Consider the following 72,089-nt stretch of genomic DNA (forward strand, 5'->3'; position numbering starts at 1 on the left):
TGAGAAATGTGTTTCTTGTCATCTACCCATCTCTGTGGGTCATAGTTTCTGGGGATACTTGACACTGTATCTATGTTTAGTTAGCCTGGTCAAGAGGTTAAATGTCAGAAGGCATGGGTTAGATTCTGTTTTTAGATCAGTCTTTGTCTGACCATCTTGGACACACATATCCTTATATTGGAAAAAGGTGGAGTTTTAGAAAACGTATATAAGGTTAGAGCTTTAGGCCAAGAGATAGAGATCTCATATTGGCACCAGAGATGCTCTAGGATTCGGCATTTTTGAACACTGTTCTTCTTCTTGTTGATAAACTCTTTTCAAATGCAAGTGAAGACGTGTCGGCGGTGATCCCTTCTTTTCATCAACACATCAATATACCACATGTTGTTTGCCATTTGGGATGCTATAAGCAAGAGTCTTTGGGGTTCGGCCCAGCAGAACTTGACCCTCAACAGTTCTGAAGGAGCAGTCGGTGCAGTTCCCCATCAAAAACTAACTAACTAACTCACAGTTTGGTTTTCACCCCCAGAGAGCGTCTGGCCATGCATGCATCCATGCTGACAGAAGAAACATCTCTTCTCAGAGGAGCATGAAAGGGTTATTTGACAGGAAGGCCACTGAGCAGCAGTTCCTGGGTCCACGGCACGCTCACTGTTCGCTTCTCAGGTCTGTATGTACCGGAAAATAAAACCTCCTGACACAGATTTCAGGAGACAGACAAGCTTGTGTGACATTAAAGGGATAGTTCACCCAAAATTGAAATGTCACTCATTATCTCCTCCCCCTCATGTGGACTAAGGGCTGGGAGAAGTTTCAGAGTCCTCCGTGGCTTCTCTGAGTTACAGGGGGTCTCGGCGTAGCAGTGCATGTCCATATGACGGTTGTAAATGGATACCAACTGTCTTCGTAACAAAAAGACACACCAAAAAACATCCAAATACCTCCATGCTGCTTGTATGTAATGTCCCTCTTGTATAGAAGCCCTGACATAAGAAATTGTTCCAAAAAAAATTAAATAAGTCTATATTTTAAGCTTGTTTGTAGCTCGTCAAATATGGACGAACTGGGAAGAGGAGCTTCTGCTACAAAACGAGCTTGAAATATAGACTTATTAAATTTTTTTTGGGACAGTTTCTCATGTCGGGGCTTCAATACAAGACGGACATTATATACGAGCAGCATGGAGGTATTTGGATGTTTTTTGGTGTGTCTTTTTGTTACAAAGACAGTTGGTATCCATTTGCATCCGTCATATGGACATGCACTGCTACGCCGAGACCCCCTGTAACTCAGAGAAGCCACGGAGGACTCTGAAACTTCTCCCAGCCCTTAGTCCACATGAGGGGGAGGAGATAATGAGTGAACAAGCTGAAGGCGTATCATTGTCCGGAGGTTAAACAGTGACAGTTGGAGGCATTGATGCATTTCTAACTCTGAACCTTACAAAGTGAGAGTTTGGTAAAGCTGCTGTACGTACCTGAAGAGCAGATCCGTCCAGTCGCTGCTCAGGTTGAGGATGTATAACTCTCCCAACCTCCTGGAAATGTGGCGCTGCTGCCAGTGGGCCGATCGGCAGCATCGTGATCACGGCTGTGTGCATGTGTGAGCAGGACAGTAATCCTGACCAGTGGTGTTGTTGTTGGTTCTTCTGAGTTAAAGCAGAAGTAAGCGGAATATTTGTGTTAATATAAGTCTTAAATAGTTATATCTTCCGACAGCAATCACTTACATAGAGTGTTTGGTCTGAAACACGGGTCTGTCAGTCACTCTGCTCTGCTGTAAGCCGAGGAGAAAACTTTCCTTGTATCCTACAACCTTTATCCAATGAGGAGAGAGAACGGCATAAAGGGGCAGTCCTCTCTGTGTGTGCAGCCAAGGGATGCGCGTGAATGTGGTGACGTAGGGACGAGGGCGGGGACTGCTAACTCCATCTGCTGACAGGAAGTTAGACAAAACCACCGGATCGCTTACTTCTGCTTTAATTTAATGAATCCCTGCTTTTGTATTCAAACTTAAACAGACAGCTGGTATTTAGACAAATTAACGACACACTGCTGATCTAAACGGCTACTTTCTCGCCTAAAAATATTTGAAATGTGGATAAAGTGATATATTTACAGAGTTTAGAGCTAAAATGAAATCAGCTTCTGACTGCTGATTGCGGCTCGGGTAGGAGGCAGGCTAACACTACCCATACACTTCCAGTGTTTGAGCTAAGCTAATTAGTGAATTTTATCTCAAAAACTGAATTTTCTAAAACATTTTGAATTCTGCTCTCATGGGAACAACTGCAGTCAATGTAAGAGTGGCATTTTTAAGCATCAGATTTTCTGCTGTGAAGCAAAACACTTATCATTAAAAACAAATCACCAACATTTCCATGCTGCCAAGATGCAATTTATGTATTATCAGACTTTTGTTTAGTTAAAAGTGTACAGAAATGGCCGTTTGTCCTGTTTGTCGCGCCGAGTTGTCACGAGCTGCAACACGAGTTTACCCGAGTGAGGAAAACGAATTTGATTGGTCGTTATCGAGCGGGCGGGATATTCAAAGCTTGGGGCGAGACCGAGCTCCGTGTGTGTGTGCGTGTCTCAGACGTTTGAATGACGGATGACGGATCCAATATCAGTGGCTGGTGAATCGTGTACAGGCTGACGTATAATCCGTGCGCCTGCATTTTCCAATGCGAAAAAAAATACACACTTTCATCCCGGATTTACTCAAAAATAGAATTTTTGGTCTACATCGTCTGATAGATGAGTTATCACATTAATTTTATGATCCAGAGTGGAATCAAATTCAGTTTTCTTTTCTGTAAAGCTTTAACCGAATTTCTGACATTTTGACCATTTTTGAAATCTGCCTTTACAACAGCTGCCTGGTCTCTGACTCCCTGAGTCTATTTGAGAAGACACACAGCAGGTCTCACTCACAGACAATTAGCTCAGTGAGTTGGGAGCTGGTTCTTGGTGTTGGAGGATGTGGGTTCAAGACCCAAGGAGGGGGTTGATGCTAACACATCAAAATACCAGATGGTCTTTGTGAAACAAATGTACAAAATAGATAGAATAGAACCTCAAAAACGGACTTTTCTTTTTACAATGGTTTCAGATCTGGCCACTTCCGTCACCTCTCTCTTCCCTTTTGACCTTTCTGGGTTGAAACTATGTGTCTCTGTGAATTTCTACATCTAATATAGCCTAATGTTTTGTCTCAATGAGATGAGGGATTTTACAACCTCTTTGGTCAACACACTGAGGTGGTTCTTCTCTCCCACTTATCTAATGAAGCCAGCTCTGCGGTTCACACGTCTCGTCCTGCCTGAGGACATCACAGCTTTTAGGTTAAATGATTATTTGTACTGGATGAAGAGCTTTTGCAGATGAACAGTGAGTAAACATGCAGGATGAGGAGGACAAACACGTCCATGTGACGGCTTATCTCGGCCTTTCAGACGCTGACAAAAGCTGCAGCAGCAGCAGCTGCACTCTTCACCCACGGCTCTTTACTCTTTACTCTTTACTCCCCATTGTGTGTCACATGTGCTCCCTCTCAACTTCTTCTCTGGAGGTTGGACACAAATCTAACCATCATGTAAACACACTAAACACACACACATACACCCATAATACACAGGCTATTGATTCAGAGAAGCTAATGAAGCACCGTGTGTGAATGTGATGTATGATGTAAAGCGCTTTGGGTATCGTTGCAGGTATAGTGAAGTGCTATATAAATACAGACCAGTTACCTTTGAGACATTTGAAACCGGTATTTTTAATCATCAACATTAAACCTGTGAACCCCGTAGCAAAAAGTAGTAGGCCTATACTTGAAGTTTATTTTATTAAGTATGCTTGAGTATAAGTATAAGTATAAGTATAAGTATAGCAAGTATACTATGGACCAGTGGTTCTCAACTGGTGGGTCGCGGACCTGTTCTGGATGGGTCGCAGTTGTGCAATTTGATATTTATTCACTTTTGTGAACATGCTCTGAATGCAGAGATGCATTAGAAGTCAAATATATCGTCTTGTTGGTCTCCATTTTGTGCAGTTTGATATTTTTTTATTCACTTCCGTACATGCAGTTGTCATGGTAACTCCTCAGTTTCATTCATGTGCTCTGAAATGCTCAATAAAGAGCAAAATTAGTTTTTAAAGGCTTAAAAAAAATAAATCTTGGTTTGAATTCTATGAAAGTGGGTCGCGACTTAATGACCATGGGAAAATATGGAGCCCAGAGTGAGACTAGTTGAGAACCCCTGTGCTAAGGGACATAATGAACTTGTGTGAAATGTTGGGTTCAAGTTTGCTATTTTAAATTATATGTAAAGTGTGTTTGTTTTACATCTGAACAACACACATACACACACCCATACTATACAGGCTATTGATTCAGTGAAGCTAATGAAGCTAATGAAGCACCTTTGAGACATTTGAAACCGGTATTTTTAATCATCAACATTAAACCTGTGAATATAATGAACATAAATGTTGGGTTCAAGTTTGATATGTAAAGTGTGTTTGTTTTCTACACCATCTGAACCGTGCAGCAGGAAGAGCACACTGCAAAAACTCAAAATCTTTCCAAGAATATTTGTCTTCTTTCTTGTCAAAATGTCTCATTTATAGTCAAAACTAATCTCTTTCCCCTTGAAATAAGTAGAAAAATCTGCCAGTGAAAACAGGTTTTTGTGCTCGTAATAAGGAAGAAAAACTTGCTCCTCTATCAGATTATTTTACTGTAAGTGAAAATCTGCTTGAAAGAAGAAAAAAGTGTCTAAAAACAAGCTGCTTTTTAATGTGATGAGTCTTATTTTAAGTATAATGAGATTTGCTTTGACTAGAAATGACATTTTGACAAAAAATAAGACAAATATTCTTGGTAAGATATTTGATTTTTTGCAGTGCAGCAGCAGCCGACGATGATCAGACTAAAGTGCTGCGGTGACGCGGAGCTGAACACACTGCGTCCATTGTGTCTTTACGTCGTCCGGCCTGATGAAAGCAGGTTTCCACCATAATTGTTCTGAAATTGAAAGCTCAGACGCAGTGACATCAAAGTCAAAGTGCTTTGTGAAAAGACGCTGCTCTTTTATTTCATTCATCAGGTAAAACATCAACGTGACACCACCAGCAGCACAAAGAAAACCTCAAAACTCAGAAACAAAGAGGACGTGAGCACTTAGTTTGACCTGTAGGAACAAAACAGACACAGTGACTAACGATGACACAGAGGAAAAACAGGACCGGGCGGCTTGTTAATGTTGCAACATGGTCACAAGAGATTTGGTGTTGGGTTATTAACTCATTCATGCATTAGTGTAATGTCCAAGCATTGAGATCTTGTTATTGTAGTGTTGTGTAATGGTTGTATAGTTGTTGTTTTGCTGTTTCTGTGCCTTGTGTTAAAGGGATTGTTAAACACATTTTGGCAAACTGGCCCATTGTCATAATCCCTATAGTCATAGCAGTAGGTTCGTTACCTTTAATTGTCGGTGCAAGGTGTTTTTAGAACGGCGGAGCAGAGCCGTGAGCTGCTCATTATGGGATTTCTAATTGGTTTCCCTCATCAAACTCATCAAATACACAATCCAACAACTCCACAACGCTCTGGTGGACAAGTTGTGAGCTGCACATTATATACAGTATAAGCTTTATTTCAGACACAGGTCCATATCACAAGTCAAACAATATAAATAGTACAAAAATAAAAATAAAGTACAAAAATACAAGAGGAGTGTGCATTTCATAAAATATACAGGCTGTTGCACCAATGCCACCTTAGCCTAGAAGTGAATCGGTAGCAGCTTTTCAATGGGCTTACTAGGGCCTCAATTATGTGATTCTCTGATTTGTCGAGGCGACACATAAAACTAAACATCAACTGTCCTAAGAGTGCCTCACAGGTTGGCACTCTATTAGACACAAACAAATGACTGGCACTATGCCACCGAGGGACACAGAGCAGTAACCTCATTGCATCATTGTATGCTTGAGCCTCTGCATGCTCTTTTGCTTATAATTGGACCACAATTGGGAGGTGTATAGAGGTGTTATGTAAGTTCTGAACAGAACTTACATAACACAAAGAAAACCTCATTCACCACACTATGAGATAATAACACAACGTTACCAGACAGAGTTGATTTAGAGGGAAATACAGAGACTGCTTGATGAAAAACTGTCCCTGAAGGCAACGTGCATCAGCGGTTTTGCATGAATTTCCCTCTAAAACAACTCTGTCTGGTAACGTTGTGTTATTATCTCATAGTGTGGTGAATGTGCAGGTCACAACTTGTCCGCCAGAGCGTTGTGGAGTTGTTGGATTGTGTATTTGATGAGTTTGATGAGGGAAACCAAGAAATCCCATGAGCCTCCGTAGCGTAGCTCTGAGCAGCTCACGGCTCTGCTCTGCCGTTCTAAAAATAGCTTGCACCGACAATTAAAGGTAACAAACCTACTGCTATGACTATAGGGATTATGGCAATTGGCCAATTTGCCAAAATGTTTGACTATCCCTTTAACTTTCATCTTCAGCAGAGAAGTTAATCCACAGATGCACTGAGTCAGATACACAAAACATATCAATCAAACTCTGGGTCACAACCGTTGGTTTGTTGCTCATTTCCTCCCGGGGGAAGTGTCCGAGCAGAAATAGGTGAAGTAATGGAGAAAAGACGTCATGTGTTGCACTCCTCCATCTCTCACCCTGAGGTTTCCCTTGTTTTGTTTTTTTCCTTGTTGAGGGTTTTCTTGGGAGTTTTTCCTCGGTCAATGTGAGTGTCAGAGGTCAGAGGATGTTGTTGATGCCATGTTAAAGCCCTCTAAGACAAACTGTTTGCAGAAATGGGATTTATTATAACATAACTTTTTTCAATCATAAACACAGCAGGGTGAATTTGGGACAAATGTGGGACAGTTTTTGCAATTCAGACTTCTATATTGTCTATATTGTGATATGAAGCAAAAACTTTCAATCTACATCCTGTTGTGAAATCCTTAGGTCAGTGGTTCTGAAACTTTTCTTTTACATCAAGGACCTCTAAACTGACAAAAAATTTGACCACAGACCCCAATTGGACAAAATTTTGAAACAAACACCAGAAATACACAAATAATTGTGCTCCTGGACTGAATAACGTTACTTTAGTCAGTGTATCAAATGAAGGTCAAAGACATCATTTTTTGGAAAAATTTAAGACAAATTTCTGGAAAACTTTCTCAAAGTTACAAAATTTCTAGAAAAAAGTAGTAACATTTTAAGAAAAACAAGAAAGGTTAAAAAAAATTCTAGAAAAACTGGTAAAATTTTGAAAAAATAAAGTTTTAAATATTCTAAAAAAAAAAACCCCAAAGGTCAAAACTTTAACTGGTAACAATTTCAAAACAAAAAAAAAAAGAAGTAAAATCTAGGAAAAAAATTGTAAAATTTCTCAAAAAAAAAAAAGTTGTAAAAAAAATATATAAAAATTTAGAGAAAAAAGTTTTTAAAATTCTAGAAAAACTGGTAAAATTTTGAAAAAATAAAGTTTTAAATATTCTTTTAAAAAAAAACCCAAGGGTCAAAACTTTAACTGGTAACAATTTCTAAAAAAAAAAAAATCTAGGAAATAAATTGTAAAATTTCTCAAAAAAAAAAAAGGTGCAAAAAAATATATAAAATTTTCGAGAAAAACGTTTTAAAAATTCTAGAAAAAGTGGTAAAATTTTGAGAATAAGTTTAGGACCTCCTCTCTCAAGGACCCCTGAGGGTCCCCGGACCCCACTTTGAAAACCACTGCCTTAGGTTGTGATCTAATGAAATCAAAAGTGAAAATACTGATATGACACGCCTAAAAAAAATACCACAAAAATTTAAATTCTTGGGGCGGTGCTTTCCTGCATGTTATTCCCGCTCTCTCTGCCTCCCCCTTTCCTGTCTATCTCTACTGTGTGCTATTGAATAAAGGCAAAAAGCCCAAAAATATAGGCTACTTAAAAAAAAAATGTAATTCTGATTGCAAAGTTGTCTCCGGCAATCTCCATTTCGTAATCTGGGACACCGAAAAGTCAGTTTATTAAGATGATAAATGCTAAATTACAAACCAATGTTCAATAACATATTTTTCACTATCACTTGTTGTCCTAATTTTGCTTCATCTTGTGTAAATATCAATGGCTTTCTACCAATTGTGTGATGGTAGTCCAAACCCTATGTCACTATAGCATCGCTGGTCTTCACACAGGGAGCCTCTGGTTTGAAGGCTGCCGCTGCCACATCTATGACCGGATATTTACATCCTACACACACACACACAGTCCAAACCTACCTGCATTCAGACACCATGCAGCCTAAATGATCTCTTTCTCTCCCTCCCTGTGAGGCGCTGTCCTGGGATCAGCTCTGTCATGGAGACGTTTGCTCCTGAGGACGGTGTTGAGTGTTGACTCAGACCTCTTGGGTCTTAAGACCTGGTTACACCAGAGCCCAGTACAGTGTTAGTAGTAGTGCCGTAATAGAGCTTGTGCACACTGGCTGAGTGAGTGGAAGCAGCATGTGAACAGCAACAGCAAATATAACTGAGTGGATCATGGAACAACTGAGTAAAAACACAGAGTTCTGCCAACATGTGAGTGCTGCGAGTTTTTGAGATGTGATCAGTTTGCTTTAGTTTAGTTGGTTTTGCTGGTGCCAGAAAACTAAAATAACTTCACAAGTAAATGTGACTCTCTTAATCAGGGCCGGCCCCTGGCATAAACACTCTATGCGGTTGTTTAGTACCACAGCCGTCAGGTGGGGCCACATGATCAGAAGGTACTGGGGTTCAATTCAAGTCATTTTAACACTGAGGTCGGCGCACGCGTTTACGCGACGGTCTTGATATGTTTTTGCCTATATTTCGGTCATTTTACGCCGTAGAAACGCCTGAAGAGGAAAAAAAGCTAATTTCTCATTTAAAAAATCTGATGAAGCTTTGAAGTCAATATTCAGCTTCTTTTATCTCACATTTAAGACATTTGGTGAAAATAGAACGGCAGAATGACAACATTTATGCTCAAAAGGCGATTTTACAAAATTTCATTTTAGACTTGTTTCTACACTTATCTATTACTGTATTCATATCCTATTTCAAGCACCAAAAGAGTTTGTTCTCATGACTGAAGGAGTGTTTTCACAAGGGATTTGAAATTTTTCAGAAAATTTGGCCCATTTCTTTATACAGTGTTCTAGGACAAACTGGCCTCAGTGTAGGAGAGCGGAAGATTAGACATAAAACACTTGAGTATTGTGTTACATCTGTCTATCAAACATGTCTGTATTCAGTTTTAAGCAGTATATGTGATTTGGTGTTTGCGCTTAGAGTGGGCCACAAACAAAAATCTTGTTTAGGGCCACCAAAATGCTAGGGCTGGCCCTGCTCTTAATCATGAAACCTTATATGTGGGTTTGAAGTTCCTTTTAGGCTCTTTTGTACAGGTATTGTGGATATATTGACAGGTGAAGCAGCTCCCTCCCTCCCACTGAGCCTGCATATGGACACGGCCCATATTTGTGTGCTATGCCAGTGTTTGCACATACAACACAGCGTGAAAAAGCAGACATAGAAACATATCATACACAGCAGCAATAGTCTAACTGGAGCACAAACAACATGAGAATGATATCAGTGACTTAGCGAGAATGCAGGGCAGTGAGAGGAGGAATACCAAGCTCCACATAGCAGGAATGCATCTGACTGGTTTCTGTGAACAGGTGTGTGCAGCAGCAGTAGTTAGTATGATAATAGCTGGGGAGTATGTGGGGCAGAGGGCACGCTCCTTGACCAGGAACTGTGCAAGGCTGTGAATAAAAACAAACAGTGGAGTTTGAATTATATTATATAATATATAAATTATATTTTTATTTAAACAGTATATATATGTTGGATTTTCTTTTTTCTAAATAAAGATAATTTGATAAGTTTGTTTGTTTTCATATCCAAAAAGGAGTGGGAAGAAGTAAAACTTAGGAGTGGGAAGTAAGTAAAACATTTTATTTATTTATTTATTTATTTATTTTAACAGTAGAGTTTGTCATACATATACATATACATATATATATTTCGGTATATAGGGCCTATATATAATTTTTTATTTTTTTCAAGTATATATATATAGGCATTTTTGGGGGTTGTTTTTTTAAATGGTTGTATACTCTGTGGAGTTTGTTATATTGAAAAAAATATAGGTAGGCTATATATTATTATTATTATTTTTTAATAATAATAATAATTTATTTTATTTATTTATGTTTTTTTTTAAGTTGCTTTTTTTAACGGTTGTAGCCTACAAACTGTGGTCTAGTTGGTGAAAGTGAATAACTTGCTCAGTGCAGTAGCGCGTGATGTCCAGCAGGGGGCAGGAGGTAAAACAATATGGCGGATGTCAGATTCCAGAGAGGAAGGAGAAGAAGAGGAGGAGGAGGAACTAGAAATCAGGAACCAGCTGTCAAAAAAAGTAGCTGCTGAAGTGTAACATCGGACCAGTGAGAGGTACATTTACAAACTCGATCTTATCTAATCAAACATTTGGCCTTTGTTCATTCTTTTTCCTACCGGATACACCGCTACCGTTGAGCGGGATTATCGCCGTTGCCATCGTTACTGCAGCTAACGAGCTAGCCCAACGGTTAAGTGCGTGGAGCTCCCAGCGGCTAAGATGCTACATGCTAACTAACATTGTGTAGCTATGTAGATGGAGACAAAGCTTTAGTTTAACATTTAATTAGATTAACGGGGTTAACTTGGAACAAACCGAGCTGTAAAAAACTCGTCAGTGTGGTAAACTGTTAACCGGCCGAGCTAAAGCTACGTTAAGGTCAGCAAGAAGGAAACTATCTAATGTTGTTGTCGTCATTGTTGACAACATGTCCTTCGCCAGCTAACTACTGTACAACCACAGGAGGAAACAGACACAAATACAGTCAAATAAAATGAAATGGAATAATAATAACACTGTAATAATAAAATAAAAATAGAAATGACTACAACCACAAACCGACTAATGTTGGCTCATGTGCTGACAACAACCGAAGCTGCGTAGTTTAATGTAACTTACTGAAGCTGTGACATGTTTTTATCTCCGTGTAAAAATAGCCTACTTATTGTAGTTGTTAAATGTCTGCTTACAGTTTAAGATAAGTCAAAGCTTAACAACAAACTAAAACTAAACTAACATATCACAATAAAACTTCCCAAGTGTATCACTTACATGAGGTGAGTTACAAGTTTTGTCAAATGTTATGTTTAGATATGTAAATGAGGCAATGTCTAGTTAAATATGTGCTAATTTGCATACTTTCCCAGAACAGAAATCTGAACAATGGATAAAGCTACTTTCAAAATTCTTGTTTTATTTTGATGACATATTAGAGTCAAACATTTTTCCAGAGGAGGATTTTGGATATCTCTTTTTATCACTCTGTAAATGAGAAAATACTGTCACCAGCCCTTAAAATAAAGCTTAATTTCTCCATGTTTTTAGTAATAAAATGTTGTATAAATGAGGCTGTGAATGATATATCAACAAGCCCCTCTGTAAAAACCTTCAGAATATAGAAAGGGGTCAAACTGCAAGGTTTGATGTCTGTAAGTGCTGCTGAAGTTGAAATTTCGGGTTCAGAGTCTGAGGAAAAACTCATTTTGAGAAAACGGCCTTTAAAGGTGTACAGAAAAGAAAATTGAATTTGAGCCCACTTTGGGTCATAAAATTAATGTGATAACTCATCTATCAGGCGATGTAGGCCAAACTTTGTGCAAAATTCTATTTTTGAGTAAATCCAGGATGAAAGTGTGTATTTTTTTTTTTCGCATTGGATAATGCAGGCGCACGGATTATACGTCAGCCTGTACACGATTCACCAGCCACTGATATTGGATCCGTAATCCGTCATTCAAACGTCTGAGACACGCACACACACACGGAGCTCGGTCTCGCCCCAAGCTTTGAATATCCCGCCCGCTCGATAACGACCAATCAAATTCGTTTTCCTCACTCGGGTAAACTCGTGTTGCAGCTCGTGACAACTCGGCGCGACAAACAGGACAAACGGCCATTTCTGTACACCTTTAAAGACTTGCACCGCGTCCTGACATACAGCGATGGGACAACGACGCGTCACGCGAGCGAGGAAAATTGATTAGAATGTGTTACTTTACAATCAGCCGGTCCTGACGCCGCGAGCGACATCGCTCAACCCTGAAAAACTTGCTCGCTCTGTCTCTATCTGGACGACATTTCGCGGCAGTGTCCCGCCCCTAAACACTTCTTATTGGTTGAAAAGTCCACTCAGTATCAGAGAGAGGAGAATATGAGAGGAATAAAATAAAAAAACACTCCAAGATGTGAAAAACGGCATATCAGGACACCTTCACGCAAGTATTCGTTGCCGATTCGCTCGCTCGCTGTACTTATGTCAGGACGCGGTGTTGTACTGTAAAATTACATAGATTGTTATTGTCAGTTTTACTTTTATGATTTGTAGCTGATACAAAGGAAATGACAGTTTTTGGAGCTTTACAGCGATACCTAACATGACACGGGCCAGACAACAGGCCACGGTAGCATCATGTTAAAGCAGAAGTAAGCGATCCGGTCGTTTTGGCTAATGCTGCGTTCCAGGCAGGCTTTTGAAACCGTAAATTACAGCTTCAAGTCACAACTTACGATTTTGTAGCGTTCCAGGCAACCCACTCGTGTTTTTCCGACCTGTTTTACCTGTGAAAGTCACTATAACGGCCACTCGTAACTTCTGACCCGTGAACTCGTACCAGATCGAACTGGTACGACTTCACAGGTCGGAAAAACACGAGTTACGAGTTTCCTTGAACGCACCATAACAGTCCTCGTCCCTACGTCACCACATTCACGGCGTCCCTTGGCTGCACACACAGCCCTGCATGCCGTTCTCTCTCCTCATTGGATAAAAACTGTAGGATACGATAAATGTTTTCTCCTGGGCTCAGAGCAGAGCAGAGTGACTGACAGACCCGTGTTTCAGTCCAAACACTCTATGTAAGTGATTGCTGTCGGAAGATATAACTATTTAAGACTTATATTAACACAAATATATCACTCACTTCTGCTTTAACTCTTGGTGAATTTAGGAGAAATCTACAGACGGAAGAGACAACATGAAGTAAAATAAAAACCTTAGTGTGGATTTTCTATCATTTCTTTCCACTATTCTGAAAGAAGACATGTTAAAGCAGAAGTAAGCGGAATATTTGTGTTAAAGGTTGAATATGTAGAATATTTATCAAAAGCTATATTTTTTTAAAATTAATACATCCACGGGGCCTTTAGAGGGGTACAGAATGAAAGTATTGCTTTTCCATGAAAACATTTTTTTTAGTCTGAATTATTATTATTTTTAATTTTTTTGACGGGCTCGACAACTGACTTTCTGTCAACGTTCTGTTTACATTCGTACCTGCCCGTACCCGACACGTGGCTCAGTTCTCCGCTGTTTTCCTGCCTCCTCCTCTCAATCTCAAAATTGATCAGTGCATGAAAAAACAAGAATGTTTTTTGCCTGTAGTGTCTGGCCTTAAGTGTACAATATTTATAGTAGTTGTTACGATAAGTGAAAGCTTAATAGTGTTATCTGCTGACCTAGTTGATAATAACATGAGAGAAGCTGATGATCATTGAACTGTAGTGTTGTAATGTTGATGCTGCTGACGCTGGTTCAATAAACAGTTAATAGGAAGAGGACGAGCAGTTGTTGTTGTTGTTGGATGGTTCATGGTTCATGTGTTCACTTCATTTGGTTTTGCTGTCACAGACATTTGTTCCAGAGATGTCCAGAGCCTGTTTACAACAACACTGACTGGTTCCCTGCTCTGCTCTGCTGTGACCGAACCCCCCCGCAAAGATGCCTGCAGTGTCCACCGGCGTCAAAGAGCTGTACCTGTCCACATCTCTGGGAGACCTCAACAAGAAGGCCGAGGTGAAGCCGGACAAGACCAGCACCAGGAAGTGAGTGGCACATACTGTATTTATTGATATAATAAGTAGGGATGTGCGGGTACCCGAGTAGGCAATCTGCTATCCGGTTATGAATTTATTATCCGGTTAACCTAGGATTAAAAAAAACGGCACGTTAGAGTGCAGTCTAGGATAGGTTAGGATACTTGGTTAGAAAATTATTCGAAATGCCCATCCCTAATAATAAGTAGAGAGCTGCAACAATGATTATTATTATTATTAAATGAATCGTCAACTATTTTGATAATCGAATAATCGGTTTGAGTGGGGAAAAAAAGTCCAAATTCTCTGATTCCAGCTTCTTAAATGTGAATATTTCTGGTTTCTTTGTTCCTTTATGACAATAAACTGAGTTTGTGGACAAAACAAGACATTTGAGGACGTCGTCTGGTGGTTTGAGAAACACTGATTGATGTTTTTCAACATTTTTTAATTGAGCAACAACTAATAGTTTACATAATTGAAAGATTAATTGATAATTAAAATAATCGTTAGCTGCAGCCCTAATAATAAGACACCAATTATCAATTAAGATGTATTTTATTTTCCACCAAACGTACATGGTAATACTCTTAAAGCCGTGTTAAGAAACCCTGATGTATAGATTTACAGTCCACTTTCACAGAAGTTTCTTAAAAAGCTTCTCTACATGTACGACACTCGTTCATTCCAGTTTCTTTTTTTAAACACCAACACATGAGACTCTGATGAGGTCGTCACCTGAACCACATCTGGTTTTATAGGAAGATTATAAAAACCACTGCTGGGATTAAACATTGACTCTTCCTAAGTTAAAATATTGTTGTTGTGGAATGAATATGAACATGTTTACTTTGCATTATTATTATTCAAAGTCTGAAAAGACTTGATAGTTTTTGTTATTTTAAACCAGTTGTCATTTTCTGCTAATAAATAAAAACTCTAAATGACAATATTTTTATTTCAGTTTTTGGAGAAATGTTGTCAGTGGTTTGGTTAATAGAATAAAACAAAAATGTTAATTTCACTCAAACACAAACCTATAAATAGTAAAACCAGAGAAAAACTCATCATTTTGAAGTGGTCTCTTCATTTTTCCAGCAGCTGTATGTGTAGACGTGACGCCACAAAGAGAACAAACTCATTTTAAGTTTGACTAACATTAAGTACCGTCCTGTCAGATACCAGAGTCACCGTGCTGGAAACATTGGTACAGATGCATCTTTCTATCCTTTTAGTAATTTTCATTTTATGAATGTTATTAAATATGAACTTTTAGCTTTCATCCACTTTTATTATATGTTTTGTGTTGTCTGTTTTCGTGCCGTGTGTCTTGTGTATGGACCCGATTCCATAATAAAGTTAAACATGTTGACATCTTGTCTTGTCCAACCCAAAGATGCTCAGTTTACTGTGACATATGAGAAAAAAAACATTACATTTTAAGAGAGAAAAGTTGTAGTTACAGATAATTTTTCTGTTGATCCACTCATCGACTACTTGACGACTCGTGTCAGCTCTTGTTGGACTTTATATTCAATGGTGTCCATCCATCAAAAGCCCTTTAAACCCTTTAAACTGCACTCGTATACAGAAGAAGTGTGGTTTTGAACCTTTTATTTACTTTTTTGAATTTGTTTTCTTGCAGCTATGTTCAGAGTGCCTGTAAAATCTTCAAGGCGGCAGAGGAGTGTCGCCTGGACAGAGATGAGGAGAAGGCGTACGTACTGTACATGAAGTATTTAACAGTATATGACATCATCAAGAAGAGACCAGAGTTCAAGCAGCAGCCGGTAAAAAAAGTTAATCATTGTAAAACTGCAACTTCTTTTCATCAAAAACCTCGTTGACCTGAGCAGATGTTCATATTTAAAGTTGATTCTTTTCTGTTCTAATCTATACAGGACTATTATCAGACCATGCTCGGGCCAACCAGCTTTAAGAAAGCCATCGAAGAAGCAGAGAAACTTTCTGAAAGCCTTAAACTCAGGTCAGTTGTACACTTTAAATCCACATAGTTGAAGATATGACGTCAGAGAAGCATGTAACATTTTTTTTTCAGTTCTACTCGGCTAATTTTGACATTTTCTCAACAGGTATGAAGAAGTTGAGGTTCGAAAAAGACTCGAGGAGAAAGAAAGACAAGAGGAGAAGAAAAGAAAGGAGGAAATGATAGAGAAAGAAAGTGGACGGTCATCTCCGAAAGCACCGTCGGCAAACAAGAAGGACAGCAAAAAGGTAGAAACATCAACTAATGCACGTACACTCATGCTTAACACATTCACATTAAAATGTACAGTGAACATCGTGTGTCCAATCTTAGGTCACGCTCACAAAACACTCACCAGACAGACACACAGAGTCAATTATAAATTTAACAAGTGGATGTTTAATCTGTAGTTTCACTGAGTAAAACTTCAACTTCTCCCACGTATTTATGCGTTTGTGCTTAAAGCTGCAGACCTGTTCTCTGCTCTGTCAGATATTATCATCTACATGTCACTGGGTTTCCACACTTTTAACTCTGTAGTTACCAGCAACAAGAGTTTGATTGGTGTTAGATAGATAGATAGATAGATAGATAGATAGATAGATAGATAGATAGATAGATAGATAGATAGATAGATAGGTATACTTTATTGATCCCAATCTGGGAAATTACAGTGCAGCAGCAGCATTACACAGACACACAGTGACGATAACATATAGTATAAGAATATAAAGAATAAGAATATAAACTATACATAATAAAATAGTAAAATATAAAGAACAAACTATAGCTACATAATAAAATAGCAAATAAAATAAAATGTGATGTAAAAAATTATATACAAAAACGAATTGATTTTAGTGCAAGAAGAAAATGTGCAAGTTGTTGTAAGTCATAGTATTTGTTCATCACTCTTAGGGCCTGATCTACTAAGATCCCAGATAAGGGGCGGTAAATTGTGCGCTCCTGGTAAAATTGTGCGTGTTTGGTTACACCTGAAAAACTGCTACAGTCTGCTGGAATGACCCGGATGCGAGGAAAAGCAGAGATATAAGAGCTTTTGCCCTGGCAGGTATTAAACCAATAAAAGACAAAAAGCTGTGCCAGATAATACTTGCCTTTCAAACGTACTAAATAAAGACGTAAAATCTTCCACCACAATCTGTTTCAGGTTTGGTAAATCACATTGCGTGTGCTAAATAAATCTATTTGCATCTATTCCTCCCAGTATTTTGGGAGAGAAGCAATCATTAGTGCGCCTGGTTAGTAGATCAGCTTGCTCATTTCTTTGCGGGTGACATCAAGTTTGCACACATTTTTATACAAGCAAACTTTTAGTAGATCAGGCCCTTAGTGCCATTTCATATAAGGAGAAGTCGACATAAACAAGATGATTGATGCAGCATGTTTTTCTGTGTGTTGTTGTAGGTTAAAGCAGAGCAGAATGAACTGAAGAATGCAACTCCAAAAGGTAAAACAGGGAAACCCAACAGAAGTCTGATAAACATGTGCAGTAAAAATCATTTTATAAACTGCCACAGTGTTTAATCTGGCACCACTTTAGTCTTTTTCAAACCTTTTTTTAATTATTTTTTTACCTTGTGTTTATTTAACGGCCTCTTTTCTTTTCCGACAGCTGCGGTGCCGGCCGGTGGAATCACAGCAGAGAAACTCTTCCACATGATGAAGGACCAGACCATTACGATAATCGTTATGGACGCTCGCAGCCACAGAGACTTTGAGGAGTCTCACATTCAGGTCCCGGCCCAGACGTGCATCAGCGTGCCGGAGGAGGCCGTCAGCCCAGGGTGAGGACGGCAGTGTCATAATGAATTAATAACATGATATTAACACGAATTAATGCATGATCTAAGACGAAGAACTCCAAATAAGCCTAACACGCAACTTATATATTGCAATCAATTTCAAATTTTGTGACATTTCTTTTGTACGTTTTTTATTTGTCCTGATAGGTCATACATTTCATCCATAATGGTCTTAAAAAGGTCTTAAATTTGAGCTGGTGAAACCTGCAGAGACCCTGGTGTGACTTTCTTCTGTAAACATTAAATTGAAATAGATTTTTTTTTTTTTTCGTACTGTATTTCTGTATTTGCACCACTGGGCAGGACATATCCTAAACGCTGTTTTTTTCCTAAATAATGTGTCACAAATTTTGTAGTTTGTCAACAAACATAGTGTTGCATTGCAAAAGTGAATAACATTTATTTCACATTTGAGTCCAGAATCATTTGCCTGTATATAGTATAGTCAGATTTTTATGACAAAATACCAGTTAAACCAATCATTGAGCCATGTGTCTTCTCCCTGCTCCTCTCCAACCAGGGAATAACAAAATATAGTCTTTTGGTATGTTTAAAAAATGACCTGAACTCTGATTTTTCAGAATCACTGTGACTCAGATCGAGACGAAGCTCCCGGACGTGTCCAAGGAGCAGTGGAGGCGGCGAGGTTTTGTGGACTACATCGTGCTGCTGGACTGGTTCAACTCTGTCTCGGACCTGGCACTGGGCACCACGCTGCAGAGCCTCAAGGACGCACTCTACAAGGTAACTGGTTTTATTATTATTATTAATCTTTATTGCAGACACAACAAGCGGTCTGTGTGTGTGTGTAGATTGGCTATTTGTGCACTTACAAGGTCCAGTATTTAATTTTATTTATTTATTTAAAAAGGACAATGTACATTAATAACATCAGCTCTTAGAGTTAGCAGGTAGCTAATTTTCACCCGCTGTCTCCTGCTAACATTTCCATATTTCGCACATTCTTTGACATAAACTGTAAACTGTTTTCTTGTCTGTAACAACATCTATTGCACGTCTGTCCGTCCTGGGTGAGGGATCCCTCCTCTGTTGCTCACCCTGAGGTTTCTCCCATTTTTCCCTGTTAAAAGGGTTTTCCATGGAGTTTTTCCTCAGTGGATGTGAGGGTCTAAGGACAGAGGATGTTGTTATGATGCCATGTAAAGCCCTTTGAGACAAACTGTTTGTAAAAACGGGCTATACAAATAAAATTGCCTTGCCTTGCCTGTCCTCTGGCAGTTTACATAGAGAAGATTTCATTACAATTAGACAAGACACAGGTAAACAAGACAGACATAGAATCAGACACAATATTGACAGATGAAGTAAAACGGACAACAATAAGAACTCGACAGAGCAAAGCACACGGATCAGAGGTACAAAGAAGTGTTCTAACAAACATTCAAAACAGGCAACAAAACAAAAACCTGACATGCAAAACAAAACACAGAGACAAAGAGGTAGAATAAAGTGCTATAGTGGCAATAAAGTACGTTAAGTGCAGTAAATCAGTTAAAATTAGAAGCGAGTGCAATTTTGACTGCTTTTCAGCCAGTTCTTTAAATGTGTTTTGAATGTGGTGTATGTATGACATTCTCGTAGTGTTAGTGGTAAACTGTTCCAAATGTGACTGCCTTTGACTGACAGTACTGACTGACTAAAAGTGGTGCGTCTTAATGGTATTGCACAATCCCCTCTTGTGATAGCCCTCGTAAAACGGTTAGTATTTACAGTACCTACTGCTTAATGTAGTTGCTCAGTGAAGGTGGTGCAAGTCCTTTCAGAGTCTTATATACTGAGCAGGCATATTTCAACTTTTTGAAATTATCAAAACTTAGAAGGTGATGTTTCTGGAATATGTGACAATGATGATGGGAATGTGTTTTTTTTAAATCAAATAATCATAGTATTAATGTTGTGTTTGCGCTCTCTCTCTCTCTCTCTGCAGTGGGACAGCATGACCATCCTGCGCAGCGAGCCGCTGGTGCTGGAGGGCGGCTACGAGAACTGGCTGCTGTTTTTCCCCATGTACACCACCAACGCTAAAGTTCGACCCCCCAGACAGAATATCATCAGCAGCGCCCCTCAGTGTGAGTCTCACTACCTGTCACCACACACACACACACACACACACACACACACACACACACACACACACACACACACACACACACACACACACACACACACACACACACTCAGCTTTGACACAATGATGATTCTAAAAATAGCTTGCACCGACAATTAAAGGTAACGAACCTACTGCTATGACTATAGGGATTATGGCCAAAATGTTGAACTATCCCTTTAAAGCAAGTGAATAAAAAACTGTTTTATTTGTGGCTCATTAAGGTTAAATAGTTATTTCTGAACCGTATGTCTCACACTTTGTTAGCGGTGTTACCGAAAATAATTGAGATTCTTAACGGGACGATTCTGAATCGATGCAGTTATGTCACACAATCAATTCAAATAATTAATTTAAGTTTGATGATGTTTTTTTCACACACAAAGAGACAGTGATTTATTTTATTTTAAAGCACAATGCCAAAATGCCAAGTTTTCTTTTTGAGGAATTAACAAGCACACCTTTAGGTAGACTATAGGCCTTTTCTTTTTCTTTGTGTGTTCAGACTCCAAGGAAGCTGCTGCTGTTTTGTGGAAATGCATTTAAATGATATTTACTATTTTATTTTATATCTATCTGACTATTTATGTTAATTAATTAAAAAGCCATGTGTGGCAACATAAAAAATTGAGGAAGTGATGCATCAAAATGCATCGAATAATCAGATTGAACTGAATCGCAGACTTGGTGAATCGTAATCAAATTGAATGGTGACGCCAGTGAAGATGAAACACAACTACTGATCATACCTTCATCCAACCGTCTGTCAGTGCACGTTACTACACTGACAAAGAAAATGTATCTGCTCTTAAATTTAATGCTCCGACACGACTGAGAAACTCATATTATTACTCTGTTTAGTCTTTCACTCTTCCTTAGCTTTGTTCAGTTCAGTTTTTGTTCAGACAACTTTATTTATAGCTTTCCCAGTGCACATTCGTTCACACATCAGGCATCAACATAAAACTGGCAGGAGTCAAGAACTATATAAATACGTAGACAAGGCGAAGAGATGAAGCAAGATGAGATAAAAACAAACAAGGTAAAAACAGATAATAATGAAGCAATTATTAAGAATCAAATCATTAAAAAGAAGTCATGTAAAATGGGTGTGGTCTGTGTTCAGTAGCTTAACATCTGAAGGAACGAAGGACTTAGAATAAGGATTAGTTTTCCTTTAGGAGCTCATTGTAACGTTGTGTGTTGTCTTTTTGACGGATCGATCCACAGTGAACTTCAGCTACCCATCCCTGGAGGAACCGAAGCCTCCGCCGCCGCCGCAGCCTGAGCCCGAGATCTCACCTGAGCCTCAGGAGCCGAACTCCGCTCCTCCTGCGCTGGTGAACGGCGTGACGCCGGCAGAGCACGCCGCCTCCAAAACCTCCACGGTCACCGACAGGCTGCCGGACGCCGTCGACTCCCCCGTCAAAGTGTCGTCAAACTCTGGTCTGGACGTCGGTAAGAAGGGATCGTCCAACCAGTCGCCTGCTGCAGCCAGAGCCATCCCACAGGTACCGAGTCTCTGTCCTCCTGAGAATATAAAACACTACATCACATCTCCTGATAAATCTCTTGTTTTGTCATCCAGAATAGGGAAGTCACGATTACTACTTAATCGCGGTATTAAACGCCACAATTAATTAATCGTAAAGATTCCTAAATACCGCCACTTCCCAAAAAAGATTATGTCGGAACTAGAGGTGTAAAGGTATACCATACTTCGGTATACCGCGGTGGTGTAAAGCCACGGTGGTGACACCGAGAGATTTCCAAGCTCGGTAATTAATTAATTATTTTAATATTATGCGGCGCTGCCGGCGCAACTCCTACGTTGGGAACTCAAAACATTTCACTTCACGTTCACATGCAGGTCGGCCGGAAATAGCTCGCTCCTTCGTTGGTTTCTCTTTTTTTTTCCCTCTCCGGAGCTCCCCCACAGTTCTGGGAGGCACATGTCACTGTGTAGCCTACGCACACACACGTGCTTTTGTTTACAACGGGCTTTCAGAGCTCCGGTGCCTACGCTTGCAGACCAATCACAAATAGTGATTGGTTGAAGCCGGAGGAAACCATAGAAACACGTTGTTGGGGGAAAGGGGAAAAAAAAAAGTTTGGCTCATGGTCGGAGAGCAGTGTTTGCTAAGCCCTGCTAACATTGGGCTGGTGCTAACACGGAGCTAACGCTAACACAGAGCTAACGCTAACACGGCCACACACAGAGACACAGACACACAAACACACACACACACACATGAATAAAGGTTCCAAAACACGAAGGCGTGGGTGTGTCATGATGTATTACATCATCTTATAAAAGATCCATGGTGTGTGTGTGTGTGTCCGTGTGTTCGTGTTAGCGTTAGCTCCGTGAAGCCACAAGCCAAACTTAATCAGTACGTCACGTCATGCCAAAGGAAAAAAAAAAGACGAAAGAGAGAGATTGAAGGAAAGATGTAGTATAATAGATAGATGCACGGAGAGATGCATAATAGAGGCTGTGTGTGTGTGTGTGTGTGTGTGTACAGACATATGTCTCTGTGTGTGTATAATAGAGAGAGAGACCTGAGTGACTGAATATAAATAATTACATTTAGCTGACACTTAAGTATAAACCAAGTTGTATTACTTTACCTAAAGCCTATACTTTAATTTTAATACCGTCACCGTGAAATACCGCGGTATACTGTACTAACACCGTTACCGTACCGTACTGTAAAATCCCATACCGTTACACCCCTAGTCGGAACCATATTGGCAGACACACATACATTCACATACACATTCTCACAATAATTTTAGAACATTGGATTTTAGAGACATCGGGGAAATGCTATCTTACACTCAATCATTTGCAATGTGGAAAACACTAGATAAAATGGAAGTAAAATAGATAAAAAATGAGAAGATGAGAAAGACTCTAGATAAAATGAAGTAAAACAGACAGGTGTAGTAGGATAAAATAGAATAAAAATGGCTTATCTTTGAACAACTGGGCCCTGCTGTGTCTAAACGTTTCTCCTGGTTTGTTCTCCCAGTTCGACCGAGCCAAGAAACCGTCTGTGCGGGTGTCGTCGGATGAGCCGAAGCCGAGCCAGAACGGGTCGGTGAAGAACTCCACCCAGAACGGTCCGTTTGTCCCCGACCGCACCGGGAAACCTTCCCTCAGCTCCAACAACAACTCCCTGTCTAAGGAAGAGCAGAGTCAGATCCACTCTGAGGCCGTGGCGGTGATGGAGAAGGCCAGGCAGGAGCAGGAGAAACGCAGATCGGAGGAGGAGAGGCGGGAAAGGGAGAAGGAGCAGAAGGAGAAGGAGAAGGAGAAGGAGCAGAGAGAACGGCTGGACAGAGAGGAGGAGAGTGAGAAGAGGAGGAAGGAGGAAGAGGAGGTGGGACGACAGGAGAAGAAGAAGCTGGAGAGGCAGAAGGCGGAAGAAGAGGAGGACAAGGAGAAGAAGGAGAAGAAGGAGAGGAGCTCAGACACTCCCTCCAAGAGCATGTCTCTGGACTCACCGGCTACAAACCACATCGTCAACGAGATCAAGGTCAGTGCTTCACTTAGAAATTATTTTAAGTTAAAGGGATAGTTCAACATTTTGTCAAATTGGCCCATTTACCATAATCCCTATAGTCATAGCAGTAGGTTTGTTACCTTTAATTGTCGGTGCAAGCTATTTTTAGAACGGCGGAGCAGAGCCGTGAGCTGCTCAGAGCTACGCTACGGAGGCTCATTATGGGATTTCTTGGTTTCCCTCATCAAACTCATCAAATACACAATCCAACAACTCCACAACGCTCTGGTGGACAAGTTGTGACCTGCACATTCACCACGCTATGAGATAATAACACAACGTTACCACACAGAGTTGTTTTAGAGGTAACGAGTAACACTATAATGAATAAAAACAAAACAAGGAATAATAATCACTCAATTTAAAACAAATTTAGAATAAAAGAGAAAATAAAAAAGAGAGAGTTCCTTGGAGGGACAAGTTGTGTTTTTCGTTGTTATGATTGTTATTTAAAAGAAAAAAGGGAATATCCGCACACTGGATTAAAGCTCCCATTTATTGGATAGCCTACTTGCTTGCTACGTTTCGACCGATGTGGTCTTCCTCAGGCAAATGGCATGACAAGTGGCAGGCATATACATATATAGGCTGAAGGCCTGATGACACCACACCTCTGTCATTAGTTGGATGGGCTTCAGGTGAGCCAATTATAGGCCACTAGCGGATGCTATGCAGATGCTAATGGGGATCTCAATAAACATAAACTTAGTGTGCCCAGAGGTCAAAAAAGTACAATAAATGTTAACATACACAATATACACAGACACACAGGTCAAGTGTTTAAAAGATGTACACATAAACATGAGATTATTAAGCAATATCACACGAGAGGGAGTGCTGTTGTACTGTATATCAGCACGGCTGTGATTCGGTCGTAGGCACGAGGCCGCAGGCCGAGTGCCGCAGATAATCACACCGTGCTGATATACAGTACAACAGCACGACCTCGAGTGTGATATTGCTTTTATACAACAGTGCTACGAGCGCATTTTAGAACAGTAATAAACTACAAGAGATTATGATTTGTTTGTTTATCTAATCATTTATTTAGCTCCGCCAACAGAAATAGTTCCGCAACTGGAAGGGAGACAAGGCTGTTGCCAGGCAACACATAAACATTTCATACTAGCTTGCTACTAGCTACTAGCTACTAGCTACTAGGTTTTCCACCGAGCTGCTTCCAGTGCTGGTTCTGGTTCTGAGCCCGTGTCTGATTAGCACCGCAGCAACAGGACCAGCGTGAAGACACAGAGACGTTATCGATACCGTATTACATTTGTTTATCATCTATGTAATCAATATAAACACAGTTGAAGCTAAGTAGCTGAGCTACGTGGCTAACAACAGCTAACGCTAATATCAAAACACATCGCCGTCAAAACGTAGTTGCCCCGCGGCGATTTTTTTCCAGCCGTGTTTAGTAGATATTTATCTCCAATTATACGGACCAGGTCAGGTCCAGGTTTAATGTTCAGGTCCGTTTATAACTGTAGCAGCAGCAGCAGCAGAGAGATGGGGCAGCTCCTGTATGGGGAGCGTAGCTCTGACTTAGCTCCTGTCCAGCTGAACAGCGGAGTGATCATGTCTGTAAAAAGTCGCAGTGCTGTTATACTGTATATCAGCACTCATGGAACGTCTCTTGTCCAATCAAATTGCTCGGTTGGGACCGGTCGGAACTAACTGTTGTATAATAGTCAATAATCAACAATAAAACAAATGCATAAAGTCTAAAGAACACTATTATGGAGATTTTTAGACACCAAATATCAGTTCACATAAAGGGCCCAATGTCTAAGTCCTCATTAAGGCCATTAGGTGACATGGTATTGAGGAAGTAGATCCAGTAGATCTCATGTATTTATTATATTTTTGTACTTTTATCTTACCTGGTCTCAATTTTGCACTGTCCTTGCACTTTCCTCCTCAATTGTATGTATGCTTGTGTATGTGATTGTGGTGTGGCGGTCAGTTGTAGAAACAGAATTGCCCTATGGGATAAATAAAGTAATCTCAACTCAACTCCAACTCAAGTAGGTCTCCCTTTGAAGGAGTTTTCTTTCAATGTCACCACCTCTTTTTCTATGATTGTTATTTAAAACATATTTCATCAGTTGTCTCTCTCTGTGTGTGTGTTCTCCACAGCGGGAGCCTCTGACCAGAGCCAGGAGTGAGGAGATGGGTCGGAGCGTCCCCGGCCTCCCAGACGGTTGGATGAAGGTATCACATGTCTAAACCTCAGATACGCTGAGTCATTTCAACTCAACTTTGATAGAGAATGAGCTTGAAAAACTAAAGAACAAACCTTTATTTCTTTATGCCTGACTGCTGCTGGTTTCTGTCTGTGTGTTAGTTCCTGGACACGGTGACGGGGACCTACAGGTACTACCACTCCCCCACCAACCGCGTGCACCTCTACCCGCCCGAGGTCACCGTTCCTCAGACTCCTCCCTCCACGCCGCCCACGGCCAAACAGAAACCGCCACGAACGGCCGAGCCCGACTCGAACCGCGACCGAGAGCGGGAGCAGTCCAAACTGAAACGCTCGTACTCGTCTCCAGACATCAGCCAGGACCTGAGGGAGGAGGCGCAGAAGAAGACCGCGGCCCCGACCACGGCGCCCGTCATCCCCACCATCAACAGAGAAACCAAGTACGGAGCAAATGCAGTGTTTTATAATTCATGTTTTATCTCTAAAAAACATTCATCCACCTTAGTGTCACCAGGTTAACACAGAGTTAACACATGTCGACGTCTGTGGCTCCAGTTCAATAGAATCTCATCTTTTTGATGTTGCTGAAACAACGATAATATCTTGATTTAGATTCAAATTTAGATTTAGTTTTAGTTTTAGATTCAGATTCAGATTCAGATTCAGATTCAGATTTAGATTTAGATTTAGATTTAGATTTCTTCTGCACAGTTAAAAAAAACAGAAGTAAAAGGAACAATTTGATCATTTTCAGTGCTGGAAGAGGCAAAAACTCAAAGATCTTATTACAGGGTTCCTATGCAAGTATAGAATTTGATTTTATACATTTCCAGGTCTGGAAAAGTATGGAAAATGGAAACTACTGTATGGAAATATATTTGTTTTATTTATCTTATCTTGGCTTTGTCTTATCTGAAGTTATTTGGGTTAATTATTTTGTATGCGCTATTGTATCTAGCTACAATCTTCTGGAAATGATTTGGTTGCATAATGGCATACCCATTCAGAATAATGAAAACAAGATAAATTGCATGCTTTTTTTAATATTATGCATGTCTATTTACTTAAATATCACAAATTATTTGAATTTTTTCACCGAGAAGTCTGGAAATTTGGACATTTCAAATGTGTAGGAACCCTGTTATTAGAAGCCTCCACCTGTAGTTAACAATGAAATATAAAGTCATATGAAAAAGAAAACAGAACATACAAATGAACAATCAGAAATATATAAATGATGATAATAATAAAAGAAAAAATTATCATAAGGAAATCTACCGTAAATTCTCCAACAGACTCCGGTCTGGCTCCACGAACAGATAAAAGCCTCTAGGTCTCGGTTAGAAGCCGCGTCTGTTTCTATTTTCTACAAGTTCTTGTTAATGTACAAAACCTCTGGAGGCATCATTGTTACCAGTGCTGTCCCAAACGATTATTTTTCTCCCAATTAATCTATCGACTATTTTTTCGATTAGTCGATTAGTCTAATGGTTAATTTTTTGACTAATCTAACGATTATTTTTCTTCATCACTTCTGAACACTTCTCTTATTTAAATTCTTCAGATACTCTTTCTGGTGTGCATTCCTCTTCATAATCTTTTTTTTCTTTTTTGCTCCTCTGCTCTCCGTCCTCCAGACCCGTTGCTGCTAAGGTTCATCCTAAAGTGGAGATCGCGCGGCCGTCGGCGGCCAAACTACGCAACCTGAACCCAACGTTCGGAGGCATGGGGGCGTCGCTGACCGGCCTCCGTAACCTGGGCAACACGTGCTACATGAACTCCATCCTGCAGTGTCTGTGCAACACGCCGGCTCTGGCCGAGTACTTCAACAACAACTACTACATGGACGACATCAACAGGTAGGAAGATGCAGTCGCTGCTAATTTGGTGAAAATTTAGCAAAAATTGTGGGACAAGAAAGGTTTAATTTTTATTTTATTTTTATTTATTGGTTTATTTGGGTGGGACAATGCACATTAATGGACATATAAAAACATGTAAATGTGCCGGATTGTAGCAGCTAGTGCTAGTTTCCATCCGGAGTCCCAAAACATAAAAACAGTACAGTGTCAGAACAACAGCAACATAGTATTATAAAAAACGTAATGCAGACAACAACACACAACTTTAACAAAATAAAACACTGACATTTTGACAACATTAAATAAATAATAATATTATAAAATTAATAAATTTTACAGTTTTTGAAAAAAACAACAGAGTGATGGACTTAATTTTTCACTGAGTTTAAATGTACAGAAGTTTTTACAGCACTGGGGCGACATATTGGTAAAAGTTGGTGAAAATCTGGCATGAGACTGGAGCTTTGTGCAAGGTTTGGCGATTTTTCATGTATGGGATGTCGGGTATCGAATTCGGTACTTCTTTTTTTTGGTACTGACCGAATTCCCATGATTTTTTTTTTTTTCTTTTTCATTGAATGACTATTTGGTATTAAAGAATCATTTCCCATCGCTAAAACATAAAATACTCTTAAAGCCTGAGGAGTTGTGATGTTGTTTCAATTCAGAATTTTGACTTTTTTATAGACAAAATAACTCTAATTACCACTAGGGATGTCACAATTACTTGTTTTCACAATTAATCGTGGTATTAAACGCCACAATTAATTAATCGTAAAGATTCCTAAATACCGTTATTTTCACAAAAAATTTATGTTGGAACCGTATCGGCAGATGTGCACCAAAATAAAGGTAAATGCTCAGATACTGGTCCATTTAACTAACGTAACATTGAATTGGTAGGAACTTAAATGTTGAGTGTAATTTTTAATTAAAAAAAAGCAAAACAAAACAAAAAATGATTAAAATAAACGCAAACATTTGGTATAGATGACAATTTATGACCTGAATATTTCAAACACTTTCCCTGTGGGGTTAATAATTGGTCATATATTAATAGATAGTTGAAATATTTATATATATAATGAGTAACGTAATTATATTTTGACTATATTTGATTTTACACATTCATAGTGTTGTGAAATTAATTAATGCATATTAATCGTGATAATGGTAGTACCGTGATTATTTCTCTGACAATAATCGTACCAAGAAAATGTATAATTGTGACGTCCCTAATTACCACACAGACACACAAAAAGTACCGAAAACAGGTAACGTTGTTGTCGATTAAAATGTGAAGCGAAAATTTGTTTGAAACAAATGAAAATGATGTAAAAACAAGTAAATTTTTAGGTGATGAGTCTTATATTAAGTGAAAATAGTTTAGTTTTGACTAGAAATGAGACATTTTGACAAGAAATAAGACAAATATTCTTGGAAAGATTTTGAGTTTTTGCAGTGAAGTGATGAACATGTAGGATGGTGTTGGAGGTGAAACGTCGGTGTTCTCCGTCCTCCTCAGGTACAACATCCTGGGCCATAAAGGCGAGGTGGCGGAGGAGTTTGGCGTCATCATGAAGGCTCTGTGGGGCGGCTTGTACAAGTACATCAGCCCGCGGGACTTCAAGGTCACGATCGGGAAGATCAACGAGCAGTTCGCCTGCTACGACCAGCAGGACTCGCAGGAGCTGCTGCTGTTCCTCATGGACGGACTGCACGAGGACCTCAACAAGGTACACACACACACACACACACACACACACACACACACACACTGATCTCTGATGACTGAATTATTCAGTCATTGATCCTCTCAGCTTCCTCGTCCATCCTCTACCACAGCTGTGTTGGTCTTGTTTCCACTGCAGGAGTTCCTGGTAAAGAGAGAGGGGGGAGGGGGGGGGGGGGGGGTTTACAGGAGCCTAGACTAACATTTATAACTAGGAGCACAGTGCCCCCCCAACTTAAAGGAGAATTCTGGTCATTTTTGACCCCTAAATCGTTGTCCTGATGGTCACCCAGTGTTGGAGGGAGAAAAAAACGCGACTAAAATTGATGCAGACAAACCAGAGTTACCATGGTTACCCGGCGCTAGGGATAGCGACAACGCTAACCCATGGGGGCAATTCTTTCAACCACAACAAACACTCAGAAAACAATCAGATATCTCTGGTACATGACTGGAATCCTTAGAGACACCACTGAACTCATATAGTGTAGAGTAGAAACAGTATCAACTTTGTGTTTTTGCATGTAGTCACTCACCTCAGATAGCCGAACTCTGGAACATCCTGGAAAGACATTACTATCCCATCACAGAGCGCCTGCTCTCCCCGCCACAGAAACTAACACTTTGTCCTTGTTGTGATGATTTCTTTACTAAAATAAACGGTCAGAGATATTTTGGACATTACCACTGCACTGCTCCACCGTTTAGTTTAGTAAAGAAAAGTTCTGAGGTGAGTGACTACATGCAAAAACACAAAGTTTATACTGTTTATACTGTAACTATATGAGTTCAGTGGTGTCTCTACCCCGAGGCAGGGACTCGTTTCGGCACCAACGGCCCCGGTCCCGTAAAGTAGAATTACCCTGAAGTTCCTGCAGTGGAAATGGCCCCATTGTTGCACATTTTACCTGTTAACGATAAAAAACTTAGTCTATTATTATATTATTATAAGTGTATTATTTTCCTTCTGTCTGTTTTTTTTCACCTGGTTTCATTTTGATGACAAATTAGAGAGTAAGTAAAGAGCTGTGTGTCGTTTAACCCTCCTGCAGCGGTGTGTGTGTGTGTGTGTGTGTGTGTGTCTTCTGCATCTGTCAGAACCTCTGTGCATGTCGACCCAGGACTCCTCATTGCCTGTACTGACTGGTTCTGACCGGTTCTGACTGAGACTCCAAAATATTGGCATTTTATTTTCAGGAAGATTGAAAATGTATTCATCAAGACTTGGCTGGTTTAGTTTACAGTTCTGTTTACAGTCAAACGTTTTCATATTAAATATCTCCGTGTAGTAACTTTGTGGAGGACGGTCTGAAGATGCAGTCGCAGCAAATTTGGTGAAAATTGAGCAAAAATTGTGGGACAAGAAAGGTTTAATATGTTTTTTATAGTTTAAATGTACTGAATTTTTCAAAGTATTACGGCGACATTTTTCGAAAATTGTAAAACTGTAGCAGGTACAGTTGGTTTGGAGACAGAGGTTATGAGACTGGAGCTTTGTGCAAAGTTGGGTGATTTTTCATGTATGGGATGTAGGGATGGATGGGTATCGAATTCTATACTTTTTTTGGTTTTCATTGAATGACTATTTGGTATTCAAAAATAATTTCCCATCCCTAAAACATAAAATTACTCTTAAAGGCTGAGGAGTTGTGATGTTGTTGAAAAATAAATATTCAAAATTCTGAATTTTGACTTATTTATAGACAAAATAACTTTAATTACCACACAGACACACAAAAAGTACCGAAAACAGGTACCGTTGTTGACCGGTACCGATATCGGTTCAAACGTGAAAGGTTCTCATCCCTAATGGGAAGTAGGATTTCCTAGGAATAAGAGGAAGAGGAATAGTGGTGAAATAATAAGGTGAAGCTGCCAGGAGCCAAACAAAACAAAACAAAAGACAGAAAAGGGTTAATATTTACTCCCAGAGACAACGCAGCAGTGAAGGCAGCAGTGTCTCCCCCTGGGGGTGAGTTGGAGAACTACACCCCCCTCCCAGTATTTTATTATAAGGGCAAGGTGCCAGTTAAAGTGGAACAAACAGCTGATGATGATGATTGATGAGGATGTGCATTGACTTCATTTTTATTTTATTTAATCTTTATTTAACCAGGCGAGCAAATTAAGAACAAAATTCTTATTTTCAAGTGCAGCCTGAAGGGGAAGGGGGAGAGGAGTGCTAAAAGTGAAAACAAGGTTATATCAATTACACAGAAAAATTCAATATAATACAATACAATAAAACAGTTAATCAATAGGGCATGACAGAGGCCTATTAGCAAGTGCAGGAGTCGACTGTGATTTGTAGCAGATTTTGTTTGAAAACGGAGAGAGAGGTGAAGAAGAAAGTTTAAGGGTGTTTTGTAGGGTGTTCCAGTCGAAGGCTGCAGCGAACCATCATGACACACACTCTCCATCTTCTCATCTGTGTGACGTTCAGTCCTGTCTGTCATCAGCCTGCCCCCCCCCCCCCCCCCCCCCCCCCCCCCCCCCCCCCCCCCCCCCCCCCCCCCCCCCCCCCCCCACCCCCCCCCCCCCCCCCCCCCCCCCCCCCCCCCACCAGGATAACTGATGACTAATTAATGACATATTAATTAGCAGCCTCTCATTTTCCTCCTGTTTATTTTCTACTGAATGAACTGTGTGAGCTGCATGCTGAGACCAGAGACAGTTTGGTTTGTTGAATATCAGTCTGAGCTGTGGTAACTCAGCTTTATAGGACGAATCTCCTTGTTGTTTACAACTACTTCCTGGTAGAAAACCAGCATTCGAACAATAGTGACGGACGAGAGTTTCGCTTATCTAATTTTTCATGTCACTGTATCGCCGTTTAGACTAATCTGATGTTTGTAAAGTCTATAAAACCAATGATTGGACAAACATTACTATTTCTGTGTGCACATTTTTGTAATTAGTCATGGTTATCATAGATTAGCCGCGCTAACGGTTAGCTACCTGTTTAACTTTAATAACTCAGTGACTCAATAAACGCTCCATGAAAAAATATTTTCTCCAGCGGATATCTGAGTTACAACATGACTGAGCTAACTGGAGTAGTTTCATGTCGTGTCCCACAACGGGAGGGTTTTAACAGCTGACGTCCTGCTGTTAGCTTAGCTACAGTTAGCTTAGCTACCGCCGTTAGCTTAGCTACCGTTAGCTGTCCCTGTCATCTGAGCCACTGATGCTTTCTAGACACCGTGATTCCCCCCAAACTGAATAAATACAACACATAGCAACACAAAACACACACAAAGAAATATTAATGTTTCTTCAATCATTTCAGATTTGTCTAAACGGTGATAGGGCGTGAAAAATATGATATATAGCTAAACTCTCGTTCATTACTATTGATCTCATTCAAATTACGTGCTGGTTTTCTACCCGGAAGTAGAATGTAAACAACAAGGAGATTGGGTCTATTAGGATGATGATGGAGGTTTTACTGCGTCTGTTTCTGTATCTGCTGCTGTTGTTGTTGTTGCTGTTCTTCATCCCGGTGTTTTTCTCCGGTTGCCAGGCCGACAACAGGAAGCGCTACAAGGAGGAGGAGAACGACCACCTGGACGACCAGACGGCGGCCGACGTGGCGTGGAGCAAACACAAGCTGCTGAACGAGTCGGTCATCGTGGCGCTGTTCCAGGGCCAGTTCAAGTCCACCGTGCAGTGTCTCACCTGCCACCGCAAGTCACGGACCTTCGAGACCTTCATGTACCTGTCGCTGCCTCTGGCCTCCACCAGCAAGTGTTCGCTGCAGGTCGGTCCGGTCACACCAAACACAAACATGAACGCTCTGGGTTTTCATCAATCATGACATGTTTAAGAGGAACAGATGTAAAATAGCAGCTCTGGGCTTTTATCTGCTTTTATCTGCTATGGGACAGGCTTTTATTTTATTTAGAACAAAGATAGAAAATCCTCTCCAGTGGTTCTGTTGTTCCTGTTTAACAGAGTGATTTGAATTTTTATTTTTATTTTTCTTTCTCATAGTTTTCTACTTTCTTTTTTCTTTTCTTCTCTTTTTAAGGAAATGAAAACGCAAACAATCAGGTGGCAGCAACATACAATCAAAAAAACTAAAAAAGCAAACAAGCTAAAACAAGACGGCATAAAACAACAGAAAAGGATCCAAACAGAACAACTTTTATTTGTGAATTAACAGTACTCCTTGTCAAATATTACTTCAATACAAGTAAAAGTAGCTTTGCCAAAATTTTGAAAGTAAAAGTAAAAACATCTCAAACATCATTTCCATCATCGTAAGTGCCATTAACAGGGTTCCTATGGAAGTATGGAAAATTATAGAATTTAATTTGATACATTTCCAGGTCTGTAAAAGTATGGAAAATGGAAACTATTGTATGGAAATATATTTCTTATCTGGGTTTGGTCTCATCTGAAGTTATTTGGGTTAATTATTTTGTATCCGCTATTGTACCGAGCTACAATCTTCTGGAAATTATTTAGTGACATAATGGCATACACATTCAGAATAATGAAAACAAATGATTAGTTGCATGATCTATTTACTCAAGTGTCACAAACTATTTTATTTATTTATTTTTTTACAGAGAAGTCTGGAAATTAGTGTCTGGAAAAAGTATGAAGTTTGAAATTTCAAATGTGTAGGAACGGTGCCAAACCGCTGCTCCACCGAGCCGCTCTGGTTACACAGTTGTACAGTTAAAGCTGTTTCACTTTCTTTGTGTTAACACAAAAGAAACCAAACCACAGAGCAGTGAATGCACCACTCTGCTGTCCAGCTTCTCTCTAAAGCTGAATCCCGTGTTGACTCTTTCTTCCAGGACTGTCTGAGACTCTTCTCCAAGGAGGAGAAGCTGACCGACAACAACAAGGTGTTCTGCCGACACTGTAAAGCTCACAGAGACTCCACCAAGAAGCTGGAGATCTGGAAGGTTCCCCCCATCCTCCTGGTGCACTTAAAACGGTCTGTTGGACCTTTAATCTGGTTTAAAATACTCTCTCACCTTGCACACTTTGGGAACGAAAACAGATTTATATATACAGTATATTCTTATTTTTTAACTGATGTGGTTTGTGCAGATTCTCCTACGAGGGTCGGTGGAAGCAGAAGCTGCAGACGGCCGTGGACTTCCCTCAGGACAGTCTGGACCTGGCCCAGTACGTCATCGGACCCAAGCAGAGCGTGAAGAGATACAGTCTTTACGGAGTTTCTGTGAGTAGACGTCACGTGACTTTAATTCTGTGATTCAGTGATTTAATAAAGAATATTTAACAGGAACGACGTCTTGTGTTGGACGAAGAGAGAGAAGATTTTTTCTTTTCTTCTCTTTTTCTTCTCTCTCTCTAAATGTATTTAATATTCTTTCTATCTTTTATTATTAAATCTTATTTTTTTATACAGTAATGTATTTATACTGTTCGCTTGATTTTTGAATGCAAATGTAAGTTTATGTGCAACTGTAAAAGGGAAATCTGTCTCATTTACAACCTGCGTCACATCCACTTCCTCCTCCTTCTTAAGTTTAGGTTTATTTATTTACCACAAAAAAATGCGTATAACGCTGCGCAATGAGGGAACGAAGTCCTAGCGGTTCCACCCCTGTCAATAATACAAAACAAGAGACAAGCAGACAACTTACATGAGCTACACAAAAACAAAAGACAAGAGATCAATAGCAGCAGGAATCAAGGTAGGACTTGAAGCAACGAACAGCAAAAAAATATGTGACAAAAGCAGAACAATGACAGAGAAAAGATAGTTAGAGAGCGAGTAGGGAAAGAAAATTAGGTTCCTGTGGAAAGTAAAAGTTCCTTCATATTCTTTTTAAAAATGCAATGGGAGGAAATGGAGCTCAGTGATAAATTTAATTCAGTCCAAAGCTTGGGGCCTCTATAATGTTGAATTGATGACTTGATGTTCGGGAAGATGGTAAAAATAAGCTGTTATGACTAAGCCTCTTTGATAGGAATGAATATCTGTAGTTGGAATAAAGAAATTATGAAAAGTAATAGGCAGACCTTGTTTCCTCTTAATGAACTTATGGATGAAGAGGCATGTTTGATAGGCATTCACCTTATCAATAGATAACAGTCAATATTTCAAAAAGAGAGGCGCTGATGGCGCATATCTAGTCTCAGAAACCTCTTCTGCATTAAGAGTAGTTTTCTGAGATGAGTCGGATAAGTAGCTGCCCAAACAATGTTACAATAATTTAAATGAGGGAACAAGAAACTATAATAGAGGGTTAAATACGCTGAAGGAGGGAATTAAAGGGAGAACTTTCCTCAAAATGCCTATAGCATCTTCATGGATCTTTTGGAGACGAGATCGATATGATTAGACCAGTTGAGGCGTTCATCTCTAGAATAACCCCCCAAAATTGGTTTGAATTAACTTGTAAGATTTCATCTTCATTAATTAAAATTTTTAGCTAACTCTTCTTCATCTTCTCCTCCTCCTCCTCCTCCAGAACCACTACGGCGGTCTGGACGGCGGCCACTACACGGCGTACTGTAAGAACGCCAACAAACAGCGCTGGTTCAAGTTCGACGACCACGAGGTGTCGGACATCACCACCTCGTCCGTCAAGTCGTCGGCCGCGTACATCCTCTTCTACTCCGCGCTGTGACGAGAAGAACACTACACCTGAGAGGTCGTTTTGTTCCTTTTCCTTTCTGAGATCACAGCTCTGAGGACTGTTGCTGCTGCTGCTGCTGCTGCTGCTGCTGCTGCTGCACGTAGTTGCGGATTAAACTAGTCGTGTGTGTGCGTGTGTGTGTATCTGCACGTGGACGTTCTGTTTGGCCAATCAGACGACGCAGACACACCGTGCAACGCTTCAGCTCCTAGAGGAACCTGTAAACATGCTGTCTGTCTCTTCACTTTACCGATCATCTAGAGACTAAAACTGTGTGTGCGACCTGGTGGTTGTGTTGCTGTTGTTGTTGTTGTGGAGCTGCAGACTCGCGCTCTCCACTGCACTCTCTTTCTTTTTTTCTTTCGTTTTCTTTTGTTTTTTCTTTTGTTTTTTGTTTCTGTTGCACAAACGGATCTCCAGCTTCTTACCGACGGCATGTACAGGACATATTAACCAATGCTGATGTTGCACATTCAAACATGTAAATACTGGAGGGCAAGGTGAAGAATATCTGTTAACTAAGTGACCAAATTATTCTTTTTATTTTCATTGAAAGTAGCAGCTCATTCATTCATTCACTCATTCACTCATTTATTCAGACGTGTTGTAGGAGTTTAAACTCTGTAGCCTTCAGATCATCGATGAGACTGAGTGTTTTGAGTTTTACCCTCTCTGGGGAGTTGAGATTGTTTCTTGTTCATATTAATTAATTAATGAACCATGTTATCTTCATGCACTCACACAATATGCAATCAGCCTAAGTTAATTGGAGTTAGAAGACGTCGTTTTAACGGCCGGCGTTGATTCTTAACGACTCGGATGCTTTAAAACCCGACGCTGAAACAGTCGAGCCAGCGACAGAAAAAACAAAAAAACAAAAAAACCTGCTTCTATAAAGTTTGTTGTAAAATGTATTCTCAATTTAAACATACTTACTGAACTCTTTACATGATTATATCCAGAAAACTATTTAGAGGAAATAATATTAACTGGTTCTGGTTCTGGTTCTGAACTGACTCTGATTGATTTAGTTTGTGTTTTTCTTTGGACCCTGGAGAATATGACGACTTTGTTCACTTCTACGCCGCCTGCCTGACTCACCGACCGACTCATTAACCGACTGTTTGACTGTTTGACTGGTGAAACTGGTATTTTTTTCTGAATGGACCAGATGTGAGGATCCAGATATGACTCTTACTACAGTTTTATTGCCTAGCATGATGAGATCATTCTGTTTTTCTTTCTACTTGTACATGTTGATTTTATTTCTTAATGCTCTAAAAAAAAACATTTTGTTTCAGATATAATGATTATATTAACCTCAAACAACTCATATGACTATTTATTAAAACTGCTTCAAATTAGCCGTTTGTTCTTGTCTCAATGACTCAATGTCTCAGTGTTTTGAACGATGGTTAAAAAAGACAAAGACGGTTCACACACACACACACACACACACACACACACACACACAAACACAATCATAATCATTAGGACACAAGTCAGTGGTAGAGTTAGTAATTTATTTAAAGTAAAGTGGAGAGATATGGAGGTACATTTGTGTTTTTATTATTCAATCCCCCAAAAAAGTTGATTTAAACAAAAAAGCTATTTTCAATCAAAACAAACTTCACTTCAATCAAAAGCAAAATATTTCAATCAAAGAAAAAAAGGGTTTGAATGCAAAAAAAATTGCATTTGAACCCTTTTTTTCTTTTTTTTGATTGAGGTGAGTTATTATTTGATTGAAAATGTTTTTTTGTATTTAGGCCATATTATGGGTAGGATATTTGTATCTTTATTATTCAATCAAAAAAAGTTGATTAAACAAAGCAATACTTACCGATCTGGCATTTCACTCAGCACAGCACAAACATTTGAAAATCAACAGCTCCACCTCCCTCACAAGTCCCACCCACCTCTCACTCCTGCCGCATCTCCACGAGCCCCCTCCCTCCCTGCGGCATGCGTTGGCATGGCAACGGTAAACAGAACAGGAACGCGAGTGAAACGGGAACAACACAAACAAACACAACACCGGAGTTTTAAACCGTATAAACGGACTCAGTGATGATGACTGATGAGTTTTATAATAAACTGTTGTTAGCCTACTGCTACTGGAGACGCAGGGGAAGCCATTGTTACAGATTACAGTTCTCAACGAGCCGGGCTGGGGCCGGACCAGCGCCACATGATGCGCTGGTTCAGGCCGAAAATAAATCCAGACCGAGTCGAGTCGAGCCGCGCCGGTCCGGAGTTCAACCGGGTCCGGACCGCTGAGAACTCACAGAGCTAAGGGGGCTAACAGTAGCCTAGCCCCCTAGCCGTTAGCACTGGATGCTTTATAGAGTATCACTCGGGGCTGATCACTATCAACGTTACAATATCAGACATGAAACTCCGCGACCAGCTGCGGCTGCAGTTATTGGTCTTTTAAAAAACTATTTATTTCCAAAAACCTTCTTTCTAGTGTGTGTTGTGACTCTAGTCTCCTCTGCTCATGTCCTGCTACTGCTCTGTCAATAAGCGTTCTTCCTGGTCGGGAGGGGGGAGAGGAGGAGAGGGGTGCACAAAGTGATTACATATTAAGTAGGTTCGGTCGCTCGTCAAATCTTATTAATCGGACCGAATAATATTATTGGTCAGACTTTTCTCAGAATTATATGAGAATGAAAAAATGATGAGTTTTTAACCCTGTTGGGTTTCTCTTACATTTTAATGTATCATCAGATTATTAATAGCATTTTAACTTAGACAAAGAAATGTGCAAAAGTTCCAGAAAGGTAAGTATTGCTTTAAACAAAAAAGCTATTTTCAATCAAATAATAACTCACTTAAATAAAAAAAAATATTTTCAATCAAAGAAAAAAGGGGTTCAAATGCAATTTTGTTGGTCTCAAATATGTTTTTGCACTCAAATCCTTTTTTTTTTTGATTGAAATGAAGTTTGTTTTGATTGAAAATATCTTTTTTGTTTAAAGGGACAACGAGGAGTTTTGTAAAAGTGAAGTGTTTTCTCACTACATTTATGAGCCTCCGCACCGTGAAATTCTTTGACCGGTGCAAGACAGACTCATGTTTTCATTCATCAAGAATTAAAGTCAGAGGTTGGAAGACGATCACATACCGTCGTAGTTCCCACCATAAACGGAGATTCAGCTGCGTTATTCTCATGACTCGCCACGAAACCGAAACTAAAGAAACGCTGGTCGGCTCGCCCAGCATTTCCACCACCACTAATAATAACAAAATAACGATAGAGACAAAACCATAGATTTATCTAAAATGGACCATTAACAAGTGGTAACGGAGATTCATCCACATTAACGTGAGACTTTTAAATAACCAAATAGAAACTCCTCGTTGTCCCTTTAAATCAACTTTTCTTTTGATTGAATAATAAAGAAACAGATGCATCCCAGATGTTTCCTGGACGGTCGATGGAGCAGTTGAAGAGTTCCCTGAAGGTTCTGCAGACAGAGCTCTAGAGTCCGTGGATCTTGGGCTTGTGGAGGCGTCTGCGGCTGTAGAGCAGCAGATAAGCGTTGGGAGACTGCACGGAGCTTTCCTTTACCTCCCTCACCGCCGAGTCGTCGAAGCAGTGCCAGGTCTGGGTGACGGCGTTGAGACACAGAGCCGTGTAGTGGCCCATGTTCAGGTGGCCGGCGTGGTTCTGGTGGACGAGCACAGACACACAGATTCACTCACTCACATCTAAAGGGACACTACGTGGTTTCATCAACCTTAAAATAATGTTTCTAGACTCAGTTAAGTGGTAGAAAAACTCTGTACTCATCTACTGTGTTTCTATGGGAACGACACAGTGATGGATGGATGGAAGGAAGGATGGATGGACGGATGGATAGATGGACAGATAGATGGATAGATGGATACAGTAGATGGATGGATGGATGGATAGATGATGGATGGATGGGTGGATGGACAGATGGATGGATGGATAGATGGACGGATGGATGAATGGATGATGGAGAGACGGATGATGGATGGATGGATAGACAGATAGATGGATGGATGGATAGATAGACGGATGGATAGATGAATAGATGGATAGACCAATTGATGATGGACGGATGATGGATGGATGATGGATGGATGGATGGATAGACAGATGGATGGATGGATGGATAGACGGATGGATAGATGGATGGATGGATGGACGGATGATGGATGGATAGATGAATAGATGGATAGACCAATTGATGATGGACGGATGATGGATGGATGGATGGATGGATGGATGGATGGATGGACAGATAGATGGATGGATAGACGGATGGATAGATGGATGATGGATGGATGGATAGACAGATAGATGGATGGATAGATAGACGGATGGGTGGCTGGACGGATGGATAGATGGGTGATGGATGGATGGATAGATAGACAGATAGATGGATGGACGGATAGACAGATAGATGGATGGATGGATAGATAGATAGATAGATAGATAGATAGATAGATAGATAGATAGATAGATAGATAGACTGTTAGTTAGATACCGTAGATAGATAGATAGATGGATAGATGGATAGATAGATAGATGGATGGACGGATAGATGGATGGATGGATAGATAGATAGATGGATGGATCATCATCCTTCTCCATGAACATTTAAAAAGTGCAAATAAAAAGTGTTGTAGCTGCAGCTGCTGATGATGTCATCATCTACAGACAGAAACTATAAGAATCAAAACTGACATAAAAAAAACTCCTCAGTCACAGACAAACTTTAGCATGATGTCATCACTGTACTTTAAATATGAAAAACGTTTATTTTTACATCTGGTGTGAACTCTGAACTCACCACGACGGCGTAGAGACGATAGGAAGAGTACGAGTTGTTGTTCTGGACGGAGCTGCACACAAACGGAGTCAGATCGAGTCTCGTGGAAAAAAACACGTTGGTCCGGAGCTTCACCTGGTTCTTCCCTTTACAGCCGAACCTGCAGAGCACAACCACACATTCCTATTGGTCCACAGACCTACTAACCTGCAGAGCACAACCACACATTCCTATTGGTCCACAGACCTACTAACCTGCAGAGCACAACCACACATTCCTATTGGTCCACAGACCTACTAACCTGCAGAGCACAACCACACATTCCTATTGGTCCACAGACCTACTTACCTGCAGAGCACAATAGGGCTGAACGATTTATCGTTTTCTGATCGAAATCGCGATTTCAAACAGCGCGATCACGTGATCGTCAAAGCTGCGATTTTTTTTAGTGCTCCTGACTGACCTAGGATCTGTTTTCGACTATTTCACACATGCATGCCGTCTCCGTGCCATCCTGCCACTTCTGTCCCATATGATGGTGACTGTCGTTCACACTCCAACACAGTAGGTGGCGGTACTGCACCTTAATGTTGGTGCGCCGGCCGCCAGAGAAGAAGAGCGGCCGGCTGCAGCATGCAGAGATCACATGATCACAACAACAACACAGACACGGGTGCATGGACAGGTCGCGCTTGCCCGCTAATACGCTATATTGCTCTAAAGGTCGGTGGTCAGATTCTTCTGGAGGAAGACCAGCTGGTCCACATGTTGTGCCGTGTTACGGTCAGGTTACGGTGCGTTCACACCGGGCTCGAGTAACAGTGCTAAAGCCAGCATTAAATTAACGATGCTAATTTATGTTAGCCTGTCTATGGCGTTTTACATTATACGTTAGCATTAAGCTAGCGGGCTTTATGCTTAGTTGTGACACTGGCTGTGTGTTTTGAACGTTGTTTCAAACTATGTGGGTTTGATTAAACATCTTTGATGCTTAAATATTGCTGCTTAATATATTGCTTTACTCCTCTTTTTATTTTATGTATGCCATTTTTACTGTAAGGCAGGCTATAATCTTCAATTTGGAGTGACAAATAAAACCTTGAAGCAAGAAGATTTTTACCTTTTGTTTGACATTGATGTACATACAGTAATTCAATAACAGTTGTAAATAAGGTTTAATTTTTAATATTTTACAGTTCAAAAGTAAGCTCACTACTGTCTGTCCCATAGAAGAACATGACAGCGGCAGCCTGTCAGTCAGCAACAGGAGGATCTCCTTTGTATTAGAATTTGAAAAATATAAATCGTTTTTTTTCCACCACCCCTAATATCGGATCAATATCGGTATCGGGCCGATATTGAAGGCTGCAATATCGGTATCGTATCGGAAGTGAAAAAGTGGTATCGGGACATCCCTAAATGTTACTGTACATTATGTATATTGCACTGAAACATGATTTGAAGAAAATCGTGAAACAAATCGAAATCGAAAAATCTGCCAGAAAAATCGCAATTAGATCTTTTCCTAAAATCGTTCAGCCCTAGAGCACAACCACACATTCCTATTGGTCCACAGACCTACTAACCTGCAGAGCACAACCGCACATTCCTATTGGTCCACAGACCTACTAACCTGCAGAGCACAACCACACATTCCTATTGGTCCACAGACCTACTAACCTGCAGAGCACAACCACACATTCCTATTGGTCCACAGACCTACTAACCTGCAGAGCACAACCACACATTCCTATTGGTCCACAGACCTACTAACCTGCAGAGCACAACCACACATTCCTATTGGTCCACAGACCTACTAACCTGCAGAGCACAACCACACATTCCTATTGGTCCACAGACCTACTTACCTGCAGAGCACAACCACACATTCCTATTGGTCCACAGACCTACTAACCTGCAGAGCACAACCGCACATTCCTATTGGTCCACAGACCTACTAACCTGCAGAGCACAACCGCACATTCCTATTGGTCCACAGACCTACTAACCTGCAGAGCACAACCGCACATTCCTATTGGTCCACAGACCTACTAACCTGCAGAGCACAACCACACATTCCTATTGGTCCACAGACCTACTAACCTGCAGAGCACAACCACACATTCCTATTGGTCCACAGACCTACTCACCTGCAGAGCACAACCACACATTCCTATTGGTCCACAGACCTACTAACCTGCAGAGCACAACCACACATTCCTATTGGTCCACAGACCTACTAACCTGCAGAGCACAACCACACATTCCTATTGGTCCACAGACCTACTAACCTGCAGAGCACAACCACACATTCCTATTGGTCCACAGACCTACTAACCTGCAGAGCACAACCACACATTCCTATTGGTCCACAGACCTACTCACCTGCAGAGCAGCACAACCACACATTCCTATTGGTCCACAGACCTACTCACCTGCAGAGCAGCACAACCACACATTCCTATTGGTCCACAGACCTACTAACCTGCAGAGCACAACCACACATTCCTATTGGTCCACAGACCTACTAACCTGCAGAGCACAACCGCACATTCCTATTGGTCCACAGACCTACTAACCTGCAGAGCACAGCCACACATTCCTATTGGTCCACAGACCTACTAACCTGCAGAGCACAACCACACATTCCTATTGGTCCACAGACCTACTAACCTGCAGAGCACAACCACACATTCCTATTGGTCCACAGACCTACTAACCTGCAGAGCACAACCACACATTCCTATTGGTCCACAGACCTACTAACCTGCAGAGCACAGCCACACATTCCTATTGGTCCACAGACCTACTAACCTGCAGAGCACAACCACACATTCCTATTGGTCCACAGACCTACTAACCTGCAGAGCACAACCGCACATTCCTATTGGTCCACAGACCTACTAACCTGCAGAGCACAACCACACATTCCTATTGGTCCACAGACCTACTAACCTGCAGAGCACAACCACACATTCCTATTGGTCCACAGACCTACTAACCTGCAGAGCACAACCACACATTCCTATTGGTCCACAGACCTACTCACCTGCAGAGCAGCACAACCACACATTCCTATTGGTCCACAGACCTACTAACCTGCAGAGCACAACCACACATTCCTATTGGTCCACAGACCTACTAACCTGCAGAGCACAACCACACATTCCTATTGGTCCACAGACCTACTAACCTGCAGAGCACAACCACACATTCCTATTGGTCCACAGACCTACTAACCTGCAGAGCACAACCACACATTCCTATTGGTCCACAGACCTACTAACCTGCAGAGCACAACCACACATTCCTATTGGTCCACAGACCTACTAACCTGCAGAGCACAACCACACATTCCTATTGGTCCACAGACCTACTCACCTGCAGAGCAGCACAACCACACATTCCTATTGGTCCACAGACCTACTAACCTGCAGAGCACAACCACACATTCCTATTGGTCCACAGACCTACTAACCTGCAGAGCACAACCACACATTCCTATTGGTCCACAGACCTACTAACCTGCAGAGCACAACCACACATTCCTATTGGTCCACAGACCTACTAACCTGCAGAGCACAACCACACATTCCTATTGGTCCACAGACCTACTAACCTGCAGAGCACAACCACACATTCCTATTGGTCCACAGACCTACTAACCTGCAGAGCACAGCCACACATTCCTATTGGTCCACAGACCTACTAACCTGCAGAGCACAACCACACATTCCTATTGGTCCACAGACCTACTAACCTGCAGAGCACAGCCACACATTCCTATTGGTCCATGCTATTGGTCACATCCACCCATTCCTATTGGTCCACAGCCAATCAAACAGCCACATCATGAGCTCTCAAGTGACTCCTGATGTGTTTAGATGTTGACATATTTTTGTGGAGGCCTGAATAAAAACTCAATACACTTTAAAGGATAGTAGGATAGTTCACCCATCTTGTATTGAACCCCCGAAATTGTTCCGCCGGTCAGTGTAAATCACGTGAGATTTGCACTGACACAGGAAGAGCAGTGAACTGAGACACTGGGAGCTTCCACTACAAACAAGCTTAAAATATAGACTTATTAAATTTTTTTCAGAACAATTTCTCATGTCGGGGCTTCAATACAAGAGGGACATTACAGACGAGCAGCATGGAGGTATTTGGATGTTTTTTGGTGTGTCTTTTTGTTACGAAGACAGTTGGTATCCATTCACAACCATTATATGGACAAATACTGCTGATACGGATCCCCCCTGTAACAGCGTGTTCCCACCAAACGCGATGCACGCGATTGAATCGCGCGTCAATTCAAATCGCGTCGCGCTGGACGCTCCAGTTTTGACGCTGGTCCAATATGCAAAAAACGGCTCGTCGCGGCATCGCGTCGCGCGACGAGCCCGTCCAAACAACAACATTTCTCCCACTATTTCATTCTCTGGCTGAGATAACCACCGTCGCTGCACTGTTCCTGTCCCTGTAGATGGGAGAGGAACAGCGGTGCGAGTCTCTGGCTGCAGGAGGAGGAGGAGACAGCTCCGTGAACTACTGTGTGACTGACCGCCTGTTGAGTGCTTTGGGACGGGGCGGTCGGCTCGCAGCGCCCGCTGGTTGAAAACAGCAGTGATAACGGGCTTTCAGGTCCGAATATCCAAACCAAAAACATTTGTAACAGCACCGGGAAAGCAACACTGAAGAGCTGTGGCTTTGCTGCAGCGAATGGGGATCTGAATAATAAACTAAACTAAACCAGAAAACTTCTAATATTGTCAATAGACTCGCTCTGACTAAACTGCCAAGGGAACACCAGTACGTCCGTACGTCAGCACGTCGGTGACGATCTCAAAGCTGATAGGCTGTCGCGGGGCGTCTTCACGCGAATTCGCCGCAAAAGTTCAATTATTTGAACTCGAGCGATGAAGCGTCATCGCGCCGGGCGACGCGATGGAAGCGATTTTTCGCGGCCAACGCGTCCATCGCGCCACGCTATCGCGATGACGCGTCTAATCGCGTGTTTGCATTGACTTTACATGTAATCTCGACGCGCGATGAAGCGTCATCGCGTTTGGTGGGAACACCCCGTAACTCTGAGAAGCCACGGAGGACTCTGAAACTTCTCCCAGCCCTTAGTCCACATGAGGGTGAGTAGATAATGAGTGAAATTTGAATTTTGGGTGAACTATCCCTTTAAATTCATAAATCAGAGACCAGGGCTTTCAAATGGAACACAAATCTACTGGATTTTATCTCACATTTAAAATTATAGTTTTATTTCTGGTGAGAACAGAATTAAATCTGTGAGATGTGATGATTATGTTAGATATTTTGCTAACCCTTTAACTTACAGGCCGCTAATTACGTGACAATGTCAAGAAATAACAAGTAATTGCGTCATAATGTCCAGAAATAACCTAGAAATAACAGTTAATTTCATAGTAATGTAGAGAGATATAGCCTAGAAATAACAATAATAATGGCCCAAAAAATTCAAAGCATGAAAAGCATATGTAATCTTTTGCCTTTATGAAAAACATGACATTACTATGAAACTGACCGTTATTTTTAGGCTATTTCTAGACGTTATGATGCAAATAATTGTTATTTTTAGATAATTCTGTTAACTAGATATTTCTCAGTCAAGAATAATCTTTGAATTGAATCTTTTCAGCCAACGTGGACTAAAAGCCGTGAATAGCTATAAATAAAAAGTGAAAGTTGAACAATTACATGAAAAAAATGAGTGAAAACCATCTGTTACCTGGACTTTGAGGTGAGACTGAAGCTTCATCAGTGTGCGTTTGTGTGTTTGTTTGTTGTGAACAGCCGATGTTTCTGTCCGCTCTCTCACCGTTTCAGGTGCAGCGTCAGGATCTCGGGAGGTTTGTCCAGACAGGTGAGAACTGCCGTTTCCCTCCTCAGGCTGCACCCTGAACACATCGTCTGCTCCGGCCCCGTCAGGTCGGTCTGCTGGAAGAACAGCGCCAGGCAGTCCTGCTCCGAGGATGGAAGGGGGGTAAATACAGAGACTGCTTGATGAAAAACTGTCCCTGAAGGCAACACGCATCAGCGGTTTTGCATGAATTTCCCTCTAAAACAACTCTGTGTGGTAACGTTGTGTTATTATCTCATAGCGTGGTGAATGTGCAGCTCACAACTTGTCCACCAGAGTGTTGTGGAGTTGTTGGATTGTGTATGAATGAATTGAATGAATTTATATTTATTTACGTGTAGGTGCCCAGCCTATAAGGGCTTACAAGACACATTATCATCATATTTAGACACCAAACAAAATCATTAGAGCACAGACAAAACCAAACAAAAACAAAAACCACATGGAATTCACATAAATAATTCACTTTTTCTTTTTGACCAGGCACTTTTTATAAAAGTAGCTATAGTAACGACTTCTTTCCTGAAAAACCATTCCAACTTGACCTCATCATCATCAACCCAAAACAACTCAGGTTTCACATTTTGCCTTTTCTGAAACAAAAATTGTGTATTTGATGAGTTTGATGAGGGAAACCAAGAAATCCCATAATGAGCCTCCGTAGCGTAGCTCTGAGCAGCTCACGGCTCTGCTCCGCCGTTCTAAAAACAGCTTGCACCGACAATTAAAGGTAACAAACCTACTGCTATGACTATAGGGATTATGGCAATGGGACAATTTGACAAAATGTTGAACTATCCCTTTAAACTGTGGTTTTGGAGCATCAAATTAACAGTTTGGGGTAATGTATGTTTTTAGGTTTGATGTGTGTGAAGAGTTGAGAAAAAAGTGTTTCAAGTGTTGACAAACGGGTCATAGCGATGTTAAAAGGAACTGTGATGTTGCAGCTGATGGCGTGCAGCTATGGCAACAAGCCATTTTAACATTTAAAGGTGTACAGAAAAGAAAATTGAATTTGAGCCCACTTTGGGTCATAAAATTAATGTGATAACTGATCTTTCAGACGATGTAGGCCAAACTTTGTGCAAAATTCTATTTTTGAGTAAATCCGGGATGAAAGTGTGTATTTTTTTTTCACATTGGATAATGCAGGCGCACGGATTATACGTCAGCCTGTACACGATTCACCAGCCACTGATATTGGATCCGTAATCCGTCATTCAAACGTCTGAGACACGCACACACACACAGAGCTCGGTCTCGCCCCAAGCTTTGAATATCCCGCCCACTCGATAACGACCAATCAAATTCGTTTTCCTCACTCGGGTAAACTCGTGTTGCAGCTTGTGACAACTCGGCGCGACAAACAGGACAAACGGCCATTTCTGTACACCTTTAAAAGCCAGACTGGATATGTGTTGTAGATTTCTGTAATTCAGTTTTGCCTCTTGTCAAAAAGAACATTTCAGATCCACAGCTACGTTCTTGTTAGGACAAATGACGTCACTGTAACCATTCATGTGTATGCGGTTTGTCATTACAGATATCTACAATTCAGTTGCAGATATCCACTATGTGAATTACAGATATCTGTAACTGAATAACGACTAGTACTAATTCCAGTTTGAGATATCTACAATTTGATTCTGACTAGTCATAATTCCAGTTCAAGATATCTTTAATTCACCTCAATTAAAGATATCTACATGCCCCTTTTCAGATATCTGTAATTAAGTTTTGACTAGGTGAAATGAAGTTGTAGATATCTGTAACTGGAATTATGACTAGTCAAAATGACGTCGTAGATATCTCAAACTGGAATTAGGAATAGTCATAATTCAGTTACAGATATCTGTAATTCACATAGTGGATATCTGCAACTGAATTGTAGATATCTGTAATGACAAACCCCATACACATGAATGGTTAAAGTGACGTCATTTGTCCTAGGAAGAACGAAGTTGCGGATATCTGAAATGTTCTTTTTGACAAGAGGCAAAACTGAATTACAGAGATCTTGAATCAAAAATCCAACTATTCAAAATGTAATTACGACAAGTCAGAAAGACGTTGTTGATATCTACGATGTTAATTCCGGAGAGTCAAACTTAGCTTTTAAACGTTAAATCCGCTTGCAGCAGGTGTAGTTTACCTGTATGGAGCAGCTGCCGGCGTCCGAGGGGAGGGGCAGCGACAGCACGGTGAAGGCCTGAGCGCTGTGGGTCTGCAGCCGGCAGCGCATGCACACGGTCACGTAGCTCAGCTGACCCTCGAACAGCTGGGACACGATGGTCGACTCACAGACCCTGTTCCTGTCCGGTCTGGGCCGGACCGGCTTCCTCCCAACCTGATACACACACACACACACACACACACACACACACACACACACACACACACACACACACACACACACACACACACACACACACTCTGATTTAGTCAATGTAAACAAATTATCATTGAATTTTAATAAAACAAAGAATCCTCAAGTAAAATTTAAGATTGACAACATAAGTACAGAAAGAGTGGTAACACTTTATAATAAGTAATCTACACACTATTTAAGCATTAGTTAAAGCAGAAGTAAGAATATTTGTGTTAGTATAAGTCTTAAATAGTTGTATCTTCCGACAGCAATCACTTCTATAGAGTGTTTGGTCTGAAACACGGGTCTGTCAGTCACTCTGCTCTGCTCTGAGCCCAGGAGAAAACTTTCCTTGTATCCTACAACCTTTATCCAATGAGGAGAGAGAACGGCATAAAGGGGCGGTCCTCTCTGTGTGTGCAGCCAAGGGATGCGCGTGAATGTGGTGACGTAGGGACGAGGGCGGGGGGCTGCTAACTCCATCTGCTGACAGGAAGTTAGACAAAACCACCGGATCGCTTACTGCTGCTTTAAAGCAGAAGTAAGCGATCCGGTCGTTTTGGCTAATGCTGCGTTCCAGGCAGGCTTTTGAAACCGTAAATTACAGCCTCAAGTCACAACTTACGACTTTGTAGCGTTCCAGGCAACCCACTCGTGTTTCTCCGACCTGTTTTACCTGTGAAAGTCACTATAACGGCCACTCGTAACTTCTGACCTGTGAAGTCGTACCAGATCGAACTGGTACCACTTCACAGGTCGGAAAAACACGAGTTACGGGTTGCCTTGAACGCACCATAACGTCTTGTCAGCAGATGGAGTTAGCAGCCCCCGCCCTCGTCATGGATCTATTGGTCCTCGTCCCCATAGTGCGAATTACAGGGGGGTTTGGGGGGGTTTGACCCCCCTAATTACGACTGCGACCCCCCTAAAAGAGGTACAAATAACAGATAGGGGGGGGTTGAAACATTTATCTTTCTTATTAGTAATCATAAATACTACAATATACAGTATTTCCATAGTCATGCCAGGAAGATGCTTGTAGTAAAATTTCAAACACCCCTAGCCAGTCCCTCCAGGAATTCGCGATGTTGCGATCGCAACAATTAACGCAAATTCAGCCAATCCCCGCGAATTTTTGCGATCTTGCAATTTTGTACAATCACCGCAACTTTTCCGCAAATTGGACCAATTGTCGGTGCTTTCCGCGAGTCTGGACGGAGCGCTGGTTGAAAGTGAGTCCACGGAGGAACAGCGTGGCTGGGCTGACGGCAAGAAACTTGATACAACGTGCACAAAGCGATAACTAAAGGAACACAAGCTGAGTTGAACGTGTTGAGTGTGTGAGTTGTCCTGGTTGCAGGGCCGGAGCGGAGCAGCCGGCGGCCAGGTGCCCCTTCCCCCATCCTGAGGCCCTGACACTGGACTTGAGTAGCCACCCTCCCCTTTTTATTCAAAGACTGGGCTGTTTTAATAAAACAGTTCTTTTACCACGATTTTTAAACAGACATTTTAATTAAAGCAGAAGTGAGTGGTCCGGTCGTTTTCGCTAATGCTGCGTTCCAGGCAGGCTTTTGAAATCGTAAATTACAGCTTCAAGTCACAACTTACGACTTTGTAGCGTTCCAGGCAACCCACTCGTGTTTCTCCGACCTGTTTTACCTGTGAAAGTCACTATAACGGCCACTCGTAACTTCCGACCGGTGAACTCGTACCAGATCGAACTGGTACCACTTCACAGGTCGGAAAAATACGAGTTTCCTTGAACGCACTATAACAGTCCTCATCCCTACGTCACCACATTCACGGCGTTCCTTGGCTGCACACACAGCCCTGCATGCCGTTCTCTCTCCTCATTGGATAAAAACTGTAGGATACGATAAATGTTTTCTCCTCGGCTCAGAGCAGAGCAGAGGGACTGACAGACCCGTGTTTCAGTCAAAACACTCTATAGAAGTGATTGCTGTCGGAAGATATAACTATTTAAGACTTATATTAACACAAATATATCACTCACTTCTGCTTTAAGTAAAACAACTTTCAACTCTATATAATTTTCCTGTGCCTTTCTTAACAAGTGGAAAATTGCTGGTATAACATGACATCACATTAATTTGTGACATTTCAAAATTTTCCTTTGATTTTTAATTATTCAGAACAAAACTGCAACTTTTTTTTGCAACTTTCGCTGTCTCCCGCAATTTAATCACAACAAAAGGGCTTAAAACATCGCAACATGCACCGCAATTTTTTCAAAATGTGGCCGCAAATTCAGGCATTTTAGGCCGCAACAATCACAAAAAAAGCCTGCGAAATCCTGGAGGGACTGCCTAGCGGACTTAACCATTTAATTGCCTGAATCTACGTATGTCACTATGAATCCGAGATACCGGGACTGAGTCCAGGTGTTTCATTCCTGTGTGGAGTTTAACATGTGAACCCGAGAATAGAGCTTCAGAACCAGAACCAGCAGGTCCACGGACAGTCCTGGAAGAACTTTTACCTGAACCAGAACCAGAGCCTGAGCCAGAATCTGAACCAGAATCTGGACCTAAATCAGAACCTGAACCAGAACCAGAAAAGGGGACTGAGGGCAGGTGTTTCGTTCCTGTGTGGAGTTTAACATGTGAACACGAGATACCGGGAATGAGTCCAGGTGCGCTGCGTAAAATGTTGACCGCCCCAATTGTCATTGTATAATTCGCACTCTGCTCGTCCCTACGTCACCACATTCACGGCGTCCCTTGGCTGCACACACAGCCCTTTATGCCGTTCTCTCTCCTCATTGGATAAAAACTGTAGGATACAAGGAAAGTTTTCTCCTGGGCTCAGAGCAGAGCAGAGTGACTGACAGACCCGTGTTTCAGACCAAACACTCTATGTAAGTGATTGCTGTCGGAAGATATAACTATTTAAGACTTATATTAACACAAATATATCACTTACTTCTGCTTTAAGCATTAATAAATACTGAATTCTTCATTTATAATGCATGAATACTCATTAGTATGTAGTTAATAAATACAGTTAGTGCTTATCAATGATGAGTGAAACATGTTTAACTGTGTTTATAAACTACATACTAATGAGTATTCATGTGGTAGAAATGAAGAATTCAGTATTTAAAGGTATAATGTGTGTATAATTCCCCCCATCTAGCGGTGCGGTTGCATATCTGAACGTATTCTTGATGTTGCATTCAGGTGAAATGGGGCAGACGTCAGACAACAACAGACGCTGCATGTAACAGGATAAACAAGCGTCTATGTAAACAACAATACAGGCCTGACAACATGTTGTCATGGTGATGTGGTATTGTTTTACCGTCTTTCTCTGGTGGAGTAAAATGACATCCGGTCGGTTTGCCGACGGCTGTCTGCCTGACTGCACCTGAATGCAACACCAGTGCCTCCGTCCTTCCTCACACTACACAGTGGTGACAGTTTTAACAGGCCGAGCCCACAGCTCCGCTCAGTTTCCGTGGTTACCTACGGTCACGATGCAACATGGCCGCCTCGGTTCGGTGCGTCGCCCACTTATGTGTTTGTAACGACTTGTAACAACTCATTCTCATCCTCGGGTCTTGTTCATAACAACTCGGAGGTTGTAATTCCCAACTTGGAAATTTCCGACATTGCGTTCACGCTGCAGGAACTCGGAAGAAAAAAAACATGGATACCTGAAGGAAGTTTGGCGTATTGTTGTAGCTCATCGCTGAATACGACAAATCAATGCAGCAGTAAATGATGTTTATTTTGGAGGAGAGGAGACGCTGCAGATGAGTGCACATATAATGTTACAGCCTTGATAACAGTTAAACCTTATTCCCGTTACATACGAGGAACACAATTTCACACCATACAACAATCACAGCTAAATATAAACGTATTTCATATAGGCTACTGCAATATTACACAAAAATATGCATTCAAACCTCAACAAATAAATTAAAATGTCTAAATTTTAACCGTCGGAAAGTCGGAGCTCTGATATGATACCCGAGTTTCCCACCTGTAATTTCCGAGTTCGACGCCGTTCAATTCATTTTTTACAACTCGGAGCTCATTTTTTTCCGACTTCCGAGTTGTCTTGAACGCGTCTTTTTTCACTTTTTTCATACGTTTGAAATAAAGAATAATCATAAATCGACTCTCTCTCTCTACAGCCGCTGTGTGTGTGTGTGTGTGTGTGTGTGTGTGTGTGTGTGTGTGTGTGTGTGTGTGTGTGTGTGTGTGTGTGTGTGTGTGTGTGTGTGTGTGTGTGTGTGTGCGCGCGTGCACCTTCTGGAGGTTGTCGTGCAGCGCGTTGAGCAGGAAGAGCAGCAGCTCCTGTGCGTCCTGTTGGCAGCCGTTGTTGAACTGCGGCCGGATGGAGCCGAGCAGCGAGCGAGCTTCCAGCGGAGCGCCGCCGGAGCTCCGGCCGAGCCACATCCGCTCCAGCAGCCGCACAAACACCTCGGCCACACGGCACCGACACCTGCACAGGTAAGGTAGACCGGTTCAACCAACCAACAACAACTACTAGGGATGTCACGATTATAAATGTTCTTGACACAATTATTGTCAGAGATATAATCACGGTGTTACGATTATCACAATTATTATGCATTAACTAGAAAATTTCCTCTGGGAAATTTTGAATGGGCCACGGGAGCTACGGACGGTTTTGCCATCTCTGTCAACATGGGAATCAAACCCACGATCTTAAGGTCAAGACAGAGCTGATCAGACAGACACATGATCATCTTTCTATAAGCACTGATATGGAGGAGCTGTAACCACATTAGTAACATTTAAGTATGTTACCTGTGTTTTGATGTGTGTGTGTCTGTAACTGTAATCACATGAAGCTGGTTCTCGAGGTGGTTACCACGGCAACTCGAGGTGGTTACCGCGGCGATGGGGGCCCCCCCAGGCTGAGGCAGACAGAAACGTGGAGAAAAAGAGCGATTTTCTGCCTCTGCACTGGTTTCGCAAAAGGCTTAGGGTGACAAAACGGTAACTCCTATCAGAACAAAACACAGATCAACGTTGCTCTAAGGACTTACTGAAAATGTTGGTACAATTTGGTGTTTCTACAGTAAATATTTTGGAGACACTGGCAGTTTTAAAACATCAGGCCGTTCTGCTTCTCTCAGAAAATCTTTGTATTGGAGTCAATGAGGAGCAGAGACAGACGTGGCCGCACTTAGAGGCTGACAATTTAAATTCTGTAAGTCTCTCTGATATTTTGAGCACATGGTGAGAGACAGAACAAGTTTGTCTAAAATTTTCTGAAAAAATTATGTGTGTAGAGTGTAAATTGTGGCCGGGCCGAGTGTGGAAAGAGAAAAAATCTGGAATTTTTCTGGGCTTTCTCCCACTCTAACCGATGATGTCACGCGCTCTGACACGAACATTCCTACCAATTGATAGCTTTCACTGACGTCACGTCCCAGGGACCTGGCGGTCAAAAGCAACATTCCAAAGTGGCCCCGCAATGGACTTTCTATGGACAAACAACCGAGTAATGACTTAAATCATCTGCCAGCGGCCGAGAAAGAAAAATATAAAAACAACTTTGAAGTTTTGGGCACTTGTGACCCATATTCAACACCAGCTGCTGTATACGAGCTGTTTAAGATGACCAGTTCCCTGCCGAAGCTCGAGTTGGGCGATGTTTACATTTACCTGGTGGAGAATCATCATCCTCCACCGCTTGCAACCAATATTTCCGGTGTTATGGTTCAACTGGTGTCTGATTAAAAGCCCCATTTTGTAGTTTTTTGATCTTAAAATAATGTTTCTGAACTCATTGAAGTGGTAGAAATGTACCTGTAACTTTCCTGTGTGGGAACACCGTCCTGGTACCTGTAAATAATAATAGCTATGTTATTCACTACACATAGATCATGTGACCATAGGCCTGCACATCAGCACACGTCAGAGCTCACATAGACCATCACAGTAGTCCACGCCTTGCATGCTGGGAGGGACCAAACCCCCAGTGTGTAAGACGGAACAGAAACATACACAGATCAGATCGTTCTCAGCTCTTCCTGGTAACACTGTCTTTGTGTGCTGTATGATCTCCGCTCTCTGCAGACTGCGATTAAATACTTATCTGTTTCAACCTTCGCCTCCTCCACTTTGTGTCTTGCCTCCCGACCTGGGTGAGATCCACACGAGCGGATCTCAACAAATGGGGGCTCGTCCGCGTTAAAGGGGGAGCAAGACAGGTGGATGGACCATTCGACCTAAAAGCTTTTCTTCATGGACAGAGGATAAGGACACAAGCCGGCACATAAAAGGTACGCAGAAAACCTGTTATAACGAATTCTGCATATTGACTATCACTAGAACTGTGTCCTGTCCAATGTACATGTAAGTAAAGTAGCAAAAGAATCAGAAAAGTATTTTAAAACTTAAAAACAAAGGTATATAAAAAAAAAAAAAAAAAAAAATAGAGACATAAAACAGCAGACGATAAAACCTTGAGAGTGGCGTAACTCCACCTGACGACCCGACGGGGTCCAGGAGCGGTTGATACCGCGGCTGGGTTGGATTCCCGGGGGTGAGGTCCCCTAATTCTACTTGTTGATATCATTCTTGGAGAATTATCAACATTTTAAAGCAGGTTGAAGGCCCTAATATCTTGGAGATATTTAAAGTATCTATTGGTTGAATTATTGCGGTAAGGGTGAAAGGCCCGGGGAGGAAGAACAGGCTTCCAAACCAAGCACGTCTGTCTGTCTAAAATTAAAGGGTGCGAGGCCCGTAGGAAAAACAAAATAATTTCTTACAAATACTTCTGAAGCATGCACAGTTTGATATACCTTTGTGAAAGCGCTGAAATTTATTTTTTTCTATGAAAAAGTTCTAACTTGTCTGTGTTGTTGGAGTTATTGTGAGCAATATATGGGTGGGGAAGAATAAGACTCTGAGAAAACTCGTTGTGTGAATATCCATTTCGCTCAGCGTCAGCAGTGTATGGTCTCAGTGGCGGGGTAACCTTGCGGTGTTAACAAACGCCACCAGTTCACTGTTGTTTAGGGCAGCGAGTGCGTAAAAGCCACTCTGCAGCCCAGCTGTGCGCTTTGGAGGCTAAAACACCCAGTTGATAAACGGTGTGGGGTATGAGTGTAAACTTTGCAAAATCCTTGTGATTAGAACACCCAGAGTGAGACCGGGTCACTATAGAGTGATCTAGAAGCTTGTCTCCTGAGGATTTGCAAGGGGCTAACGCAGCTATCACTTCATTCCCTGCAAACGTGCCAGCTGTGGAGCTCAGAGTCTAGATAAAATATGGATGGAGAATTTGATACAGAAATGAATGGCAGTGGTTGGGGTCCCTGGCAGACCCTCTTAGTTCAAGTAGACACCACTGCAGACGCCCTAGGCGCCCTCACAAAACATGGCAGTAGAGAAAAGAAGGTTGAAAAAGCCAAACAAAAGATGCATACATTAATCACTGATATGGGGAAAACATTGCAACATCGAGAGCCTTTACATACTCTCTTAGTAGCTAAAGTAAAAGCAGCAACAGAAAAAAAAGAAAGAGGCTGTAGAGCAGGGAAAGACAGCAAATTGGTTTCACAGGAATGGGTGGAAAAAGGAGGAGGACGCGTGGGAGGAGGACTGTCGAGGTTGGTCTGAGTTGGCTATCTGCTGGCAAGGGATGAAACACAAACACAGGAGTCCAACTCCCTCCAAAATGGTAACTGCACCTGACATCCTCTCATGCTCGCCCACATGCCCACCTCCATATGCACTAAACCCACCTGGCATGTTTCCCACATATAGGATTGGTAAAGGTACCATGCATATTATGCCCGTAGGTGGGCCCACATTAGAAGATGAGTTAGATGACGCCGACCAACAACGCACGGGGACGGCCCAGTTATACCCCACTGCTGAGTTGCATGCACACCAGGCCGTACACACTAACCCTTTCACGTCCGCCCATTCACCGGCTGCACCCACCGCCGTCTGCCCAGCATCGATTGCACCCTCCCAGGCGTCATCAGCCGGTTCACAGCCCCCACCGTTTCAAGATAGGGTAGACAGAGCAGAAGTAGAACGAGAGCAGAAAGTGCTATTGGAGGCAGAACAGACAGAACACTATGAAATGCTGATGGAACACGCAGCTAAGCTACAGGCTACGACTTCAGAGCAGCTATGCCCAAAATTCGTTGGGATCCTAAACAAAATCCACGTCAATTCCTGAACGCCGCTAAAGATATGTGGACGAACCAAACAGGACATTGTCCTAAGAATTCGGGCTCCCAAACTGAGTGGTACCGACAGGCTGTATTGAACGGCCTCCCTGAGTCTGTGCAAGACACAATGAAAAATAACCCTGACATGTTAGGATGTGACTCCTCCACGTGGGAGAAGCACCTCGTGCACCACCTCACTATCTTTCAAGATAAGACACAGAAAGAGGAAGAAGAACATTCTGACCTCCAAGCTCAGCTACTTAAACTGCAACTAGCTAAGGCCAGGGATGACGTCAATGATAAGAAAAAGAAAAAAGAGCAAGTTAAAGTAATGATGTAGTCAGCACAGGGACCGGAATGGGATGATCATATTGTTTTTCCTGACATGAATCCTACTCCCCCGTGGGAGTCGCAGCCGCACCATAGGGGAGGTAATAACATGCGTAGGGGAAGGGGAGGCTCACGGGGTGGGGGCCTGAGAGGAGCTTACAGGGGGAGGTCACAGAGAAGAAGCCTTGCTTGTTTCCTATGTGGAGATCCGTCCCACTGGGCGAAGGAGTGTCCACAAAACAATGACAACCAGCAAAGGGGCGGCCGTCAGCAGAGGGGAGGCTTTCAAAACAGAGGAGGCAGGGGTAGACAAGATCCCCAACCCACCACAGGGGGAGCTACTGGGCAGTTCCCCCAGCTGTTCGAAGAGTGACACACCCCACAGAGAAGTCCTGAGCAACACTTAACAGCAGAATCAGTGTTGCCAGTGGCGGTCAACCACGACACGCTGCCATTTTTAGTGGATACAGGTGCTACTATCTCCACTATACAGACTGTACAAAAGAACTTGCTCTCATCTAAAGTCATCACAGTCATGGGTTTCTCTGGGGTTCCTACTACTCTGCCATATACCAAGCCTCTCACCACGCAGCTGGGGAACCAGACTGTGCTGCACCCCTTCGTGGTCTCTCCTGATGTCCCTTCAAACCTACTGGGCCGAGATTTGTTGACCAGACTGGGAGCTAACATTCTATGCTCCCCTGATGGTCTAACTGTCTCGTTCCCTGATGGTACCCAGATGAACTGTAACAGCACCAACACAGCACGCTCTGGACAATACCTCATGTCTCCTGTAGTGGACATGTCGGCAGACATCTACTGGGGCTTACTACATAGTGAAACACGAGAGCATGGCGGGATCCTGTCGGCCTACCTACAATGGAAGCCCTGGATAGCCCAGCTACACCCCTACGTGGCCCCTCCTGATCCTCCGCATGTTACATTGTTTTATGATAGACAAAACACAGAGTGGTATGAAGAACAGTTCAGCAGTCAGATAGAGGGTACTGATTGGAGTATAGCCACAGACAGCATCTATGTTGCTCCCATAGGTGTAGTAGCCAGTGTTAACCTACTACCTGCACAGTTACAATGGTACATGATGGAGGATGAGGCAGCACCACATGTCTCCCTCGCTCTCCATCCTGACCACCAAGCTAAAGAATTAGGTTCTATTGTAAAAACTGCAAAACAACAGACAGATTGGAAACAGCTGACGCCACAAATAATGTATTCCTCTACTGCTAAAACATATAAAATACAGGTTTCTTGCACAGATCAGGCACTCATGGAACATGTTCAGATCTCCCGCCACCACGGCCGTGAAAAGGCAGATCACCCAGATTCCGCCGCCATGTTGGACTCTCTCCCAAACTCTCTGTGGGCCACTGGTCCCACTGATGTGGGTTTGGTAGACTGCCCACCTGTCACATTTTCTTTGAACACCACGGATCCAATCTGGCTTCCTCAATATTCGCATAAACTACAGGCCGAACTCGGTATTGCAGACACCATTGAGGGGTTGTACAAAAAGGGGGTGTTGATTGACTCACACTCTCAATGGAACACACCCATTTTACCTACGGAAAAGAAAGGTACCGGCAAATATCGGATGGTTCAAGACCTGCGTTCCATTAATAGTGCATTACGTACCGCTACGACACCGGTCCCAAACCCCTACGTTGCTCTCAGCACTTTCTACCTTGATGTTTCTGGAACACCACACTGTGTTAACGGGGTGTTGTTCCAGAAAAAAGGGGGAGAGAGGAAAGTATTAATGTACATAGTATGATGATGATCTGTCCAGAGAAAGACATTGACACAGATATAAATGAACATGGTCCTGATGGAAGGATAATTTTACCGCCAGGAATCAGAGAAATAGCACTAAAAGAAGCACATGGGGTGGGGCATGTCGGAGCAGCACAGATGGTGAGAAATTTGGAAAATTGGTGGCACCCTTTTATGAAACAAATGTGTAAATATCATGTAAATACTTGTCCTGAATGTACGATGTACAACGCCAGACCAACGGTCAGACCCCACCCTGGACGTTACCCTCTGGAAACAAAAGCAGGAAGAGAAATTATCATAGACTACACAGATATGGTAAACTCGGTTCAAGGTTGTAGATATATGTTGGTATGTGTTGATGCATATACAGGTTGGCCAGAGGTTCTTCCCACAAGGAGGGAAGACAGTAAGACGGTGATAAAGTTCCTCATTAATCAGTACATTCCAAGACATGGTTTTCCGGAACGAATTAGGTCTGACAATGGCACACACTTTAAAAACCATGATCTGCAGAAGGTGGAGGAGGTACTGGGACTCAAACACAAATTTGGGTCTGCATATCATCCCCAGTCACAGGGAAAGGTTGAAAGGATGAATCAGACCCTTAAAAGTAAAATAGCTAAAATCTGTGCCCAGACCAAGATGAACTGGCTGGATGCACTCCCACTGGCACTTATGTCGGTACGTAGCTCAGTGAATCAGAGTACAAGGTTCACCCCATTCGAGTTATCTACTGGAAGAATGTTTCCAGGGCCACAAACAAAGCTCGTGGGGTTAACTTTGAATGATCAGTCTCTAACCCCAAAACAGTACTTTCATGCTCTGCAGACTCTTGTTTCAGAATACGCAAAGCAGGTTGGTGAAAACACTGGAGGAGAAACAACAACAACTCCCGACTCCGAGTGGGTACTGCTGAAAGTGACCAAGAGAAAGTGGACAGAGCCACGCTGGACAGGTCCGTTCCAGGTAAAGGAGCGCACCTCACACGCCGTTCGGCTGAACGACAAAGGAGACACGTGGTTCCACTGGAGCCAATGTGCAGCAGCTGAAGCCCCCGCCAGAACCCTGGGGGAAATCCGAGAAACACTACGTGAGCAGAACAAAGAAGCTAAGTCCACCGATCAACAAGGGGCAGAATAATCCCCTGGTGGCAAAAGGGTGAGGTAGTCTAACCAATACCCCTAGGGAGGAAGTGAAATAGCGTTCCTCTCCAACAAGTGGTGTGCCAAACCACCAACCAGGATCGTCGAGGCGCCCAGAAGAACATGCCGCTCACCTTCCTCATCATCTGTTGGTTTGTGGTAATGTTGGTTTTTGCATATTGCTAAAGAGTTGTGTGACTGAGATACATAGAGAGTTTGAATCTGTCTTGGGAGTAACCCTGCCCTGGACTACTTGTTGGAAAATTCTCGTCACTGAAGGTTTTTACTGCTTGCTAAAATGTTACAATATGGGAAATGGAAACCTCTGTTGGGACTCAGTGTCATATCTCTTGTTATAGTCACATTGATAGGTCTGTGATATATCTGAATGGAATAATAAAGTGAATGAGTGTTGATTTTTTGCTTACAGCTCAGTTTCACAGAGTGCCTTATGGGTCATTCCAGAATTGGAGGACATTTCATGTCCCACCCATTCATTTTCAATAAATCATGCATGAAATTCCAAAACTTGCATTTGTGGTGAAAATTATAATTACTCTGAGACAAAATATAAATATAGTTATACAAAAACTGGTTCCAAAATATTATTTAAAATACAAAATAACTCTAAGCACCCCCTAAAATGGCCTTTTTCTCTTGTCCCACCCTCTTAATGGCCAACATGCATGTCAAATAAAGCGGTTAAAATACGTTTAAAATTTTAATTTTTTTGTATGATTTTGTTGATTTATGTCTTTTGTAAGTGTAAAAACACTTAGTTTAATCATAAACATATTTTAAATAAAAGTAATTTTGCACTAAAGTTGTGTCCCTCAACATCCACGCAACCCTGTTACCAAAACCTTTTTAGCAGAGAAGAAGAAGAAAAAGAAGTATGAGACACATGACACAAAATAATTTGTATTATCAAACTGTTAGATAATAGCATGGGTAGACACAAGGTAAGTCCTCTCTTCTATTTTTCATATTTTTCATATTTCGTCTGCCCTGATTGAGTGCGTCACTCTAACCAATGCAACCCTGTTACTCATATTACCAGAATAAGGCAAAATATTTTCAAAGTTTTCTTTGTTCCTTTAAATAACTAAGTTTGTTCTCAACCTTACAGTAACATTACATTCCATAGCTAGCATCTTTCTTCTGCTAAACAGCTGACATAAGCATTGATTTGCAACCCTGTTACTTGCAACCCTGTTACTTCAGAGTAACAGGGTTGAGATTTATGTCACAATCTACAATCAAAAGTAATTAATCTATTCAACCCTGTTACTCTAATTTCAACCCTGTTACTGTGTAATTTATCTTAAAATTATCTTAAATGACTGTATCAGCTCATGAGGGTTTATCCTATTGTCATTTTGGTAGTGTGTATGATTATATTCATTATGTATTTTGGCAAATATTTATAGATAAATACTTATATAATACCTTTACAGGTTCCTGAGTATTGGTAACAGGGTTGCACCAAGCAGCACACACAATATATAGAATATCTAATAAAAAGTGTCACTTTGAGTCCTGAGCTGGCCAAACATAATTATTTGATGATTAATTACCTGTATTTCTTAAATATATAGCAGAAAATGATCAAATAAATAGTAAAATTTTGAGGTGTTTCAGTCCTTAGATGTCCTCCAATTCTGGAATGACCCTTATATGTGGTGTTGGTTTTGAGGTTGTTTGAGATGTTTTTCTTTTCATTTGTGTGATCTCTGTTCAGAGATCAAAAGGGGGATTGTAAATAATAATAGCTATGTTATTCACTACACATAGATCATGTGACCATAGGCCTGCACATCAGCACACGTCAGAGCTCACATAGACCATCACAGTAGTCCACGCCTTGCATGCTGGGAGGGACCAAACCCCCAGTGTGTAAGACGGAACAGAAACATACACAGATCAGATCGTTCTCAGCTCTTCCTGGTAACACTGTCTTTGTGTGCTGTATGATCTCCGCTCTCTGCAGACTGCGATTAAATACTTATCTGTTTCAACCTTCGCCTCCTCCACTTTGTGTCTTGCCTCCCGACCTGGGTGAGATCCACACGAGCGGATCTCAACATACCGCAGCTCCGCTGAGCTCCACAGAGCTCCACAGTCTGAGCTCCAGCCCACTGAGCCCAGGCTCCCTGCTCCTCTCACCCACAAACCAGAGCCCTTAGCTGGGCTGCACGGTGACCAGCTCCCCCCCCCCCTTCCGCCCGGAGCTTTGCACCGGGGGGGAGGACGGCAACGATGACGGCGGTCCGATAGCAGCGGGACCGGCGGCGGCGGCGGCGATGGTAACCCGGCGGGACTGCCCGCCACCGGACACGGCAACAGCACCGCCCGCGGCGGCAGCGACACGGTAACGGGGGTCGGGACCGACCGCGGCGCGGCGAGGACGATGACCGGTGTTGTTTAGCGTATTTTCAGAGTGTTTTCCATTAGTTCGTAACTTTAACATGACAGGCTTTGTCATAGTGTGCAGTGTTGTGCAGACTAGTGAGAGTAGTGTACGTGGCGCTGACTGTCTGTAGATTGCCTGAACAGGTTCACTCACAGACGCATATTGGCTGCAGTAACATGTGAACTGCGGCTTTATTTGTGAATTTGTGACAAATCTGCGGACGGAAGTGCAGCACAGCTGTTGTTCGGTACGGTAACCAGTTAAATCAGACACCAGTTGGGCCATAACACCGGTATTTTTGAAGCAGCAGGGAGCAGTGTGTGTTTTTCTGCCTTGTCCTAACCAGCGGACAGCGGGGAAGTGGATTGTTTTGACCGCCAGGGGGGCGTTCCATACGGGCCGTGACGTCACATGAAAGCTATCAATTGATAGCTTTCATGTGACGTCACGGCCCGTATGGAACGCCCCCCTGGCGGTCAAAACAATCCACTTCCCCGCTGTCCGCTGGTTAGGACAAGGCAGAAAAACACACACTGCTCCCTGCTGCTTCAAAAATACCGGTGTTATGGCCCAACTGGTGTCTGATTTAACTGGTTACCGAACCGAACAACAGCTGTGCTGCACTTCCGTCCGCAGATTTGTCACAAATTCTCAAATCAAGCCGCAGTTCACATGTTACTGCAGCCAATATGCTTCTGTGAGTGAACCTGTTCCTCCAATCTACAGACAGTCAGCGCCACACTACTCTCACTCTGCACAACACTGCACACTATGACAAAGCCTGTCATGTTAAAGTTACGAACTAATGGAAAACACTCTGAAAATACAATAACAACATCGTCCTCGTCGCGGTCGGTCCCGACCCTCGTTACCGTGTCGCTGCCGCCGCGGGCGGTGCTGTTGCCGGTGTCCGGTGGCGGGCGGTCCCGCCGGGTTACCATCGCCGCCGCCGCCGCCGGTCCTGCTGCTGTCGGACCGCCGTCATCGTTGCCGTCGGTAGCGGTGCGTAGCAAAGCTCCGGGGGGAGGGGGGCAGCTGGTCACCGTGCAGCCCAGCTAAGGGCTCTGGTTTGTGGGTGAGAGGAGCAGGGAGCCTGGGCTCAGTGGGCTGGAGCTCAGACTGTGGAGCTCAGCGGAGCTGCGGTACCAGGACGGTGTTCCCACACAGGAAAGTTACAGGTACATTTCTACCACTTCAATGAGTTCAGAAACATTATTTTAAGATAAAAAAAACTACAAAATGGGGCTTTTAATCAGACACCAGTTGAGCCATAACACCGGAGGTATTGGTTGCAAGCGGTGGAGGATGATGGATTCTCCACCAGGTAAATGTAAACATCGCCCAACTGGAGCTTCGGCAGGGAACTGGTCATTTTAAACAGCTCGTATACAGCAGCTGGTGTTGAATATGGGTCACAAGTGCCCAAAACTTCAAAGTTGTTTTTATATCTTTCTTTCTCGGCTGCTGGCAGATGATTTAAGTCATTACTCGGTTGTTTGTCCATAGAAAGTCCATTGCGGGGCCACTTTGGAATGTTGCTTTTTGACCGCCAGGGCCCTGGGAAGTGACGTCACTGAAAGCTATCAATAGGACAGAATCTCCTTGTTGTTTACATTCTACTTCCGGGTAGAAAACCAGCACGTAATTTGAATGAGATCAATAGTAACGGACGAGAGTTTAGCTATATGAGTCATTCCGCCAAAAGAGTGCCATTTGCTCATTGTAACTCTTAAAAATTAAACTTAATTTTTCATTCCATTTCAGTATAGAATTTTTAAATATACACATTTACTCATTCAAAATGAGTAGTGGTCAATCTCAGGCTACTATATTTAATTTATTGCTGCTTTTATCATTGCATTTTTGAAGAAAAAGTAACAGCAATGAGGGTAACAGCAATGAGTTTTTAGCATAAAATCAGCAATTGTGTGAAATCTAGCCAAATAGCATCTATACTAATAGCTTGAGCACACAGAGCACATTCTTAGGATTTAACTGAATATTTTACTTTTGATATCAACAAACACTGTCTAGAGATAATTTTGGTAACAGGAATGAGTTTTAAGAGTGACGGACCCTGACATAGCTACAATATCATTCAATTTCAGGAAAAATAAATTACAGAATTTAATTTTGGTTTTCCCATGACTTTCAAAAGACCTAAATGATGTCACTTCCAGCAGAACATGTCACTGGTGGAATGTTCCAAAACTTTTAGAGTGTAGAATGTGTTCGGTAACAGCACTGAGTGAAAACCTGGGGACGGGACTAAAATGTGAATTTTAACCAAAATATAATTAAGTTTTAATTTAAAATTTTTTATATAAGTGTAGATATAATATAAAGTCACACTAATATGCAAAAAAAATGAGATTTTAGAAGGATTTTAGTCATTATGCATTGTGGTAAACTATAGCGTTTGGTTCTGGGGACATGCAACAAAGGCTATGTTTCAGTGCTTTGAAAGCCTTTTTATAGTAATTAAAAATTATATATCTTTAATTTCTACAGTGATTCATGTGTATGGTGATTAGTTTATCAATTAAATGCAATTTATATTATATTAATATATGTTTTTATACATTTAATATGCTGGGGACATAAATGGCACTCTTTTGGTGGAATCGCCAATATATCATATTTTTCACGCCCTATCACCGTTTAGACAAATCTGTCTGTGTGTTTTGTGTTGCTATGTGTTGTATTTATTCAGTTTGGGGGAATCACAGCGTCTAGAAAGCATCAGTGGCTCAGCTGACAGGCACAGCTAACGGTAGCTAAGCTAACGGCGGTAGCTAAGCTAACAGCAGGACGTCAGCTGTTAAAACCCTCCCGTTGTCGGACACGACATGAAACTACTCCAGTTAGCTCAGTCATGTTGTAACTCAGATATCCGCTGGAGAAAATATTTTTTCATGGAGCGTTTATTGAGTCACTGAGTTATTAAAGTTAAACAGGTAGCTAACCGTTAGCCCGGCTAATCTATGATAACCATGACTAATTACAAAAATGTGCACACGTAAATAGTAATGTTTGTCCAATCATTGGTTTTATAAACTTTACAAACATCAGATTAGTCTAAACGGCGATATAGTGACATGAAAAAGTAGATATATATAGCGAAACTCTCGTCCGTCACTATTGTTCGAATGCTGGTTTTCTACCCGGAAGTAACAAGGCGATTCGTCCTATTCAATGTATCTGTGCATTAACCTTTATTTTGGCGCCACATCGGCCGATACGGTTCCAACATAATCTTTTTTGGAAAGTGACGGTATTTAGGAATCTTTATGATTAATTAATTGTGGCGTTTAATACCGCGATTAATTGTGAAAACAAGTATTCGTGACATCCCTAACAACAACTGTACACAGAGGGGGGGGGGGGGTTGTGGGTGGGTGGTGTTGACCTGGCCAGCTCCTTGCGCGTGTCCGGCCGGAGGAGATGCTCCACCAGAGGAACGGTGCAGCACAGACACTGCAACACAGCGTTCAGGTAGCAGGAGTTCCCCGAGTTGTCCAGACCACACACTCCAGGTGTGTTCCAGCTGTGGAGCTTCACTGCACAGCTGGAGCTGCTGCTGCTGCTGCTGCTGCTGCTGCTGCTGTTAATGCTCTCAGGCTCCGTCACCTCGCCACAGTCTGTCCTAGAGGAGCAGGAACACAACAGACCATAATACTATTTACTGAAATATAATCGATTGATTGAAAGAGCAATTTAAAGAGTAACTGTTTACTGCACTGGTAAAATAAGATAAAATGATGTTTATAGCATTAACGTGTACTAGAGAGATTAACAGCATATTCATCACCTCTTACAAGACCAATAGAGTAATACTTTATATTACTTAATATGATGTATAAGTTGCAGTGAAATTAATCTAATTCTACATAAAAATGATCAATGTAAATCAAAATGATCATTCCAGGTTGATTTCACACAGGTGTGATATACTTGGAGTTACAATGTGTTGTTTAAGTGTTCCCTTTATTTTTTTGAGCAGTTGTATATAACACTGGTTTCTTCCACTGTTGGCCTTGAGATATTTTTAGAAATCAAATGTTTCTAAAAATAGAAAGTTATAACTGAAGCTGCTTTGACTCAACACCCTGGATGTTATGAAGGATGTGGTTGTTGTAAATGACCTTTAATATGAGCATAGTATTTTTATAAATGTGTTTTTATGTTTACTTAGTAACATTCTTTAAAGGGACAACGAGGAGTTTCTATTCGGTTATAAAAAAGTCTCACGTTAATGTGGATGAATCTCCGCTACCCACACTTGTTAATGGGCCTATTTTCGATAAATATATCGTTCTGTCTCTATCGTTATTTTGTTATTATTAGTGGTGGCGGAAGTGCTGGTCGAGCCGACCAGCGTTTCCTTCGTTGCGAATCATGAGAATAACGCAGCCGCATCGCCGTTTATGGTCGGAACTACGGTGGTATGTGAATCTCTTTGAACCTCTGACTTTAATTATTGATGAATGAAAACATGAGTCCGTCTTGCGCCCGGTCAAAGAAATGTACGGTGCGCGCGGAGGCTCATAAATGCAGTGTGAAAACGCTTCGCTTTTCCAAAACTCCTCGTTGTCCCTTTAAAGCCAGGCTTTTATTTTTTATATATTAAGCAGACGGATATTCAGGGCTTTTATTTTGAAAGCGTCTCGCTGAGACCTCGTACACATCCGGTGCTTCGGAGTTAACCGGCAGAAGGAAAAGTGTGTCTGGTCTGCAAGGCTAAAAGAATGTCTTCAATGCTAAAAGCAAGCAAAGTGTGTCTAACCCACATGAAACGCCCTAGCACCTGGCTAATAAGGGGCACAAGGTTTGTTTTGTTACCATTTCATGCTATATTTATGTCCGGCTCGAGTTTGGTTGCCGTGGATATTTTCATGCATAAAACGTATTGTGGTTAGCGGTAGCTACTACTAGCATCGGCGAGCTGCCGTGTCGGTCTGTATTGAAGTGAGATGAAGCTATAAGCTAACTCGTAGGTTGTTTTAATAATGCAACAGGATGTATTTTGTCTGTTTTATATAAGGTCTGCTAAGGTTAAAAACTGTTTATTGGGTTAAAAACGAACGGTTAAAAATGCTAATTTCATGTCAAATATTGTTTTATATTGCACTCTATGTGAGGTTGTCTTTCAGTTAAAATGTGAATTTTCCCTCATGACTGTAACATCGATCGTAGCAGTTAAAATATATATTTAAATTCATGGAGTAAAACCCGTGAGTCTACAATAAGTTTATTAGATAAAAAGAGAGTCAACTTACATGATTGTTTGTGATAAAGGTAGTTAAAGGTAATTTCAAGTAAGAGTAAAGGTAACTGTATTTTGTTTTCTTCTTTTCATAGCTCTTACGGTGTGTTTACATTGAATACGGTCCAAGGAATAAACCATTGTGAACCATCAGTTTGAGAGTCCGACCATCATTTAGCCGGGGATGCTACAGTAAGAGCTTCACCTCATCCGTCACATCACGCCGCTGACCAAGGACAACTGTAGAGGGACCTGATGTGATGGTCAAGGATTGTGGTACCTGCTCACAACATGGAAGCATCAGTAAAGACGCCTCCAGACGACAGAGACTCCGAACAGATGAAGGATAAGGATACTGAAGAGGAGGATCTCCGTCGCTCTGGTCGCCTACGGAATCCCACGGAAAAGATGCTTGCATTTCATGAGGAGGAGGCCCACAAAAAGGAGAAAAGGTTGACTCACATTTATGAACAATGGAAGATCCAGGCACGTAAGGCTAGAAAACAGTTAAAGTTTGACATTCCTGAAAGTGACATTGCAACTCTTATAGACACACTAGAAGAAGGAAAAAACTGTGTTATAAACCTGTACATAGACATCAGAGCTCACCTCACTCCATCTAATGAGACAAGACGTCGTATTGATGCCTGTGAGGCAGTTACAAGGGACATTGTTAAAATTGCTCTTGAAAGGATATCAGGCATAGATGAAGAATTTGATAGTGAAGCAGTAAAGCAGCGTCTTCATGAGCTTCTTAACAGAGACTATGCTCACTCCATCTACGGATCCACAGCTTCACCTCCAAGTCAACACTCAAGTAAAGGTTCAAGTCAACACTCTGTTATAGCAGCAAAAAGAGCAGACGCTGCAGCAGAATTAGCAGCAAAGGAAGCAGAGTATGAAGTGTTATTGAAGGAGGAGAAACAAAAAGAAAAGATTCAAGTCTTAGAGGAGAAACAAAAAGAAAAGATTCAAGTCTTAGAGGAGAAACAAAAAGAAAAGATTCGACTCCTAGAGGGACAACAAAGGAAAGAACTTGAAGCTCAAAAACGTGAGTTGGAAAGATTAAAGGCAGAGAAGGACATTAAAGCTGCACGAGCTAGGTTCACAACTTATGATCAGGAAGTAATGCAGGAAGCAAGTGTTCATTCTGTAGATCAGATGAGAACGAGAGAACATCAGTTTGTGTGTCCTCCTTCAGCTCTCATCCAGCAGCCCACTGATATCACAGTGACAGCATCACCTGCAAGGACAGATGTAAGTTATCTGGCTCAGGCAGTCCAAGATAGCATAGCTCTGAACAGGCTCCCAATGCCAGAACCGTCTGTATTTACTGGTGACCCTATCCAGTTCATTGAGTGGAAGGCTTCCTTCACATCCCTCATAGACAAAAAGAACATTGCTTCAGCTGACAAATTACATTATTTGAAAAAATATGTAGGAGGTCCAGCTCGAAAGACACTTGATGGCATATTTTATAGAAATGATGATGAAGCCTACAAAGATGGATGGAACCGTCTCAACCACAGGTATGGTCAGCCGTTTGTTATACAAAAGGCATTCAGGGAAAAACTAACAAACTGGCCAAAGGTCCATCCAAGAGATGCTGAGGGACTTAGAGCATTCGCTGATTTCTTACACTCATGTCTGGAAGCCATGCCTTATGTCAAAGGTCTGGACATTTTGAACGATTGTGAAGAAAACCAGAAATTGGTCCAAAAGCTACCTGATTGGGCAGCATCACAGTGGAACCGCAAGGTCACTCAAGTCATGAGAGTTGACCAGGAGTTTCCCAGCTTCCAGGAGTTTGTCTTCTTCATTGTAACGGAGGCAGAAATTGCATGTAATCCTATTACTTCATTCCACACTCTCCACTCATCAGAGGCTAACTCATCACGTCATCTGAAAGAAAAGAGATGTAAATCCAGTGTTTATCACACACAGACAGTTACAGAGAATGAAACACAAGGACAGTTAAGAACAGGTTTAAAGCCACCATGTGTGTTTTGCCAAGACAGTAAACATCAACTTCATCGCTGTCCTGAGTTTAAAGGGAAAGCTCTGGAGGAACGACGGAAATATGTAAAAGAAAAGAAGCTTTGCTATGGCTGCTTGAGGACGGGCCATAACGCCAAGGACTGCCGCAATAGACATTCATGCGACAAATGTAAAGCAAGACATCCTACGCTTCTCCATGATGACACCTACACCAAGGCCAAGCCCACGTCAGTCTCAAATCAAAGTAACACAGAGGAAACAGCAACCACATTGGCTCTCAGTGTGGCAACTAAGGAGCCATCTACCAACACTTCAATGATAGTGCCAGTGTGGGTTTCTTCTGTCAGCAATCCAGGTACGGAAAGACTTGTTTATGCGCTGCTTGATACCCAAAGCGATACAGTCTTCATTGACCAAGAAGTCAGCAATAGTTTACAGACTGAAACTCATCCTGTAAGACTGAAACTAACAACCATGACAGGAAAGGATGCATTAATGCATAGTCAAAGAGTGTCAGGTTTGAGAGTGAGAGGTTACTGCTCTGCTATCCACATCGATCTCCCCCCTGCTTACACCAAGGACTGTATACCAGTGAATCAAACACACATTCCTACCTGTGACACGGCACGGAACTGGAATCATCTCATCAAAATAGCAGATGAAATCCCACCACAGCTGGAATGTGAAGTCGGTCTGCTGATCGGCTACAATTGCTCAAGGGCACTGGCACCACGGCAGGTAATCCTTGGAGGAGATAGCGAACCATATGCAGTTCAGACAGATTTGGGGTGGAGTATCGTAGGCTGTTCACCTCACCACAACTCACCAAGCATCACCAACATGTGTCACAGAGTTTCAGTCAGAGAGCTTCCTCCAGTGACCCCAGCTGAGGCACTCAGGGTTCTCGAGTCTGACTTTAAGGATGCCAATAAGGACGGAAAGACTGTGTCTCAGGATGACATCCGCTTCCTGGATGTGTTAAAGGAAGGGATCAAGAGGAACATTCATGGACATTACGAGATGCCACTCCCCTTTAAAGAGAGACCCTATCTCCCTGACAACAAACAACTGGCGATGGTACGGCTCAGTCACCTTAAAAGAAAGCTGGCGAAGGATGACAAGTACAAAGAACATTATGTGAAGTTTATGAATGAAATCATTGAAAAGGGTGAGGCAGAGGAAGTTCAGGATCAAGGGAAGGAAGGAGAGAAGTGGTACATTCCTCACCACGGAGTGTATCACTCGAAAAAACCTGACAAACTCCGTGTGGTTTTTGATTGCTCGGCTAAGTACAGGGGAACGAGCCTCAATGATCATCTCCTGTCAGGCCCAGATCTGCTGAACAATCTGAACGGCGTGCTTCTCAGATTCAGACAGCACCATGTCGCATTGATGTGCGACATTGAAAAAATGTTTCATCAGTTCTACGTGTATGAAGCTGACAGAGACTATCTACGTTTCCTATGGTGGAAAGACGGCAACTTTAATGCAGAGCCGCAGGAGTTCAGAATGAAAGTGCATCTCTTCGGTGCTGCGTCATCGCCAGGATGCGCTAACTACGGACTGAAGCAGCTTGCAACGGACAATGAAAGTGAGTTTCCCCTCGGCTCAAAGTTCATCATGAAAGACTTTTATGTTGATGACGGTGTCACTAGTATAGAAAATGTGAATGATGCTATTCAGCTTGCACAGGAAGCACGGCAACTCTGTGCTGCGGGTGGATTGAGACTGCACAAGTTTATGTGTAATAACAAATCTGTGCTGGAGAGTATCCCCCCATCTGAGCGTGCTGCTGAAGTGAAGTCTCTGGATCTGGTCTTCAAGGATGTGACGTTAGAGAGAGCCTTGGGAATCCACTGGCACATTGAATCAGACACCTTCAGATTTCGTGTTTGCCTGAAGGACCAGCCAGCAACACGACGTGGTATCTTGTCTACGGTCGCATCCCTTTTT

At 41.9% G+C, this 72,089-nt stretch overlaps 1 protein-coding gene across 1 annotated transcript; it reads left to right on the forward strand.

The window, feature by feature from the left end:
• Positions 1-10,430: 10,430 nt before the first annotated feature.
• Positions 10,431-37,289, forward strand: usp8 (ubiquitin specific peptidase 8). The gene is made up of 19 exons (XM_083997837.1): positions 10,431-10,516; positions 13,810-14,003; positions 15,640-15,784; positions 15,896-15,981; positions 16,088-16,229; positions 17,410-17,452; positions 17,618-17,789; positions 18,389-18,551; positions 19,756-19,897; positions 21,166-21,446; positions 22,971-23,477; positions 25,647-25,721; positions 25,855-26,153; positions 27,351-27,572; positions 29,101-29,311; positions 32,831-33,067; positions 34,116-34,258; positions 34,375-34,507; positions 35,766-37,289. Exons 2-19 carry the CDS (start codon positions 13,900-13,902, stop codon positions 35,922-35,924), a joined length of 3,264 nt encoding a protein of 1,087 aa, XP_083853963.1. The 5' UTR covers positions 10,431-10,516; positions 13,810-13,899; the 3' UTR covers positions 35,925-37,289.
• The last annotated feature ends 34,800 nt before the right edge of the window (positions 37,290-72,089 follow it).

The sequence above is a fragment of the Trachurus trachurus genome, assembly GCF_905171665.1.
Source record: "Trachurus trachurus genome assembly, chromosome: 3".
NCBI lineage: Eukaryota > Metazoa > Chordata > Actinopteri > Carangiformes > Carangidae > Trachurus > Trachurus trachurus.

Bases quoted from the DNA above. Each gene is read 5' to 3' on its own strand.
- usp8 (XM_083997837.1), top strand. From the start codon at position 13,900: ATGCCTGCAGTGTCCACCGGCGTCAAAGAGCTGTACCTGTCCACATCT. The intron at 17,453-17,617 runs GTAAAACAGGGA...CTTTTCCGACAG, and splicing joins GAAGAATGCAACTCCAAAAG to CTGCGGTGCCGGCCGGTGGA. The intron at 33,068-34,115 runs GTCGGTCCGGTC...TCTTTCTTCCAG, and splicing joins CCAGCAAGTGTTCGCTGCAG to GACTGTCTGAGACTCTTCTC.